This window comes from Glycine max, chromosome 15, assembly GCF_000004515.6.
Source record: "Glycine max cultivar Williams 82 chromosome 15, Glycine_max_v4.0, whole genome shotgun sequence".
Taxonomy (NCBI): Eukaryota; Viridiplantae; Streptophyta; class Magnoliopsida; order Fabales; family Fabaceae; genus Glycine; species Glycine max.
Genome location: NC_038251.2, coordinates 38,376,830 through 38,448,918, shown reverse-complemented (window position 1 = coordinate 38,448,918; position 72,089 = coordinate 38,376,830). Strand labels below are relative to the sequence as shown.

The following is a 72,089-nucleotide window of genomic DNA, read 5'->3' as shown; positions in this document are numbered from 1 at the left end:
AAAGATACCTTAGATATGCATGTATGTAAACAAAAAAATACTTCACAAAATATATATATGTATGTTTAGGTAGAGAGATACCTTAGATGTGCGTGTATGTAGCAAAAAATACCTCACAAAACATATATATGTATGTTTAGGTAGAGAGATACCTTAGATATGCGTGTATGTAAACAAAAAATACCTCACAAAACATATATATGTATGTTTAGGTGGCAAGATACCTTGGATATGCATGTATATAGCAAAAATACCTCACAAAAATATGCACATGTTTAGGTAGCAAAATACCTCATGAAAAAAAAAAAGAAGAAAAAAAAAACAACAAACAAGAAAAAGAAATAAACAAATGATAATGATAAAAAAAAAAAAAAAAAGAGAGAAAAAAGAAAATAAGTTGTCTAGCTAAGAAACGACATGCTTTTGAAAAGAGACGATTTCCAACTTTTCTTTGAAAAAATTCATTGATCATAACCAATTTTTGGAAAATGTGTATACACCTGAAGGGTGAATGCTGTGAAGATTTTCCCAGACGCCCGAAATGGACTCGGATGAATGCACAAATTGATAAAAGAACATATTTTGGAAACGTTGGGTTGACTAAAATAGAGGAAATGAATCCTGAACCCTAGCATCACATGACCATAAAGATTTGACACTTGAGTGTCCGCATAGGTGCATGCATGACCAGTTTTGCATAAAGTTTCTAAATCATCATTTTTGCATTTGTGTCATGGAAATAATGTGGGGCATCCCTTTTTATCCTTGAACCAAACCAAACCCCGACATGTATCATGTCTAGCCATTCTACAAACCTTGAGCCAAAATCCTGACTCACCATGAACCTTGACCTAGGGTGAGAATGTCAATCCTTACCCTCGGGAGCAAAAAAGAAAAGAAGGAAAATTCCCCAATCAAAGAGTGGGAGAAAGCAAAAAAAGAAAAGAAGGAAAATTTCCAATCAAAGAGAAAGTCAAAAAGAAAAGAAAGAAAATTCCCAACCAAAGAATGGGAGAAAGTAAAAAAGGAAGGAAAGAAAGTTCTTGATCAAAGAACTAGAAGAAATGTGCAGAAAGGTCTTTTGACCAGACAATATCTGAACAATACAGAATTGTCACCAAATGAACGAAAAAAGAAGAAAAGAGAACCACAACCTAAAATGGTCTTCTCCCTTTGATTACCAACCAAAATCCCGTGCGCTAGCGACCTTTTTTTCGCCCCGCACTAAACAAAAAAAAAAAAAAACAGAAAAAGAAAAAGCCAGAAAAATCAAAAGCCAAAAACACACAAAAGCCGAAAGAAGAACCCACCAAAAGAACCCATTCCCAAGGGAAGTCCTATTGATCCATGATCACGCATGTAATTTTTGATTTGATAGGAAATAATTTGCAAAGTCAATTCATGACATATCTATGGTCCGGAATTAGGATGAAACACTTACCTGTGCGAGATTGATACACTTTGAGTGATTTTCTTCTATTTTGTCGAACCCAGTGTTTCCTCTAAATGTTCATTTAGAAACAAAATGCTAACATCCAAAATCTCATTTATGGTTATGGGGGATTTCATCAGCAGACTCTCCTTCCCCGGTAAACGCATTGTTTTCCACTCAAAAAAAGCGTATGCTGCTCTAATCAGTTGGAATATTTATCTCTTTACTAAAGCATGTTTGCATTTTAGCGAAGAAAACACCGAGACTTTTTCAAGTCTCACAAGTTATCCAGAACTACGTAGGTCTGAGTTCCTCATTGGAGGATACGTAGGAGCAAGAGCCTCGCTTTTGTCGACCACACCGCCTTTTGTCGCCATGACTCAAGAGCTGGTAGCCCGCGGAGACACCTTACGGTTATCCGCACCTCGTCATTCAGTGATCCCAAGTGTGATTGACGAGCAGAGACCAATATGGTCATCTGCGCCCTTTCCGGAGATGTCAGCATTTTCCGATGGAGACTTTTCAAGTCTCGCAAGTTATCAAGAACTACGTAGGTCTGAATTCCTCATTGGAGGATACGTAGGAGCAAGAGCCTTGCTTTTGTCGGCCGCCACATAATCTTTGTCATACTGACCCTGAGGTCATGTGACATGCACCCATGATACGCGGAGATACCTTATGGTTATTCGCACCCTTTTGTCATCCAGAGGCGGCGGGCCCGATGACAAGCAGAGACCAAGTTTGGTCATTCTGCACCCATGATACGCGGAGATACCTTATGGTTATTCGCACCCTTTTGTCATCCAGAGGCGGCGGGCCCGATGACAAGCAGAGACCAAGTTTGGTCATTCTGCACCCATGATACGCGGAGATACCTTATGGTTATTCGCACCCTTTTGTCATCCAGAGGCGGCGGGCCCGATGACAAGCAGAGACCAAGTTTGGTCATTCTGCACCCATGATACGCGGAGATACCTTATGGTTATTCGCACCCTTTTGTCATCCAGAGGCGGCGGGCCCGATGACAAGCAGAGACCAAGTTTGGTCATTCTGCACCCATGATACGCGGAGATACCTTATGGTTATTCGCACCCTTTTGTCATCCAGAGGCGGCGGGCCCGATGACAAGCAGAGACCAAGTTTGGTCATTCTGCACCCATGATACGCGGAGATACCTTATGGTTATTCGCACCCTTTTGTCATCCAGAGGCGGCGGGCCCGATGACAAGCAGAGACCAAGTTTGGTCATTCTGCACCCATGATACGCGGAGATACCTTATGGTTATTCGCACCCTTTTGTCATCCAGAGGCGGCGGGCCCGATGACAAGCAGAGACCAAGTTTGGTCATTCTGCACCCATGATACGCGGAGATACCTTATGGTTGTTCGCACCCTTTTGTCATCCAGAGGCGGCGGGCCCGATGACAAGCAGAGACCAAGTTTGGTCATTCTGCACCCATGATACGCGGAGATACCTTATGGTTATTCGCACCCTTTTGTCATCCAGAGGCGGCGGGCCCGATGACAAGCAGAGACCAAGTTTGGTCATTCTGCACCCATGATACGCGGAGATACCTTATGGTTGTTCGCACCCTTTTGTCATCCAGAGGCGGCGGGCCCGATGACAAGCAGAGACCAAGTTTGGTCATTCTGCACCCATGATACGCGGAGATACCTTATGGTTATTCGCACCCTTTTGTCATCCAGAGGCGGCGGGCCCGATGACAAGCAGAGACCAAGTTTGGTCATTCTGCACCCTTGTATCATCCAGAGGCGGCGGGCCCGATGATACGCGGAAATACCCGAGTGGTTATCCGTATAAACATTCTTTTGCTATCTGTAAGACAGAACGCTTGATAGCATGCAGAGACTGACATAGTCTTCTGCACCTTTTGTTCCTCCGGGAACAACAAGTCATTTACATGCGGAAATTTCATGGTCGCCCGCGACTCTCGTCAACCGAGAGGAGCCAAACTAGTGTCATACACTAATTTTCGGGGACCTTTGCTTGATGACATGCGACCATTCTTTGGTCCTTGTGAGGTGCTTGGCACCCATCATTAGGCAATTTGTGAAATTTTGGGAACAACAAGTCATTTGCATGTGGAGATTTTATGGTCACCCGCGACTCTCGCCAAATCGAGAGGAACGAAATTAGTGTCTTATCTTTACTTTCCTTTTATCTCCAATAAAAGACAAGTAAAGAGGGGCAACTGTCATACCCTAATTTCGTCCGGGGACCTTTGCTCGATGACGTGCGACCATTCTTTGGTCCTCGTGAGGTGCTTGGCACCCATCATTAGGCAATTTGTGAAATTTCAGGACATGCCGGAAAATATAAAAAATATTGATGCACAATCCGTAAGTTTCCGTGACACACCGGAAATCAAATGGAAGCATCGTTGCATAATTAAGTGAGGTTCCGTAACATTCCGTAAGTCAAAAAGGGGATGATTATGTAATCCGCAAGGTTCCGTAACATTACGGAAAGAAAACAAGTATCGTTACGAAATTCGTAAGTTTCCGTAACTTTACGAAAAAAGAATCACCAAAAAACAGCAGAGGGGGGTGTACTTAGTAAAAATGGGGGTGCAAATAGCACCCAGGCCCACTTGGGCCCTCCAGAAGATTCCTCCAGAAGGTGGTTGCTTCTGGAGGAAGCAACCCTGCTCGCCTGGGCGAGCTGAGCTCGCCTGGGCGAGCTGGGCGGCAACCACCTCCCCTATTTTGCTATAAATAGGGGAGGAAAGCAAGAAGGAAGGGGTCCAGCCCCTTAGGCACTTCTCTCTCTTTCGAATTTGCTTGGAAAAATTGTTTCCGTGAAGAAAATCTAAGCCGAGGCGCTTCCGAAACGTTTCCGTAACGTTTTCCGTGAGGAATCTCGCAAAGGTTTCGACCGTTCTTCGACCGTTCTTCATTCGTTCTTCATCGTTCTTCGATCTTCAACGGGTAAGTACCTCGAACCAAGCTTTTCGATTCATTCTATGTACCCGTAGTGGTCCACATTGTGTTTCGTGCATTTTTATTCTCGTTTTGTTTACTTTTTATACCCCCTGTTGACGTGCTTAAGCCGTTTTACTTAAGTCGTTTCTCGCTTAACTTAAAAATAAAATAAATTTCCACCGAACGTTTGAATTGTATTATCCATTAACCTCGGTTAAAATAAATTCCGACCGTTCGGTCGTGCCGTAACCACGTTGGAAATCAAAAAGAGGTAAAAAATAATATAATAATCAAAAAGACATCTTTTAGTAAAATAAAGCGGAAAATCAATCGGACGTTTTCTCTTTGGGATTTCTCATTCTTAATCGAATTGATTAATAACTAAAGTGAAACTAAAGGCTAAAATCAACTCGCCTAGTCAAGCTCGTCCACAAAAAATAGGTTTTTGAAGTTTGTCATTTCAATTTCTCACTAAGTAAAATGGATCATTTTTAAGGTCCAACGCCTTAAAATGATCATCACTTAAGTAAAAAAGAATCATTTGATAAGAAAGAACTACGTAGGTCTGAGTTCCTCATTGAGGATACGTAGGAGCAAAAGCCCCGCTTTTGTCGACCACCCCAAGAGATCGTTAATGGTCCAATGCCTTAACGTTTCTCTCCTTTCAAAAACAAGAGATCGTTAATGGTCCAACGCCTTAACGTTTCTCCCCTTTCAAAATCAAAAGACCGTTTAATGGTTCAACACCTTAAAAGACCTTTTGTTCAATAAAAACATATTTTGCAAGAAAAGACAAAAACAACTTAACCAAACACTTTGTTCCGAAAGAACTACGTAGGTCTGATTTCCTCATCACAAATTGAGGAATACGTAGGAGCAAAGGGAAACACCCTTGTCGACCACAAAAAGAAAAAATATAAAAAGGGTATAAAGGATATAAGAACATAAAAGGGAACATAAAAATCAAAGTCATGTTTGCACATTCGATTAAAGGCTGCCGTCCCTTGGGACGGGCGTGTGGGGTGCTAATACCTTCCCCGTGTGTAAATACAACTCCCGAACCTTTCACTTAAAAGTTCGTAGATCGCGTCTTTTCCGGTTTTTCCGACGTTTTCCTCAAATAAACGTTGGTGGCGACTCCGCGCGTATTCCTTTCGTGGAACACGCATCCCGCGAGTCTCGCGTCGCCCTCCCGCCGAAGGGTAGGTTGCGACACCAGCCGTTTATTCAAATTTTAAAGCCTGTAATCGATTTCACAAGTCTTGTAATCGATTACCAGGGGAGATTTTCAGAAAATAATTTCCAAGAGTCACATCTATTCAAATGGTTTATGAATGGCCATCAAAGGTGACTTGGAAACACGAATTTAAAGAGAGTTTTCATTGCCCAAAAAGTTTTATCCTCTCAAAAGATTAAGAGTTTTTCTGAACTGAAATGTCTTATCCTCTCAAAAAGATTCCTTGGTCAACCACTTGCATATTCAATAAGGAATTTTGATTGGTCTTCATTGTACAATCTATCTCTTTTAAGAGAGATTTCTTCTTCTCTTCTTCTTATTTCTGAAAAGGGATTAAGAGACCGTGGGTCTCTTGTTGTAAAGGATTCCTAAACACAAGGGAAGGGTTGTCCCTGTGTGGTTCAGGCTTTGTAAAAGGAGTTTTACAAAGAGAGTGAAAAATCTCAAGTGGGTTGCTTGAGGACTGGATGTAGGTACGGGATGTGGCCGAATCAGTATAAATCAAGTTTGCATTCCTCTCTTCCCTTAAACTTATTGCTATTTATCTTTTTCTTCAAAGAAGTTTATTTTGAATTGTCTTTTGAGTAATTCATGTTAAGGGTGCATTGTTAATCCGAAAAGAGAGAGTGAAAGTTTAATTGGGGAATAGTCTTTGTATCTTAATTCAACCCCTCCCTTCTGAGGCCATTTGTCCAACATCCTAAATTTTCCGGAATGAGGTCACATGAACGTCTTGAAAACACAGTTAATCAAATGTTTTCCCCTCTTCTTTTTTTTTTTTTTTTACTTTACTCGTCGTTTTACGACAACCCCACCAACGTGCAAGACGAGTAATCTCTGATTGAACAGTCTTGGAAGTCAACACTCAGGAGCGCAGGTCGCTTAAGCAAATAGACCAATGGCTTGCACCCACATTCCGGTGAAAGTTGAATAACCAAACATGCGTTTGTGAGAGGATGAGGGACAAAGATATCAACTTTATCCATTTCATTTAACATTGTAATTGTGGTTTACAATAATGGCATAAACTTGAAAATCCTGATGAGTCATTAGAGACACCTAACAAAAGCCTTCAAAATTGCCCCATGTGTGGCATCTCTTGTCAATGTCAGGATTTACACGCGATTCTCCTCAAATTTCAGCCAGCCCGCATCAATTAGACCTTGCACCTTACGCTTCAGAGCCCTACAATGCTCAATGGAACGTCCCGGGGCTTCTCCGTGACAAGCACACGTTGCGTTCGAGTCGTATTCTCAGAGAAATGGAGGTTGATGAACCTTGGCTAGGGTTATGGCTACCATTGAATTATCAAGTAGATATGGGAGCAAGTCAGCATAGGACACTGGAATTGGGGTGAATTCTACAGGCTTTCTCGCTGCAAAATTCATTTCTTGGTTGGTGTTTTTGGTTTTGCTAAAGGTGGTGTTCGTCATTGGAAGTGCGGTAGACAGACTTTGTGGTTGATTTAGGGATGGCCTTTGTGGATAACTGGGAAGTGGGTAAGGAGAAGGGTTGAGTAATGACATTGTTGGGTTGGTAGGAAACTTGGCTGTACAGGAATGGCAGTCACAGCATGGGTTTCTCCCTCATCCTCACCCTCTTTATTTGCCCCAGTTTTCTCATTCGTCCAAGCAGGATGATTAAATTTGCCTCTTTTCGGACCCACATCGATCCTTTCACTGGCGAAGACCAAATCCGCAAAGCTTTGAGGGTGCGCAGCCCACTATCTTTTCATAGTAGAGTATCGATAATGTGTCTACCATCACGATTATCGTCTCCCTTTCCATCATTGGGGGTACCACCTGGGCCGCCAGATCCTTCCACCTTTTGGGCGTGTTCTTTGAAAGATCCGTCCTCCTTTTTGCACATGTTCTGTAGTTACATCCTATCCGGAACCATATCAAAATTGTACTGATACTGCCTAACAAAGGCAACCATTAGGTCCTTCCAAGAATGGACTCCGGAAGATTCCAAGTTAGTGTACCAGGTAACAGCTACCCCAGTAAGACTTTCTTGGAAGGAATGTATCAGCAATTCCTCATCTTTTGCGTATTCCCCCATCTTCTGACAATACATCTTTAGATGGTTCTTGGGACAAGTAGTCCCCTTGTACTTGTCAAAGTCCAGCACCTTGAACTTGGGAGGGGTGATGATATTGGGTACTAGGAACAACTCTTCTAGGTTAGCAAAGGAATAATCTTCACCTCCTTCAATGGCCCTGAGCCTTTCCTCTAGATGATCCGCCTTTCCCTTTTCGGCCATAGCAGGAGGGGCTCTTCCCACCGCATAATGCAATGGTTGTGGTTGTGGGCGAAATTGAGGGCCCTCCAAAGTGTTTTCAAAGGGTATACCACCAACTGCTTGCTCTTCAGTGGCATATCCGAGCCAAGGCTCGAAGTCAGCTAGATTGTGGTGGGGAATTTCATATGTCTCCCCCATGGTTTGAGAGATATGTGCCTGATCAGATTGAGGTTATTGGTTCTCAATGAGTATCGGAGTGGAGTTATTGAGATTTTCATTGAGAATGTATGCCACATTGGGTGGTGTATAGTTGGGAGGCAAGCCATATGATGGGAAGGCGTGATCATTTTGAATTTGCACAACATGGGGTCGTCCGTACTTCCCAAATCTTTGCCTACCATATTTGAGGTTGGATGATTCATTTGGTTGAGGCCAGATGGGGGCATCGGGTTCACCTTAGCAACAGCGTTGGTAGCGGCAACTGCAACCATATCGACTTCCCTTATCTTTTTCATGTTTATTATGGCCTCCATCATTGTGGCCATTTGCTCTTTCATGGCCTCCATGTCGGCCTTCATCTTCTCTTGCACCTCCTCTGCTTCACCCATTACTCTAGCTCTAGCACGAGTTCGGTAAGGGCGCCGTAAAGCGTGTCCTTTTCTTTTTGATAACAATGATTAGGTTCATTTTATTTTATTTTATTTTATTTTTCAAGGAAAGAATGCAATGAGCAATGCAACCAATGAAAAGCATGGATGTATGCGAATGATGTATAGTTGAAGTTTTGTGAATTTTTACGCAGGATATGGGGTTGAATCAATTTAGATTTTCAACATGGTCCATGACATCTTTGTCAAGGTGAAACTGGAAGTAACAAGGACATCAACAATCCTAAATATGTTTGGCAGTAGACGAAGCAGTGATGTGACTCGATTCATCTTTTGCCCCAATTTTGCAAGATAGTTACTTCCATACTTCAACTTGACTTGATGAACTTTTTTCGAAAAAGCATGAGCTTGGTTCAACCCCATAACCCAGGGAATGGCAATTTTGATCGCCAATACTTCAACAACATTTCATAGGGATGAAAGACTCGGGAATACGCATACTATGCATGGAGAATGTAATTATCAAATTGAGATGCCCGAAGAAACATCTTTTCTTAGTTAACTATGCATTAGGTACCATGTTCAATTATTTTGTTTTGTTGTTGTGTGTTTCTTTTTTAGAAATTGGTTTATGATCCCAACACGGTTGGCTCATGGTGCCTAACACATGCAACTAAGAATGTAGTGTGAAGTTTCACGCTTCCCCTTTTGTGTTTTTGTTTTGTAGAGGAAAATGCAAGGATGAGCAAACATGAAAACAAATGGTATGCAATTTTGCAGATCAAAAAGTTTGTTGAACGCATATGTATGATGATGCCATGACTCATGCAAAATGTGAGGCTGGAATATGATAACGGACAAATGCAGGAACGATATGTTCATTATGATGTTATGAAGAGATAACGGATAATACAATTCAAACGATCGGTAGAAATTTATTTTATTTTTAGGTTAAGCGAGAAATGACTTAAATAAAATGGTTTAAGCACGTCAAAAGGGGGTATAAAAAGTAAATGAAACGAGAATAAAAATACATGAAACACAATGTGGACCACCACGGGTACATAGAATGAATCGAAAAGCTTGGTTCGAGGTACTTACCCGTTGAAGATCGAAGAACGATGAAGAACGAATGAAGAACGTCGAAGAACAGTCGAAACCTTCACGAAATTCCTCACGGAAACATTACGGAAACGTTCCGGAAGCGCCTCGGCTTGGATTTTCTTCACGGAAACAATTTTTCCAAGCAAATTCGAAAGAGAGAGAAGTGCCTAAGGGGCTGAACCCTTTTTCACTTCACTTCCCCCCCTATTTATAGAAAATTGGGGGAGAAGCTTGCCACCCAGCTCGCCCAGGCGAGCAGGGTTGCTTCCTCTAGAAGCAACAGCCTTCTAGAGAATCTTCTGGAGGGCCCAAGTGGGCCTGGTTGCTATTTGCACCCCCATTTTTACTAAGTACACCCCCCTGCCTTTTTTTGGTGATTCTTTTTTCGTAAAGTTACGGAAACTTACGAATTTCGTAATGATACTTGTTTTCTTTCTGTAATGTTACGGAACCTTGCGGATTACATAATCATCCCCTTTTTGACTTACGGAATGTTACGGAACCTCACTAATTGTGCAACGATGCCTCCATTTGATTTCTGGTGTGTCACGGAACCTTACGGATTGTGCATCAATATTTTCTTTTGTTTTCTGGCATGTCCCGGAATTTTACAAATTGCCTAATGATGGGTGCCAAGCACCTCACAAGGACCAAACAAAAGTCGCATGTCATCAAGCAAAGGTCCCCGGACGAAATTAGGGTATGACAGTAGGGAATCTATCATTCCTAAGATGTAGCCAAACCCAGTCACCCTCATTAAGAATTAGCTATTTTCTTCCTCTATTGCCTTTAGTTGAATACACCTTTGTTTGGTTCTCTATTTGGTTCTTAACCCTCTCATGCAACTTCTTTACAAACTCTAACCTAGATTCCCCTTCTTTATGTATAAAAGAAGTGTCCAGTGGAAGGGGAATGAGGTCTAACGGTGTTAGGAGATTGAACCCATAGACAACCTTAAAAGGGGATTGCTTGGTGGTTCTATGAACCCCCCTATTGTAGGCAAATTCTACATGAGGAAGATACTTATCCCAAGACTTATGGTTGCCTTTCAGAAGAGCCCTTAAAAGGGTGGATAAAGACCTATTCACTACCTTTGTTTACCCATCAGTTTGTGGATAACAAGTGGAAGAGAAAAAAAGTTTAGTTCCTAGCTTAGCCCATAAGGTTTTCCAGAAGTGGCTAAGGAACTTAGCATCTCTATCTGACACAATGGTCCTAGGCAAACCATGGAGTCTCACAACTTCCCTGAAAAGTAGTTTTGAGATGTGGGAAGCATCATCCACCTTGTGGCAGGGTATAAAGTGTGTCATCTTGCTAAACCTATCCATCACCACAAAGATAGAGTCTACACCTCTTTGGGTTCTAGGAAGCCCAAGGACAAAGTCCATACTAATGTCTACCCAAGGTGCAGATGGGATGGGTAAGGGTGTGTATAGCCCATGAGGCATCACCCTAGACTTGGCTTGTAAACAAGCCACACACCTAGTGCAATGCTTATGGACATCTTTCTTTATATGGGGCCAATAAAACTTTTCTTTGAGTAAGACAAGGGTCTTGTCTATCCCAAAGTAGCCCATGAGCCCACCTTCATGGCTTTCTTTCACAAGTAATTTTCTAATGGATCCTTGGGGTATGCAAAGCTTTCCCTCTTTGAACAAATACCCCTTAGCCAAATAGAATCCATCTTGGGCCTTTTCCCACAACTCTCATAAATGGGAGACAAATGTTCATCTAAAGCATACAAGTCCCTAATATTATCAAATCCTAAAATTTGAGCTCCTAGGGAGCAAAACAATGTGTGTCTCCTAGAGAGGGAATCAGCTACCACATTTGTTTTTCCCTTTTTGTATGTGATAACATATGGAAATTTCTCTAGGTACTCTACCCATTTTGCATGCCTTTTGTTTAACTTGCTTTGCCCTCTAATCTACTTAAGTGATTGATGAACACTATGAATGACAAATTCCTTGGAAACAAGGTAATGTTCCCAAGTTTGGAGGGCTCTTATTAAGGCATAAAGCTCTTTATCATAGGTGGGGTAGTTGAGGGTGGCACTATGAAGTTTTTCACTAAAATAAGCAATAGGGTGCCCACCTTGTAACAATATAGCTCCAACTCCCACTCCAGAGGCATCACATTCTAGCTCAAAAGTTTTAGAAAAGTCAGGAAGAGCTAGAACAGGTGCCTTAGTAAGCTTTTCTTTGAGCAAAGCTAAGGCTTGCTCTTGTTTTTCACCCCAGGTAAATGCCACATTCTTCTTCACCAGCTCATTGAGAGGTGATGCAATTGTAGAGAAATTAGGAATGAACCTTCTATAGAAGCTTGCTAACCCATGGAAGCTCCTAAATATCTCCCACACTTTTTGGGATGGGCCATTCTTGGATGGCCTTGATTTTCTTAGGGTCCACTTGCACCCCATTTCTACCAACTACAAACCCTAAGAAGACTATATTATGTACACAAAAAGTACACTTCTCTATATTTGCATAGAGGGTGTTTTTCCTAAGGACTGAACTTGCCTAAGATGTCCTAAGTGATCATCTAGGCTCCTACTATACACTAAAATATCATCAAAATAAACAACTACAAATTTACCTATGAAATCCCTTAAGACATGATGCATAAGCCTCATACAGGTGCTTGGTGCATTAGTGAGCCCAAAAGGCATCACTAGCCATTCATACATACCAAACTTGGTCTTGAAAGCGGTTTTCCACTCATCACCCTTTTTCATCCTGATTTGGTGATAACCACTTTTAAGATCATTTTTTGAAAAGATATTGGCACCATGCAACTCATCAAGCAAATCATCAAGTCTAGGAATGGGGTGCCTATACTTTACAATGATGTTGTTGATGGCCCTGCAATCTATACACATTCTCCATGTACCATCCTTTTTGGGCACCAACAACACTGGCATAGCACATGGGCTTAGGCTCTCTTGGACCCAGCCCTTCTCCAACAATTCTTTAACCTGAGACTCTATCTCCTTAGTCTCCTGAGGGTTAGTCCTATAGGCTAGCCTATTTGGAAGGCTTGCTCCTGGGACTAAATCTATTTGGTATTCTATTCCCCTTAAAGGAGGTAGCCCAGGGGGTATCTCTTTGGGAAATATATCACCAAATTCATGTAAGAGTTCTTGGACCTTTGGGGGTAAGGTCTCAAATGTAGGAATTGTGGCAGTGCTAAGGGATGTTTCCCTTGATAGGAGAAGGTAGAAAGATTTGTTAAGAAGGAGTGCTCTTTTAATATCACCTTTTGTTGCAAAATGATTTTCCTTCTTAGCAATCTTCTTGGGGAAATCATTTTCCTCTTTTTCCTTCCCCTTGGCCTTTGAAGACAAGGCCTTACTATCCTTCTTTTTCTTTTGTTTTTCTAGTTTTTCTTCCTCATCCCTCTTATCTTTCATAGTTAGTTGATCTTTGGCCACCTGTGAAGGTGTTTGAGGATGCAACACAAATTTAGTGCCAAGATGCGTGAGGGTAATCTCATTAGTTAGGCCATTGTAAATGATCTTCCTATCAAATTGTCACGGCCTTCCTAAAAGAACATGTCCTACCTCCATGGGAACTATATCACAATTAACTTCATCCCTATATGTCCCAATGGAGAAAGGTACCTTCACTTGTTGGTTAACTATCATTTCCCCTTGCTCATTGAGCCATTGAAGTTTATAAGGTTTTGGGTGGGGAATGATAGTGAGGTTCTACTTGAAAACTAATCTTGTGCTACAACAATTGCAACAAGATCCACTATCCACAATGAGAGAACAAGTTTTATCTAAAATTTTGCATCTTCTATGAAAGATGTTCTCTCTTTGGGATTGGGATAGATCACAAGATTGACCTCCAAGGAGCCTTCTAACCATTAAGAGGTCACCTTCTTCGTAGGGGTAGACTTCCTCACTAGACTCTTCACCCCTTACTTCATCTTCACTTCCACTAGTGGAAGGGCAAGAAGTAGTCTCCTCTTGACTACTATAAATGTCTTGACCCCTCATGATCATGGTTTTCTTTGTGGGGCATTGAGAGGCAATGTGACCTCTCCTAAGACATTTGAAGCATTTAATGTTGCTAGTCCTTTCTTGGGAACTAGTCTTAGGGGTGTATTTCTCTATGGTCTTACCCCTATCTTCCTTAGGTTTTGAAGGTGCAGCCCCCAAAATTCCATGAGTTTGGTCCTTCCTTGGATAAGAGTGAGAGCCATAAGATTTTTAAGAAGGCTTTCTTTTAAGTTGTTGCTCCACTCTTATACAAAGTTGGACTAGCTCATCTAGGTCCCTATATGGAAGGAGTTCAACCTTGTCCCTCACTTCCATATTAAGTCCACTAAGGAACCTAGCTATGCTTGTTCTTTCCTCCTTCATTTCCCAATCTAAGTAGGCCTCAACATTATCTTTTCCATGGAAATATGGGAGGCTAATGTTAACCTCTTGAGGCCTTCTATCCTTTTCTCTTCTTTGGGAGTGATGTTTAGTATGTGAACTATGGTTCCCTCTATAGTAGTCGCTAAGTTCTTCACTTAAACTTTTTCAAGAGTCATGACTACTATAGGAGGCATGTTTTTCTCTTTTCATTTCTTTCATTATTTTTTTTCTTTCTTCCTCTCTTATTTTCTCTCTTCCATCTTAACTTATTTCTTCCACTCTTTTTTTTTACCTTTTTCTTTTCTCTCTTGTTTTTCTTTCCACAACTTAATGGATCTCAACTCATCTAATATCTTATACAAGGGGTCCTTAGGAGTAGAACCCTCACCATTAACACTAGATGAAGAATGAAGACTCATGTTGGTTCCTAAGTTATGGTTCTTTCTTGTTGGGGGTTTGAAAACAAAAGGTAAAAGAAACTATGGTTGAAACTAGCCAAAATAAACACTAAAAGAGGTGTGAAAGATAAGGTAAAAACTAATTGGTAAAAGGTAAACTATCTAGGCGGTTTGACAATGGAAGGTAAAGGAAATAAGCTATGAAAGTAAGCAAGAAATGTAAACTAGGCGAATCCTAAGAGTGTTTGGATGACCAAATTTAAGGTTCCCAACAAAATACTCACAATCCTAAGGGTAAATTGCCTAAAATTATGACACACAAATGGAAGTACGGTGACCTATTGGAGGCTCCCAACTTACTTCCAATGAAAGGCCTTTTTGTTACAAAATTTGAAAGCAATGAAAGTAAGTAAATTGTCAATTACAAAATTACAACAAGGTCCTCAATTTTGGTGGTTTTTCTCTCTTTGGTGATTCACTCAATTTGGAGTGCTTCTTAGTCCAATAGCTCTTAAGGTGGTTTTCCCTTTGCTTCTTGACTCAAATTCTTCAAGGGATGGCACCAATCCTCCTTCCAATTCCCTATATGGCAACCCACAAACAAGGAAACAAAGAGACAAGCAATAACCAAAGACCAAAAAAAATGAAATGAAAGCTAAACCAATAGAATTTTAACAAGACAAACTTTCAAGGATTATTCAACAATTAAGGCAATGAAAAGCACACAAAAGCAATCTAGGACTCAAAGAGAAACCTAGAATGGCTCTAAAGTAGAGTAGAAAAACTAAAAAAAAGACTCAAGAAACCTCTAGTTTTGGCACTTTTTATTCACACTAATTTTCAATTGAAATTTCAGAACTAGGATTTGATGGAAGCTTGCTTGTGGAGCTTCTATGGAGTTCACCTTTTTTTTCTGGATACTGATTTTCCTGCCAACTTGTGCGATTTTTCGTATTTTTTTCCTTTTATCCAAATCACTTTTTTCTTTTTTTATAACTTTTTTCCAGATGTCTAGAAAATTCAGTAAAAATTTCAGCTCAAAATTCGAAGTAACCAATTCTCAGTAATTTTTACAAGTTTGTATGTCCAAGCTGCCAGCACCAGCGATTTGTTTCTTTAAGCATGGTATATTGATTGCCTTGGGCTTACTTTCAACCTTCCTATGTATGTTGAACTCACTAGGATTGTTTACCACAGTTTTAGGAGTTCAATATTCACTTAGGATCAACATTTCAGCCAGCAATTCAATCACCAAAACTCAAATTCACAATAGACACAATCATAAGGAAACCTAAAAGTTCAAGAAAAGGTTCACAATCAAAGACTCTCTAAGAATTTTGCATGAACATGTTAAGGACTAATTAACATGAAAGATTTGACTCAAATCAAATAATAGGCTAAAACAATTTCATACACTCATGAACAAATGAGTTAGACAAAGAAACAAGAAAATAAAATTCAGCACAACATAAGAAATCTTATGTGACAAGTTTCATGACTAGACATGACTTCTATGACAAAACTACAATAGGTGAACAAGTCACTCTAGATTTTTGAGGTTTTCTTCTACTTTAATATTTTTGTAAGAATTTTATGGTTTAGGTTTCAGCCACAAAAAATAACAAGACAAAAGTCAAAGGAACCTAAACTCAACATAATTCATCGTTCAAGAACAAGAACAAGAAATTTGAACCATAGAAAATCAAATCTAACTTCTATAGCAAGTTTAATCGGTGGAAACTCTAAAGAATCATGTTAACAACATTTAGAACAAGACATGTGAGGAGATACATGGAGAAATATGAAGAAACAACAATGGAAGAGAAGGTAAAGAAAAAAAATTAATGGAGGTTTAAGGAGCACCTACTTGAAGCTCTTGTGCTCTGATTACCACTTGATGGAAGCTTGCTTGTGGAGCTTCTATGGAGGCTGGATCTTTGAGCTTCAATGAGGTCCTTCAATGGTGATTTTTCACCATGGAGATGCAGCGGAAGGCAAAGGAGAAGAGGATAGGGGAGGCACCATCCACTAGGGAATAAGCCAAGGAAGAAGGAGCTTCACCACCAAGATAAGCCTTGGATAAGAAGCTTGAAAGGATGCTTCAATGGAGGAAAAGAAAGAGGGAGAGAAAGAGAGAGGGGGGAGCACGAAATTGAAGGAATAAAAGAGGGAGAGAAGTGGAACTTTGAAGTGTGTCTCACAAGACTCTCATTCATCAAAGTTACAACAAGTGTTACACATGCTTCTATTTATAGACTAGGTAGCTTCCTTGAGAAGCTTTCTTGAGAAAACTTCCTTGAGAAGCTTCTTTGAGAAAACTTCCTTGAGAAGCTAGAGCTTAGCTACACACACCCCTCTCATAACTAAGCTCACCTCCTTGAGAAGCTTCCTTAAGAAGATTCCTAAAGAAGCTAGAGCTTAGCTACACATACCTCTCTAATAGCTAAGCTCACCTCCTTGAGATGAGAAGCTAGAACTTAGCTACACATCCCCTATAATAGCTAAGCTCACCCCCATGACAAAAAATATGAAAATACAGATAAGCAGGCTCATACTTAGCCCATGGGCTCGAAATCTACCCTAAGGCTCATGAGAACCCTAGGGCCTTTCCTTGGATCTCTAGCCCAATCTACTTGGAGTCTTCTAGCCAATGCCCTTGTGGGGTAGGATTGCATCAGGATTGGTATAAAATAGACACCAATTATAGAACAAATTTTGAACCAAAACAACAAGCACACTTTCCTTTCACTTTTTTTTTCCTGGACACTGATTTTTCCGTCAACTTTTTCTAATTTTTTCCTTTAATCCAAATCGCTTGGTTCTTTTTTCATAATTTTGGTCCAAATGTCTAGAAAATTAAGTAAAAACTTCAGCTCAAAAAACGTAGTGACCAATTCCCAGTAATTTATACAAGTTCGTATGTTCAAGCTGTCAGCCCCAGCAATTTCAACCTAGAAATCAAGAGTAGTGTTTATGTTGCTTAAGGCTTGAATAGTTACAATTTGTGTTTGCTTATGCTCAATTATCTTGAATAACACAATTCAAGAGAGTTTAAGACTTATTTTGATTCACAAATCCAGCCACAACTCAGCACCACAACTCAACTTCATCATAGGCATCATGTAGGAAACTTAGAAAACAAAAAAAAAGGTTCAACAACAAGACTACTTCTAGGAATTGATTTAGAACATGTTATGAACTAAATAACATGCATGAATTAGACTCAAAATTCAAAAGATAGGCTAAGAATGACAAGAATACATGAACAAATGTATCTAGAATTCAATCAACAAAATAAAAATTCAACACAAACTTAGAACACAATGTGACAATTACTATGACTAAACATGACTCTAAGACAACATGGATTAAGTGATTTACACTTAGATTTTTGTGTTTTTTTTTCTAATCAATATTTTGGAAGAAAATTTAGATCTAAGGTTCAGCACAAGAATATTATGAATGAAAAATGATAGAACCTAAAATCAACACAAAAACATGATTCAAGAGTAGATCTACAAAATTTGAACCATAGAAATTCAAGAACAAGTTTAGATCTAAGATTTAATCGGTTTTTTTTTAATCTACTCTAAAGAGCACCAAGCCACAAGACAATGGAGGATATACATGGAGAATAAGATGAAGAACAATGAATTAAAGAGAATTCACCGAACAAAAAGATAGAGGAAGCAAAATCACCTAGATGAAGATGCTCTTGATACCACATGATGTAAGCTCCATTGGAGCTTGAAGGCCTAGGATCTTCTTCATCAATGGATTCCTTTGCTTCTTAAAAGATGAATGGCAGTGGAATGGAGAAGGAAGAGAGAGAGGAGATGCCACTTCAAGGAGAAGATGAGTCTAAAAGAAGCTCACCACTATAGGAGGCCATGGATAAGAGCTTGGAGGAAGAAAGAGATGAATGAAGGGAGAGGAAGAGAAGAACATGAAATTTTGTGCTCTAAAAGAGCTCTGAAATCTGAAGTTTAATTTTCAAATGATCAAAGTTGAAAAAATGCACACACATAGCCTCTATTTATAGCCTAAGTGTCACACAAAATTGGAGGGAAATTTGAATTTCTATTCAAATTTCACTTGAATTTGAAATTGAATTTGTGGAGCCAAAATTTCAGTAATTATGATTAGTGAATTTTAGATATGGTTCATCCCACTAATCCAAGATCAAGTCAAAGATTCTCCACTAAGTGTGCTTAGGTGTCATGAAGCATGTAAAGCATGAAGGACATGCACAAAGTGTGGCTAAATGATGTGGCAATAGGGTGTAGCAAGCAAATGCTCACCTCTCCCTCTAAAATTTAATTGGATTGGGCTTCTACCAATTCAATTAAATTTATTTCCCAACACACACCTCAAATATTGACTTAGTGCATGTAAAATTACTAAACTACCCCTGATACAAAAACTAGTCTAGGTGTCCTAAAATACAAGGGCTGAAAAATCCTATATTTCTAGGGTACCCTACCTACATTATGGAGCCCTAAATACAAGGACCAAATATAATGACATCCTCATCTAATAAGTACATAGATAATTGGACCCAACCTTGGCCCATGGGCTCAGAAATCTACCCTAAGGTTCATGAGAACCCTAGGGCCTTCTTCAGCAACTCTAGCTCAATCCTCTTGGAGCCTCTTGCTCATGGCTCTAGTGACTGGTCCCTTCCTAGGGAGGATTCATCAAGTTGGGCTTGGCCCAGGAGGAAGAAAGGATGGCCAAAATTCATCTGGCTTGGGGAGGCCCAAGTCCAGATGAATCTTAGCTACTCACACCCCTCCAATAGATAAGCTCACCCCATGCCAAAATACATGAAAATACAAAAAAAAATCCCTACTACAAAGACTACTCAAAATGCCCTGAAATACAAGGCTAAAACCCTATACTAATAGGGTACCCTTAACTTGTAGGGTATTCTACAAACCCAAAATGGCCAAAATACAAGGCCCAAAAGAAAGAAAACCTATTCTAATATTTACAAAGAAAAGTGGACCCAGCCTTGGCTCATGGGCTCAGACGTGTACCCTGAGGTTCATGAGAACCCTAGGACCTTCTTCAGCAGCTCTAGCTCAATCCTCTTGGAGCCTCTTGCTCATGGCTTTGGTGATTGGTCCCTTCCTAGGGAGGATTGCATCATCCCCTCCCCCTTGAAGAGGATTTGACCTCAAATCTATTGGTTCCTCTTCCTCAGTATCTGCTCCACCTACAAAAGGAATTAAATCAGAAATGTTAAAATGGGTGCTGACTCCATACTCATCTGGGAGGTCCAACCTATAGGCATTGTTATTGATCCTCGAAGCCGAGGTGCTGCCGAATCGCGAGTGCGATCAATCTCTAGATCGTTCCCTTTTTGGTGTTCTTCGTACGACTGTCAGTTAGTTTTGTTTTTTTTTAAGATTGAATGTGATCTATGCACCCTTAGGGGCCCCCTTGTTATTATGTGCACATCCATCTTCTCCATCTATCATCAGCGATCTCGTTTTCCTTTGTAAAGTTCAATCTTAACCGATCACTAGTGTTGTAAAGTTGTCTTTAAAGAGATTTAAAATTAATAAACAAAACCAAGATAAAACCAACTCATAACTAATTTCTTTTTACCAAATATCACTTGAGATCATTTCAAGGTCCAATACCTTAACGACTCTCTCCGACTTTCAAATTTAAAAGACAAGCAAGTCTGTTGGTATGTGTAGACCATCATGGTCATTCGCTTTATTGTTTTTCGAAACTATTGTAGTCTCCCTCTGCCATCCAAAGGCAAGCGAGTCCGTTGGCATATGGAGACCATCATGGTCATCATATACATTTCGAAGATGACAATGTCTTCATTCATTGCATGCTTCCAAAAGGTGACAATTGTAAAAGCAAAGCTTCATGGTGAATCAAAGGTGATTCAAAGGTGCTTTGATGATAACAATGATGATGATAAAAGATGATGACATAGGTGATGACAAAAAGCTCAAAGATCAATCAAAGAACAACTCAAGAGAATCAAAGGTCAATCAAAGAACAACTCAAGTAAATCAAATAGCAATCAAGAACAATTCAAGAGTTCAAGATAAGAATCAAGAAGAATTCAAGACTCAAGAAGAAAGTCTAGAGACAAGAATCAAGATTCAAGGTTCAAGATCTCAAGAATCAACATCAAGATTCAAGACTCAAGATTCAAGGATGAAGAGAAGACCCAATCAAGATAAGTATTAAAAAGTTTTTCAAAACTTTGAATAGCACATGAGTTTTTGATAAAACCTTTTACCAAAGAGTTTTTACTCTCTGGTAATCGATTACCAGATTGTTGTAATCGATTACCAGTAGTAAAATTGTTTTGAAAAAGTTTTCAAATTGAATTTACAACGTTCCAATTATTTTCAAAAAGCTGTAATCGATTACAATGTTTTGGTAATCGATTACCAGTGCCTTTGAACGTTGAAATTCAAATTCAAATGTGAAGAGTCACATCCTTTCACACAAAAGCTTTGTGAAATCGATTACACTAATTTGGTAATCGATTACCAGTGATTGTTTCTGAATAAATCAAAAGATGTAACTCTTCAAAAGGTTTTTGACTTTTTCAAATTGGTTTTAAGTTTTTCTAAAAGTTATAACTCTTCTAAATGGTCTTCTTGATCAGACATGAAGAGTCTATAAAAGCAAGACTTTGTTTTGCATTTTGAATTAATTCATTCTTTCACACTTTTACTTTTCCAATCAATCCTTTACAAGCCTTGAATCTCTTTGAACTTCTTCTTCTTCTTTGTACCAAAAACTTTCTGAAGTTTTCTAGTTTTCTAAATCTTGAAAACTTGTGCTATTCATCTTTTCATTCTCTTCTCCCTTTGCCAAAAAGAATTCGCCAAGGACTAACCGCCTGAATTCTTTTTGTGTCTCTCTTCTCCCTTTTCCAAAAGAACGGAGGACTAACCGCCTGAATTCTTTTGTGTCTCCCTTCTCCCTTGTCAAAGAATTCAAAACGACACAGTCTGAGAATTCTTTTGATTCTTCCCTTTCCTTAATACAAAAGTGTTCAAAGGACTAACCGCCTGAGAATTATTTTGTATCCCCATTCACAAAGTATCAAAGGTTTAACAGCCTGAAATCTTTGTCTCAACACATTGGAGGGTACATCCTTTGTGTACAAGTAGAGGGTACATCTACTTGGGTTTGACTGAGAACAAGAGAGGGTACATCTCTTGTGGATCAGTTCTAGTGGAGGGTACATCCACTAGGTTCAAAGAGAACAAGGGAGGGTACATCCCTTGTGGATCTTTGCTTGTAAAAGGATTTTTTACAAGGTTGAAAGAAATCTCAAGGACCGCAGGTCGCTTGGGGACTGGATGTAGGCACGGGTTGTTGCCGAACCAGTATAAAAACTATTGTGTGTTTGTTTCCTTCTTCCCTACTCTTTTACTTTCCGCTGTGCATTTAATTTCCGCTTTTACTTTCTGTTAAGTTTTCTCTTCTACTCCTCATTCTCTTAACAATTTAGTAAAAGCCTTAAAAGAGTAATTTTTTAATTAGTAAAGGTTCAGGAATAATTAATTCAACCCCCTCGCCCCTTCTTAATTATTCTGAGGCCACTCGATCCAACAACAATGACCCTCATTTACATGTCAAAGATGACAATGTCTTCAGTCATTGCATGCTTTCAAAAGGCGACAGTGACCTTCATCTATATTTCGAAGACGACAATGTCTTTAGTCATTGCATGCTTTCAAAAGGCAACAATGACCTTCATCTATATTTCGAAGACGACAATGTCTTCAGTCATTACATGCTTTCAAAAGGCGACAATGACCTTCATTTGCATTTCGAAGATGACAATATCTTCAGTCATTGCATGCTTTTAAAAGGCGACAATGACCTTCATTTGCATTTCGAAGACGATGATGTCTTCAGTCATTGCATGCTTTCAAAAGGCAACAATGACCTTCATCTACATTTCGAAGACGACAATGTCTTCAGTCATTGCATGCCTTCAAAAGGCGACAATGACCTTCATTTGCATTTCGAAGACGACAATATCTTTAGTCATTGCATGCTTTCAAAAGGCGATAATGACCTTCATTTGCATTTCGAAGACAATGATGTCTTCAGTCATTGCATGCTTTCAAAAGGCAACAATGACCTTCATCTACATTTCGAAGACGACAATGTCTTCAGTCATTGCATGCCTTCAAAAGGCGACAATGAATATCATTTGCAATTCGAAGACGACAATGTCTTCAGTCATTGCATGCCTTCAAAAGGCGACAATGCCATCATTTACGCTTTCAAAGATGACAATGTCTTCATCTCAAAGACTTCAAATGTCTTTTGTCCTTGTGCTTCATAGGACCCGACATCCTCTATTTCCATGCTTTTTAAAATAAAAAATTATAAAAATAGAAGTATATAAAAATGAAAAGAGAATAAAAAAAAAACTTCGGTGTCTTCATGCTTTCACGGGTTTTACTGCTTGGACTTCCGCTAGTGGCCAGTTGGATGGTGAGATCCCTCGAACGAAATTAGTTTCTTTATCTTTACTTCCCTTTTATTTCCAATAAAAGATAAGTAAAGAGGGGCAACTGTCATACCCTAATTTCATCCGAGGATGATCATTTGCAAACATTTTGATTCTTGTCAGCCGAGTTGAGCTTCTTAAAGCCAATTGTCGTGCGATCCATATGGTTTTGTGATGTTTCGGAAGGAAATGAGCAAAAAATTCAAAATGGGGGTGAAATGATCAATTTAGGGGTGTTCTCCAGCCATGTGCCCATCTAGGCCCATTAGAAAGCTTCAACATGAAGCAACCAGCTCGCCTGGGCGAGCAAGTTGCTTCTAGAGTAAGCCACCAGCTCGCCTAGGCGAGCTGGGCGGCAACCTCCTCCCCTATTTTGGCTATAAAAAGGGCGTGGAAGGCTGAAGGAAAGGGGTTCAACACCCTTGGCAAGCATATTTCACTTAAAATTAGTGAAAAGAAGGAGAAAGAAGAAGAAAATCAAGGTCGAGGCGCTTCCATAACGCTTTCATGATGTTTTCATGATCAATTCTGTGAATGTTCTTTGTCGTTCTTCCTCCGTTCTTCGTTCTTCATTCGGTTTGTGCTTGCTTTAAGGATTTGAATTTGATTTGTGGACCCTTAGGGGTCCCCTTTATTCTTTGTGCATCTTCATCTCCTTCTTCGGTCATCAGTGATCTTTTTCTTTGTTTAAAGAAAATTCAACCGATCGTTTGTGCCATAATCTTGTTTAATCACTGTTAAAATGAATTTCAACCGATCGTTTGTGTTGTAATCTCACTTAACCACTGTTTAAAATGAATTTCAACCGATTGTTTGTGTCATAAACTTTTTTCATCAATGTAAAATAAGTTTTAACCGGTCATTAACTCTACAAGTTATCTTAAAAAGGGATTGAAGATTAATGAGCCAAAACCAAATAAAACCAACTCATAAACTTCTTCATTTCATAAAAAAATCAAGAAATCATTCAAAGGTCCAACGCCTTAACGATTCCCTCTTCTCAAAAATCAAGAGGTCATTTCAAGGTCCAACGCCTTAACGATTCTCTCCTCTCAAAAATCAAGAGGTCGTTTCAAGGTCCAACGCCTTAACGATTCTCCGCCTTTCAAACTTAAGAAGATCGTTTCAAAGTCCAATACCTTAACGACTCTTTCTCCTCTTTACAAAAATCAAAAGATCATTTCAAAGGTCCAAACGTCTTAAACGACTTTTGTTCACAATTAAAATCAATCTTTCAAAAAAGATAAAAAAAAAAAACAAATTAACCAACGTTGAGTTCTTAAAGAACTATGTAGGTCTGATTTTATCATCGCAATTGAGGAATATGTAGGAGCGAGGGAAACAAAAGTTAAAAAACATAAAAAGGAACAAAAGTTAAAAAAACATAAAAAGGGAAAAAGATAACGTAAAAAGGGAAAATACATAGTTTTGAAGTCATGATTTGCACACTCGATTAGAGGTTGTCGTCCCTTGTGACAGACACGTAGGGTGCTAATACCTTCGCTGTGCGTAAATAACTCTCGAACCCTCATTTTCAAAATACGCAAACCTTCGACCTTTTCCATTTTGGTTTTTCTGACGTCTTTTCTCGAATAAACATTGGTGACGACTCCGTGCGTTTTCCTTCAATGGAAGACGCACCCTTGGCTCGACTGAGAGGCCTTTTCCTGCCAGAGGACAGGTTGCGATAATGGTCAATGTCACTTGTAAGAATACTTGGCTCTCGTACTTTTTTGAAAGATATTGGTCTATCTCCTTCTACAGAAATACCACTATTTTTTGACAACCAAGTTGCTCTTCATATTGCCTAAAATCCAATATATCACGGGCGCACTAAACACAGATTGATTGTCATGGTGTTCATGAAAAAGTTTCTTCTGGTCTGATTAATGCTATGAAGGTCATTTTTGTAAATCAAATCGTTGATTTACTTACCAAGTCCTTGGGAAAAGATCAATTCATGCGACTATAGGACAAGATAGGTCTTTCCAACTTACACGCCCCATCTTGAGGGTAGATTTTATCAAAAGCAAAATCAATTAGATCAATTACCTTCATTTATTGCATATTTGCTATTGATAGTTGTTGTTGATTTACTATTGATTTTGATATTAATATTTGGATATGATTTTATTGATTGTTATTGATAAGGATTTGACATTATTAAGATTTCTTTCTAAGTTTTCCTTTTTAGATTAGTCCTTAATTTCTCTTTTATAATCCTATTTAACCATCTTTTATAATTCAATTGAGTAAAAATATTTATTGACAATGAGATCACATAACTCAACAAATATCCCATTTATCAAAGATTTAGCATACATGATTGTTGAGTTAATATTTAAATATTCAACAAAGTTTATTTCTTTAAATAATTATTAAAAAGTAATTTAATCCATTTATATGTAATTATGTGTATATGAATATGATGTATGTATTGAGAGAGTCATTTTTATAAGAATAAGAGTTAAATCTAGTCTATATAATCATGCCTAAATGATCAAACTTTAATTTTATATATATATATATATATATATATATATATATATATATATATATATATATATATATATGAGAAATTAAATTATATTGGTGTAACTGTGATAACTATTATCATTTTATAACTTTTAATTGAATAATTTTTTTTAAAACTCACGGTTGGATTGATAGCTCATTTCACTTAAATCGCATATGTAAAATTTCATAATAATCCAAAATCATTTATTATCTCGTTCATATAAATTAAAATCAACGTATTATAAATATTTCAAAAAATACTAAAATATGGATAATTTGATTACGCTCTTGTTATTGTTCAATTTTAACAAAAATGATCTTAGTAATATATAAATATAATTCAATGATTGAATAAAAAAATTACATTCTATATCAAGATAAATGAAGAAAAAAAGATAAATGAAGAAAAGAACACAATACAATCGAAGTTGGTAAGATTTGTCACTCATTGATAACAATATCAAATTCAACATGCATTTGGTGCAGACTTGTGGTAATATTTTTTATTTCTTACTTTACATTTGTTCTACGAAGACATATTTTTACTTTAATTTACGAAAATTCTACTATTTTTAATATGTTAACTGATTTGTTAAGAAAAGATTTTTATTGATCGAATAAATTTGAATATTATTTAAAATTTGATTATTATAAGAATTACTCAAATATAATAATTTTGACTTAAAATAATATTTGTACTTCTTATTATTATATATTTCAACTCTATCATATCATACAGAAATATTATTAAAATTTAATATAAAAAAATTAGTGGAGGGAGTACCAATTATATATTGCTTTGCCACAAAGCGAAACATATAGGCTTACGATATAAACACAATCTGTAAAAAAGTGCTATGACATCGTTGAATATACGTAACCAATGATCTTTTATTTGATGAAAAAGACTAATTTAATGATGTGAGTTTAAGTTTTTAAGAATTATCTGTGTAATATTTTGTTATATTTAGTTAACGGGCTTTAAATATTTTATCACATTATTCTTTGTATAAGATATAAAACTAAAATAAATTTATATTAAATATTTTTGTATGAAACATTTTATGTTGATAATATGTATAAATTAAAATGTAAATTTAACACTATTGATAATACATTAAAAAGGTTTTAGAAATGTGATACACATATAATAATTTATACAACATTTTGACGGACTTTCTCTTTTCTCTATCATTTATTACACTTTAAATTTTAATTTCTAATTAGGGGTGGCAATGAGTCAAGCCAAACTAAGTTTTATTAGGCTCTCGGCTTGAGTTAAATACGTAAAGCTTGAGTTTGGCTCATTACCTGTCATAGGCTTTTTTTAAAGGCTCGGCTCGACTTACATAAAAGCTTGACTTAGTCCAGGAGCTTATTTAAAAGCTTGCTTAAAAACTTTTTGATTAATTAATTATTTTAAAACTTAGTGAAATACTAACTAAAAAAAACTTATAAAATTTCGTATAAATAATGTACAAATCCAAAAATAATTTATATACAAAATCATATTGAGCATAGTATATCAAGTCGTTAAAGCATAGTATATCAAAAGAAAATAAAAAGAGCATAATATTAAAAAATGTATGGATTAGGTCCTCAATCCAAAAGCTTACAAATTTATTTTAAGTCCAAGCCCATAAACGAAATAAAATAAAATCTGGACAAGATAAGATAAGATTGGATGAAATAAAATCTGGACAAAATAAAATCTAGATAAAATAAAATCTAAATACAATAAAATCTGGATAAGATAAGATTTGATAAAATAAAGTTATTATTATTATTATTATTGTTATTGTTAGTTAGATAGGCCGGCTTGTCAAGCTTAACAAGTTTTTTTAATAGTTTGCGCTATCTAAAAAGACTTTTTCAAAAGGTTGAGTTTGGTCTTTATAATAAACAAGCCGAGCCGAGCTGAGCCTTACATAGATCGAGTAAAAGGCTCTTGACAAGCTGTTCGACTCATTTTCATCCCTATTTCTAATGATAATAATGCTCATAAAAAATTATATTATTAAATAATATCAAAATATTCAAATAAAAAATTTAGAATAAAAAATGATAAAGGGAGAAACATAAAACCTACCCGCAATCACGACTGTCTCAACTCTCCGACACCTACTTTTATTTTCTATTTTGCTATTTCTAGATTAATCACAATGATTAAATATTATTTATTTATTTTATTTGTAAGTGCTTATCCACTGTTGTACATTTATAGTTGATGTGACATATTATCCTCAGAAACAACGTAAAAGAATACAATTTCATCATGACGTAGAAATAGTATTTATACAAAATTATTATTATTATTATTATTATTATTATTATTATTATTTGAAAAGTAAATAATTAAAATTTCGTGTCTTTATCTTTATTTTTTTAAAAAAAAGAAAAAACAGTTAAAAAATTAGTAATAATAGGTTAAAAAGGAAAAGTGACAACATATCTTAGTGGTTTATGAAAAAAAATAAAAATAGTAATATATATTAAAGGGTGATTTAGGAATAAAAAATATATATATCAAAGGAGATAATTGTTTTATTTATAATTATATATTATTATTATTATTATTAAGTTAAAATTTTAAAATTTGGTAGATTAAAAAGGTATTAAAATTTTACCGTACGTAATTTCAATTTTAAAAATTATTAATATATTGACATAATTATCTTTTTAAATACTAACATTATACTTTTTCTTTTTTCAAAAAAAAAATATTGACATAATTATTTGATTGTATTTGAAATTACTAATTTATTGACGTAATAAGCTCATGACAATCACACAACAAGGCTGATTATTATTTCTAATTATTACATGTATTTAAAGGTAAAATGGTTTGAAATCTAACTCAGTTGAATATGATATATGCATTATTATAAACCGAGTAATAGCAAAACAGTTCACTAAACAAACATTTATCTGATCTTCTTTCTTTTTTTTATATCACTGAATATGGTGGGAGAGTTTAGTTTCATCGAATACATCGTTCCAGGCATAGTTGGTTGGAAATTCAGGTCATCGTTATTTGACTATCAAGTTTTTGTTTACAAAAATCCTCTACAAATAAATTCTATATAAATGAGGCTCATAGATGAAAATGTCAGAAATTTTAGTTTGTAAGTAATAGAGTAAATTAGTCGAATCTCTTTCGAGGTTTAAGAAAATTAAGTTTTTTTGTTGTTGTAAAATTTACAAAAATTTTCCTAGAAATTTAAAGAAATTATACAGGTTTCTAATTCATTTTTCAAATATATAGATGTAATATTATTACTACTGGTATGAAGTTGGTTCACGTGATTTTATTCATCGGATTACTAATGATTTGGTTGGAGTATTTTCACTTAGTTTCTGAAACTCATAATTATTCATTTGATTTATAGGTTTGTTGGAGTATTGAGATTGTTTCAATGCTTCCATTGCTAATAGTGATATGTTCATTTGACTTATAAGTTTAATGGTATAATGACTTATTGAGTTTTTTTGCAACCTTGTTGTTTATATATATATATATATATATATATATATATATATATATATATATATATATATATATATATATATATATATATATATATATATATATATATATCTATATATATATATATATATATATATATATATATATATATATATATATATATATATATATATCTATCTCTATCTGTATGTATATATGTATATATATATGTATAAATACATACATGCATAATCACTATCAGTGTCAGTGACTCGTTGTCTTTCTATCTCTTTCTACTGCGAGTCTCATACTCAGACTCTCTGACACACATATGTGTATGTGTGTGTGTGTATGAGTGCGTCTCTGTGTCGACGTATGCGCATGTCTATATATATATATATATATATATATATATATATATCATACTCAAAGGAAGAAGATATTTTTATTTCAACAACCACATGACTACTATCAAATATATGGACCATATTTAGGGAAATTTGTGTAAGTTTTAAAACTAATAAAGGATATATAGAATTTTCTTATCCTCAAGGGAGATTTGTGTGAATTTTAAAAATTTACAAAACATGTTTAATTTCTATAATTCTTAGGGAAGATTTGTGTAATGTACTCTTTGTAATATTACTTCCATCTTTTGAGGGTCTGAAACTCATTTTAGTTGGTTTCAATATGTATATTTGCTACATTGTAATATTATCTTCTATTGACGAATTATGTTGATGGTTTAATTTTGGTACTTATATGATTTCTTATTTGAATAACATTTTTTGTTAAAATTATCTGGATTTGTAAGCATGCAGTTATTTCTGATAGATGTGATTGGATACGTTATCGAAAAGGAGACCATTAAGGAACCTTTTTATTTTCTCCATATAACATGCCGGAGATGTCATTCTATCCCATGTGGTGTAACGATTTTTACATCGATTATTTTATTAAGATATAAAAAAATGTCTTTCACATTCATTATTTTTATAATCAATGCAAGATAAATATTTTTTTTTTACAACTAATGTTTAAAAAATATTTTTTTACATCGATTATAAAATAACTAATACAAAAGATTATTGTGATATGTAACATGACACCTCCTGCATTTTATATGATAAAAATATCCAATAATTAATGACAGGTAAATAGTTTATTTGATCACTCATTTTAGTATTTTATTTGAGAAAAAATAAAAAATGATAAAATAATCCCATTAATGAGTCAAACAAGAATGGGAAGAAAACTAAGTATTGATATTGTGCATGAAGATTTGGAGTAAGATATATGTAATATATCCTTTATTTATCATATTTTGGATTCTTTGAAGTTATTTATACTCTTTGCGGGGATTTTGCAGTTAAGATAGGTAAGTTTTTAAGCACTCATGATTTCGGTTCTCCAATTGTGCAAATTAAGAAAATTAAATGGAACTATTACATTTTTTACTTTATCCCGTATTAAAATTATTTTAACCATTCATTTTATTTATTTAAGAAAATTTTAAATTTTGTGTTCAGTATTTTGCTCATTTGTTAAATTTATTTGTTGCGGGAAAAATGACATATCTAATGCTTTTAATGAAATATTTTTTTCTTATAAATCTAGGTTTAGAAGATGTTGATTATAAGAAAAACGTATATAACATCTTTTCATTTGTTGTATGTAGTTATAATAATATTATTATAAAATATGACCGTTGAAGGTTAGTTCTAGAATAATATTAATTAGGCTATACGTGATTTCTAAAAGAGTGAATGGAAAGACATGAGTCATATTAGTCGTGCATCGTAAATATTATTATTAATTTTTAATTTTTAATCTTTTCTTATCTTAACGTAAAAGTTAATAATAAAAATTTATATCTATTAATTAAAAATATGAATGTATCTATATTTGAATTATTATTTGATTTATATTACAGGTTTCTCAATGAAGATCGGTCTCTTACCCAAGTCATTAGAGGTAGATATGACCAACAACACTTCGATCACAAAATCTTGGCAGTTTATTTAATATGCCAGCGTTCAATTAAAAATTCTCACAAATCGTCACTGACATATGCAGTTCCAACAGTTAATCTTGACCTATTTGTGATGATTTTTAACAATCTAAAATATCAATTTTTCTAATATAGTTTTGTTTACCTATGATATTATTGAAGCTAAACGAATGGCTATCTTAGGTGTTGTGGAAGTTAGACAAGTAGCATTCAGTTCTGGCCACCTTTAAATATTTTGCTTAAATTGTGAATAAAATGTTCTTTATAAATATAGGATAAATATTTGGCATATTTGATAACATCCATAATTTTTAATTATCAATTCAAATGAAAAATTAAGATTAATTCTCTTACATACCTTATTTATCTCGTAGTTAAAATCCAATTATATAAATTGAAGAAGTGTCTATAAAGTAAAGTAACAAACATATATATCAAATGCAATTCAACCTAAATTCAAGGTGTAGCAATAAACTTTGGGCTATTATTTTTACAACATATTTTAAAGATATTTTTTTGTTAGATTATTTTAATCTAGTTCATCTAATCATAGAATGATTTTAATGAAAAGATGTTTAATGTGATGGTTGTTAGATTTAAATATATTAAAGTGATTGGGATTATTTGTTTTATTAAAATTAATTTTTCTCTCTTCTTACTTCATAAAGGGTAATATTAACATTAAAGAAAAAATAATTTCAAAAGAGAGTTATAATGAAAGTTATCAAATAGTTTGTTTTATAAAAGGGATAACTTCTCTCTCCACTATCAAGTTTTTCTTTTTAATTTTGTCTCACGTCAAAAAACTTTGTGAGAACTTTAAAAAACCAAGAATAACATAAAAGAGTTTTTACATCATCCTAGAGACCATGGAAAGAAAGTCACAAAAGGGAGAAATACCAACCAAAGAATTCTAAAGTGCATTACGGATCAGAGTATATGTTTTCTAAATCTCTTGCAAAAAATATAGAATATTATAATAATGAGAAATATGTATCTAAGATTCCTAAAGTGTAATTTTCTTGTATGATGAACTCAAATAAATTACACATAATAATAATAAAAAATTAATAATTGATATCAAAGCACGGTTAGGGATAATACATTTTTTTCCATTAAAGATTCTTTAATCTATTTTATTTTCCTCTTCTGAAACGAAAAGTGCAATAGACGTAAAGGAAAATGCCTTTGTGCTGGCACATAAAGGAAATGTAACGTTTTATTTTGATCGACAATACAATATCTCATCCTTTCCATATGTTATCCATAATATATGTCAATTTAGAGATTACGTGACAATTGATTTTCATTTATGGCATGTACATTGAATATAGTATAAGGAAAAACTATATGTGCATTTGTTTATGGCTTGAGTTTTTCTTATGTAATGCATATGAATTTTTTTATTTTCTTTTTTCTTTTTCGATTGACACAAAAATGAAAGTGGTATATATATATATATATATATATATATATATGACATGATATTACTTATTGAATTATATATATGTCGTATTGATAATTGAAACCTCAAAGTCAGTGCGTGTGTATTATATGCTTCTATCCAAAATGGAAGATTATCGTAATTATATTTCTTTTATATCTTGTATCTGATAGAAATTTATGTACATGGATTTTGCACCAGTAATCGGTGTTGCATTTGAAAGATAATTGCAAAATTATTTTTCCAAAAAGGAATATTTTTGGAATTATACATTAAAGTGAAATTTGTTAATCACGAAAGTGATTAAATCTATAGGGTTTATAATTCCAAGTTACTTGATTAATTGAGGTAGTGATGTTGTGAAATTATTATGTTTGGGTTTATTAAAATTATTAATTATAGGGCATACTTGAGTTATCCAAAGGTGAACCATTGATTATAATTAATGATATTAAAATTTTATTTTCATGCTTGTTGCGTGTGTGTATCCAAAGATAACATGCATGTGAAGAATACTATGGTTTATTGTTCATTAAAGTATATTTATTTGACATCATTATTGATATGGATATGTGTTTATTTATCACCCAAAGGTGAACTTAGATGAATGATTAAAGTTAATGTAGTTTGAATCCATTAAATTTTTTCAAAGCATTAATGTTTGTGAGTTTGTTTGAATGTATACAGATATGCCTAATGTGTTTGCTTTGCATCACCTAATGATAAAGTTCAATGGGTTGAACTGTGTTGATTGATCTGAAATGGTCCATTTTCAACTGGGTGTAGTGGACTTGAACCTAGCATTGATTATGGATGAAAGCCCTCCAATCATTACAAAGACTGGTATTGATGCTGACAAGTCTCTCTATGAGGCTTGGGAGTAGTCTAATAGATTGAATTTGAACTTAATGAGATTAACTATGACTACAAACGTGAAGCCATCTATGCCCAAAACAAATAATGCAAAGGAATTCATGTAATCGGTCAAGGATTACTTACAATCTGATATTATTGACAAGTCAACTGTGGGGAATTTATGAAGTGACCTAACAAACAAAAGGTTTGATTGGTCTCAATCATTTCATGATCATGTGACAGAAATGACTAATCTAGTAGCAAAGTTGAATGCCATAGGAATGGAAGTGAGTGAGTCCTTTCTAGTACAATTTATTTTGAACTCTCTTTCCGTTGAATTTGGCCAATTTCAAGTGAACTATAACCCTCTTTAGGAAAAATCGAATTATCAAGAAATTAAGGTCATGTCAATTTAGGAGGAAGGGAGATTAAAGAAAATGAAGGATAACTCAATTCATCTCATGACTCATGATGGAGCCAGTACTAGCAAGAGCAAGCAGGTGAAGAAGGGAAAAGGAAAATTCAACTTAAAGGTTAAAGATGGAGAAATCCGTAAGGAAAAGAAATGCTATTTTTATAAAGAGAGTGGTTACTTCAAGAAGGACTACTCAAAAAGAAAGAAATGATTTAAAAAGAAAGGTATATTTTATATATCTGTAAATTTTGAATCAAATCTTGTTGAGGTGTCTAATAATACCTGGTGGCTGGTGGCTTGATTCTGAAGCAACTACTCATGTGTCACATATTATGTTGGGATTCCTTTTGATCCAAACCATAAAAGGAATTGAAAATTTCCTCTACATGGGAAACAAAATGAAGACAAGAATAAAGGGCATTGGAACATATAGATTAATCCTGGACACTAGTGTCATGTGGATTTGGAAGGATGTCTCTATGTACCTAGATGTGATAGACATTTAGTTTGGATCGATTAGAATTTAGTTTTAAGACTGAAAACAATGTATTTTTTGTGTTTAAGATTATGTACTATTATGGATCTGGTACTTTAGTAGATGGTTTGTATTGTTTCAATCTTGATGTAAAGTTTAAAGAATCCTTGTTTAATGTTGAATGTGATGTTAGTAGCAAGCATAATGTGCATAATGCTAGTTCTGCTTATTTTTGGTATCAAAGATTAGGTCATATTTCCAAAGAAAGGGTAATGAGGTTAAAGGAAAATGAAAATTTACCTTAATTGGATTTTAGTGGCTGGGATATATGTTTAGATTGTATTAAAGGAAAGCAAACTAAACAACTATATACTTGAGACACTGATATTTGTGGACCTTTTGAAGTTCCATCTTGGGGAAATGAAAAGTATTTAATCACCTTTATTGATGAATTTTCACGTTATTGTTATTTATATCTTTTGCATGAAAAGTCTCAATTAATGGATGTCTTAAAAGTATTCATTGATGAGGTGGAAAGATAGATAGATAGAAAGTGAAAGTTGTTAGGTCTGATAGAGGTTGTGGATTTTATGACAAATTTAATGAAAGTGAACAATGTCTAGGTCCATTTGCAAAGTTCCTCAAAAGTAGAGGCATATGTGCACATTATACTATGCCTAGCACACCACAATAGAATGGTGTGGTTGAAAGGTGGAATTGTACTCTGAAGGATATGGTTAGGTCTATGTTGAGTTATAGTATTGTACCTTTATCTTTATGAATGCATGCATTAAAGACTGTTGTGTATCTACATATCAGGGTTCCTAGTAAGGCAGTTCCTAAGACCCCTTATGAATTATGGACAGGAAGGAAACCTAATTTAAGGCATCTCCATGTTTGGGGTTGTCTGACAAAAGTAAAGGTGCATAATCCACATGAAAGGAAGCTTGATGCAAGAACCGTTAGTGGTTTCTTCATTGGGTATCTTGAAAAGTCTAAAGGTTACATATTCTATTGTCCTAATCATATTACAAGAATAGTTGAGTCTGGTAATGTTAGTTTCATTGATAATGGTCAGTTTAGTAGGAGTGAGAAATCACAAAAGCTGGATATTATAGAGACTTGTGGTGAATCTTCTTCACCTATAGTTTCTCGTGAAGATGTTGTTCATTTGGTTGTATTACAGTCAAACAATACCTAGAGACAACGTAATAACATTAATAACCCACAAGATGAACACATAGGTAATGAACCAATAGACAATGAGCAAGTCACAAATGAACAAGAGATAGAAGAGGCACAAGAAATAGCACCAAGGAGGTTTGAAAGGAAAAAGAGGCCAGCTATTTCAAGTGATTATGTTGTGTATTCACTTGAGCATGAATGTGAATTGAGCATTGATGAAGATCCAGTCTCATTTAGACAAGCCATGGAAGGTGACTATTTTGAAAAGTGGCTCAATGCGATGAAAGAAAAGTTAAAATCGATGGATGACAATAAAGTATGGGATCTAGTTGAATTTCCTGAAGGTTCTAAATGAGTTTGTAGTAAATGGGTCTTTAAGACCAAACATGACTCGAAAGGAAATATTGAAAGGTATAAAGCTAGACTCATCGCCAAAGGTTTCACTTAAAAAGATTGCATTGACTACAAAGAGACCTTTTCTCTGGTTTCTAAGAAGGACTTTTTGAGAATTATATTGGCTTTGGTGGCTCATTATGATTTAAAGCTTCACCAGATGGATGTAAAGACCACCTTTCTAAATGGTGACTTACAGGAAAAGGTTTATATTAACCAACCTAAAGGGTTTGTTTCTACGGGAAAGGAAAAAATGGTGTGTAAATTAAAGAAGTCAAAATATGGACTAAAACGGACTTCTAGACAGTGGTATCTCAAGTTTAATGATACTATTACGTCGTATGGTTTTGTAGAGAACACCTTTGATCAATGTATCTACATGAAGGTCAATGGAAGCAAATTTGTAATTTTAGTCTTATATGTTGATGATATTTTGCTTGCTGCTAATGATATTGCTATGTTACATTATGTAAACAAGTATCTCTCTATTAACTTTGGAATAAAAGATATGGGTGAGGCATCTTATATGATAGGAATACAAATATTCCGTGATAGAATACAAAGATTGTTGGGATTGTCACAAAAATGATATATCAATAAAGTTTTAGAGAGATTCACAATGGAAAAAATGCTCTGTAGGGATTGTTCCAATACAAAAAGGGACAAGTTTAGTAAAATGCAATATCCCAAAAATGACTTGGAACAAAAGGAAATGGAGCATGTCCCTCTTGCATAAGTGGTTGGGAGCTTGATGTATGCTCAAACATGTACATAGCCAGATATTAGCTTTGTCGTAGGAATGTTGGGCTGATATCAAAGCAATCCTGGAATAGATCACTAAAAAGTTGCAAAGAAAGTTATTTGGTACTTACAACGCACAAACGATTACATGCTCACATGTAGGAGGTCAGATCACCTTAAAGTGATTGACTACTCAGATTCAGACTATGCTGGATGCATGAACTCAAGAAAGTCTACATTTGGGTACATCTTCCTTTTGGCTGGAGGAGTGGTGCCATGGAAAGTGCAAAACAATCTGTGATTGTTACTTCTACCATGGAGGTTGAGTTTGTAGCATGCTTTGAGGCCAATATTCAAGCATTGTGGTTGCAGAACTTTACTTCAGGGTTTGGTATTATCGACAGTATAGCCAGACCGTTGAGGATTTATTGTGATAACTCTACAATTGTCTTCTTCTCTAAGGATGACAAATACTCTAAAGGAGCAAAATATGTGGATTTAAAGTATTTGTCAATTAAAAAAGAAGTGCAGAAACATAAAGTGTTAATTGAGCATATTGGTACAAACTTAATGATAGCAAATCCGTTGACTAAAGGTTTACCACCCAAGATATTTGTTGGCCATGTTGAAAGGATGGGTGTTGTGGATAAGTCTTTGTTAACGATGTAGTGTGATGTATAGATATACATTATAGTTGTGATGCTTGTACAGTATGAAACTTGTGAATTCAATTATAGTTGTTTCTGTTTATCTTGTCATTCACATTATATGGAATACATTATTGTTTTAGTGAGATGACATTATTGTGTCTTAGAAAGCACTATAAAGACACATATTACAATATTAATTAAAGATAAGTTGAATTGGATGATTTGTGATACATGGAAGAAACCAAATTGTTTGGATAACTTGCGACAACCATGATTCAATCATTTTAATTCAATTAAGGATGGAGACTTATAATTTCAACTTATGGTGCACACTTCAAGTTTAATGTTGAATCTTCAAGTCATCGCTTGAGCCAAGTGTAATTATATAATGACTTTAATGAAAAGATGCCTATAATGTGATGATTGTTAGACTCAAATGTATTAAAGTCATCGGGATTATTTAGTTTTATTAAAATTAATTCCCTCTCTTGTCACTTCATTAAGGGTAATATTGACATTAAAAAAAAGAATTTGAAAAGGGAGTTATAGAAAAAGTTATAAAAAGGTTTGTTTTACAAAAATGACAACTTCTTTCTCCTCTATCAATTAGTTTAACAAATAATTTACCAAACAGTTCTAACTCAATAAATTAGTGTAACATTTTTAACTTTCAACATTTTTTAACTTTTAACTTGTAGGCTTGTAGCTTTTTTTTGGCAGGCTATCTAGTTCATTGGCTAGACACACACACACACACACACACACACAAACACACACACATATATATACTTAAGTTATGTTATGCAGGTGAAATTGTTTAGTGACACCATGTTGTATCGTTGTCCGTGGACAACTTAAATTCATTAACTAATTTTTGTTGATGATACAAAAATATCAAACAAATTAAATATTTGATTTTTGCTATTGCAATCAAGTAATATTTTCGCTAGCTGGCTTCCTAATACATTGACTAAATTCACATTTCCCGTAGAGTGTGTTTGGATGGGGAAATTTAATAGGGTAATTCAATTTTTTAAAGGATTTTAATTACTTTCCAATCAAATAAGATGTTTGGATAAAAATTTAGAAAGAAATTGAAATTTGAGGATTTTGATAAGGGATTTTAGTTAACTTAAATATTAGCATTTTAAATTCTTTCCATTTATGAAAGAATTTGAAATTCTTTTCTGATGTAGCTTCTCCCGAAATCCTTCATTTTGTGGCTCCTTCATTCTCTAGCTCCTTCATTTTCTTGCAACAGCTTCTTTCGAAATCCTTCGTTCTCTCTCTTGCTACAGCTTTTGCCGGAAACCTCCGCACTTGTTTAGCTGCCGGCGGTGGTTTCTGGTGACTGCATCGGTGGTGGAACAACTTCTTTTGAAATCCTTCGTTCTCTCTCTTGCAACAGCTTCTGCTGGAAACCTCTGCACTTGTTCAGCTGCCGGTGGTGGTTTCTGGTGACTGCATCGGTGGTTTCTGGTGACTGCATCGGAAAGGAAGAAGAAAAAGAAGGTGATTGTGTTAGGATTTTGATAGGTTCTCTCTCGATCCTTCATTCTTGCAAAGTTTTTCACTCTTCTCTTTCTCTTGCAACATTTTCTCCCTCTGCATTATTCCGAAAAAGGTGTCGATCACAAACAAGGTCAGTTCTCGCCTCCACCAATGCACTTTTCAAATAGATGGTTCATTTTTCATTATTCCTACGATTATTATTTCTATCTCTATCTTTATTGTTCAATCTAAGTGTAATAAGGCGTAGATCTAGAAATCACGGTGTTCATTTATTTCTTGTCTATTTTCATATGATATGTAGTTTGTGCTGGAATTTCTAATTCTTATTGTGTCTTGTTCGTGCACAGATCCTGTATTCCGTATGAATGATCTGTCTAAATGTTATTTACTAGTTGTTTATGATCTTCCTGTTGTTTTTGTCTTGTTCTTCTTTAGAGTGAGAAAATCTTATCAATTTAAGAATTTAGTTGCTGTTAAAACAAGACATTGAGACATTTAAGATTGAACTTTTTATGTTATTATATGTTTTCATTGTATTGAGGTTTTCTCTAGTTTTTGTGCGAAGTGTGTTCAATACAAGCTGTTAACAGATATTTGCACTAGAGAAAATGATAGTCAATGAACACTAATAAATTGGGATAGAGAGATGTCAATATTTAGCCAACATATTGCTGTTTAAAAATTGCAGACATACCAATTCATAAAATTGTTTGAAACTTCCAAGCTCCTCTGCCATAACAGTTGCCAGCACAACCTTTTGTTTACAACCAATATTAGCAAGTTTAGTTACAACCCGAAGTTTATCAAAATTCATGTTTGCTCCACTGGTTATTACTACAATATTTTTCCCCTGGAGCCCATAATGCTTGCAGTATGCCTCAGCTCCAGTTAGTGCAAGTGCTCCTGCTGGTTCTAATATGTTCCTTTTTTCCTCGAACACATCCTGCGACAAGTTTTATTCTTGTCATATCCCAAAAAATTAAGTCATATAGAATATGTACTGCTTTTCATTGACTGCAATGTGATAGGAAATTAGTCACAAAGTTATGGCGCGTGGTATAGTTATGTTTTTCATTGACTACAATGTGATAGGATTCTTGGATCCTTTGATTTCTAGAAGGTTAAAGGTTGATGGTGCATGGTATAGTTATGTTTGTAGTTATGAAGTGTGTCCTTAATAAACTGTGTGTGGTTGTTAATTGTAAGTTTTGTTGGTGGCTGGTTCCAGGCCCTGAGATTCGGTGGAAGTGATCGAGTCTCGACAATTTGAAGGCTGCAATCCCTGAATGGGTTTAGATTCAGGGGCCTCGAAACCAATATTTTTTTCGTTTGCTATGAGAAAGGATTTAGGATTGTGCAGCCCCATAGTACATTTTTTTTTCCTATATAGAAGAGAGGTTTGGGAGTGGGAACAATTACCATCTATATATTCTCAAGAACAGCTAGAGGTTTTTTTAGTGAAGTCCAAAAGAATAATGTACATAATGCATTTGACACGTCTATCAAATTAGGCTTCAATCTTGATCCTTATATTGTCGGGGAAAAATAGTTTCTATTACTTATTTAGTAAGCGAAATAAAGAAGCACATGAATGCTGCAAATGCTATGTCAGCCTATGGGAAACATATGGACACTATGGACAATATAACACCTCTTGCAATAAATTTGCCTTCCCATTCTTGAAATTTTTTCCAAAGACCACCAAGCAAGATAACTGTCAAGAATCATGATTGCAACATGGCTGAGTTTGGGTTATTAATTCTGGTGTCACAAGTCACAACACTAATCTGCAGCAAATCATAAGGACTTGAACAGGCTTCAGTACCATAGAACAATTTTTGCTATTCTAGTATGAATTCCCCCTTTAGTCCTTCTGTTTCCTTTTTACTCATGATTTATTGCATGTTCCATTAACCAAAATGATTAGCCAAAGGAATTACTCTTATTTGGTACATAGTTTGAAGAGAATTGATTGGTGACAAAATAAGTTGTGTGATAGTCTTCTTTTATTGATAAATATTAGTTGTTAAAATGTTAATTTTTTTAGAAGGAGAGATAGAATTCATTATCTTAGGAACTTGCATGCCCCACAGGGAGATCCAAAGCCAGAAGAAGAACCTGCAGAGCCAGTGTCATTACCAGTTGCAGAAGTCATAGCGTGTGTACGTTTGCTTTAGAATAATGGAATCGTGTTATTATTATTATCAGTGTGTGTGAAGTTCAAAGAATTGAATAAAATTTTTGGCTACTAATTTATAATCGTGTAAAATTTTTGGTTCTTGAGTCCCTCTCTTCCAAAGAAAAGTCAAGAAACGAATAGCATTAGTATTCGTAATTTCCTATTGTCATTGTCTGAACTCGTCAAAATATCATTGCTTTCTTCTTATCTTTACATAGACTTTTTTTTTTTACAGAGAAGGGTTTTAAGATAAATTCCTGCTTTATCTCATCTCAAATCTATAACTCGAGCAATTGTTGAAACATAAGTTGATACAATTTAATGAGATGAATCGTAAATGTTGATTGATTATGTATAAGAAAGTATACAAATGGACGGGAAAACAAACTATGAAAATAATCTTTTTAGTTTCTCTCTATGACACCTTCTTTGTCCCATTTGTTAGAAAATTCACCGGCCATGAGTCTGGAATCTCACCTTTGCGCCGAATAGGCTTTGGTCTTTTTCTGGCTACCTTTTCTATGGTTGCAGCTGCTCTATTGGAGAAAAAGAGAAGGGACGCAGCTGTGAACCATCACAAAGTTTTGTCCATCTTTTGGATAACCCCACAATACTTGATCTTTGGCTTGTCAGAGATGTTCACAGCCATTGGCCTCCTTGAGTTCTTTTATAAACAGTCCTTGAAAGGGATGCAAGCATTCTTTACAGCCATCACATATTGCTCTTACTCATTTGGCTTTTACTTGAGCACACTTTTGGTTTCTTTGGTCAATAAGATCACTTCAACTTCTTCTTCTTCAGCTGCTGGCTGGCTTCACAACAACGACCTTAACCAAGACAAGCTTGATCTTTTCTATTGGTTACTGGCTGTCTTAAGCTTCCTCAACTTCCTCAACTATCTCTTTTGGTCCAGACGCTATTCTCATGCTCCTTCTGCACTACCCCAACCTAATAATGCCAAGGAAATCAACCCCTACTCACAACTACATGATCACCATCACAATAATATTATTCCATAGATATATATATACTCTTTTCAAAATATTAATTATTTTATAGTTACTGTAAAGAATTATATCGATCAAAATGTCGTATCGATCGAGTAGCTAGCATATATAATATATTGCAGTTACAATTTAAAGAATTATTTTGACTCTTGCCAAATGCTTGTTAGTAAAGGTCAAAATTTCTTTCATGAGGATAAGATTTTGGTGCAATGTCTTACTTGTTCAATTTAGTTTTTCATTTAATTAATCTTTTTATTTCTACACTTTATTTCACCGTTACATTTTAATTACTTCATATGATTAATGTGTGTTTGAAAATGATATGAGCGTAAAAAATTGCTTATGTCTGAAACAATATATATTATAGCTAGGACACCCTACATCTGCAACTCTATTTATTGTAATGATATATTTTCATTATAGTAGTAATTTTAAATACAGGTTTTCTATTTATTAATTCTTTATAATTTTTTGAGCACACGTCAGTAGGACTGAATTTTAAATTATTTTATACTCCTTTAATTTATTTCTTTTTATTATATGTCCGCTTTTGAAAGAAAAATTTATTTATATGTAATTGATATATTGGTCCTGGGTCTTATAGTAGAGCCTTAAACCTGAACCAGATGTTAAATTGTTAATACATGGCTTCTTAGCTAGGACAAAGAGTACACTGGTGCTACCAAGTTAAACGGTATAATTAAGATGGATATATCCTGGCATTGATTAGTGTTTCAATATATAAACATAAAAAAGAGAGGACTACATACGAAGGAAGAAAGTGCATATACGTGGTCCTTTTCTGCCTTCACATCTTGCTTTGTCTTTTTTTTTCTTGAGTATGACACATGTTTGATAAGAGATCGTAATGATGTATTTGAATTTCTATTGATTGTTCAATTGAATTTTTATCATTATTCTTGATAAGCATATGCATCAGCTTCCTAATTAATCCTTTGTTATTATATTACTTTTAGTTATATAGTGTGGATAATCAAGAAATGGAAAGTAGTATAGTTGATGCTTCGGCTACTTCAAGAAAATGTAGAAGAGATGAAGAGGAGGAAGAAGAACTTGAACAAGTATTTTTCATTATTGTTAGTGTTGTCACTATGCTTTTGGGTGCACTGACTTGGTATCATGACAAGTATTTTGTTAAGGAACCTGCCCGAAATTTGGAATTAGAAAGACATAGTTTCCTCAATCGTCTATACAGGGGAACAAAAACTGATTGCATTGAACAATTAAGGGTCAGTAAAAAGGCATTTTTTAAGCTTTGTAGAATTTTACAAGAGAAAGGGCAATTGGTTAAAACAAAAAATGTTCCTATAGATGAAGCTGTGGCAATGTTTTTGCATATTCTTGCTCACAACCTAAAGTATAGAGTTGTGCACTTTAGTTATTGTAGATCCATGGAAACAATTAGTAGGCAATTCAAGAATGTCCTGGGCGCTATAATGAAAGTAAGCAAAGAATATTTGAAGTTCCATGAGTATAATCTAGAGGGCTCGGTGGAAAACAAATGGAGATGGTTTAAGGTTAGTTTGTCATTTGTTAGTAATTATAAGGTACTTTAAGTGATTGTGACTTATTTTTTATTTTGGAATGTTTTTAGAATTCGATTGGAGCACTTGATGGGATACATATTCCAGTAACAGTTTCTGCAGAAGATAGACCTAGATATCGTAATAGAAAAGGTGATATCTCTACAAATGTTTTAGGAGTTTGTGGTCCAGATTTAAGGTTTATATATGTGTTGCCCGGGTGGGAAGGGTCAGCAGGAGATTCTCGAGTATTGCGAGATGCTTTGCATCGTCAAAATTGTCTCCATATACCAAATGGTAATGTCATGAAATGATGAAACTTTATTTAACATATAAAAGAAATATGCATATTTTTATATATAATATTTTTTTTAACCATTGTAGGTAAATATTTTCTTGTGGATGCGGGGTATACAAATGGCCCTGGATTTTTAGCACCTTATCGAGGGACTAGATATCATCTTAATGAGTGGATCAGAAACACTCCTCAAAACTACAAGGAGTTATTTAATCTTCGTCATGCAAGTGCAAGGAATGTTATTGAAAGGTCATTTGGGGTATTGAAGAAAAGATGGAGTATATTAAGAACTCCTTCTTTTTTTGATATAAAAACACAAATAAGAATTATTAATGCTTGTTTCATGCTACATAATTTCATAAGAGATGAACAACATAGTGATCCAATTTTGGAAGCCCAAGACTTGGAACTTTTATCTGTTGTTGACAATGAGTTAATCAATCAACAAATGGAAAGAGTCACAAATAATATTGGAGATGAAGTCACAACTATCCAAGCAACTGAGGAATGGACAAGATTCCGTGATACTTTAGCAATGAATATGTTTGCCACCTATCAAATAAGAAGAAACTTTGATTAGGGAGATGTTTTTAGTGGATTTGGATTTTGTTTCTTATGTGTAATTGACTTTATACTCATGTATGTGTGATACTTTGGATTTTTGTATTTCATAATACTTTGGATTTTGTTTTCTTTTTATGTGTAGTTAATTTTATACTTTCGTAGAATGCTAATTTGACATGTCTCACCTTTATATATGTGAGATTATTTTTTTTGTCTAGAGAAATGGAATCAAGCAATGTGAAGAACAAGTCAAGTGGAAAAAGAAAGATGTCTAGTGAGGATACAAGAAGTTACTTCGCATGGAACTTGGAAATGGAACGTGTGCTAGCTGATGTGCTTAGAGATCAAAGAAATTTGGGCAATAAAGGTGATGGAAATTGGAAAGCAGTAGCATACAGTACTGCAGCTCAAATTTTGTCCAAGCGTTTTGGAGTTCACTTTATGGCAGATAATGTTAAGAATCGTTTTAAGCTTTGGAGAACATGGTATGGAATTGTGAGTGACATTCTTAGTCAAAGTGGATTTGACTGGGATAGCACAAAGTACATGATTACCGTTGAAAATGAAATTGCATGGAATGAATATGTTAAGGTAGCCAATTATCTTTTAATTTTATTCAATAGTAGTTATTATTTGTGTTGTTATTAACATGTTTCTATTTTTTTTCAAGTCACATGAAGAGGCCAAACGATTTCGATTCAAAGTCATTCCTAATTGGGATGATATTGTTGACCTATGTGCAAAGGATAGAGCTACTGGACTCAGAGCAGAAAATGCATTAGATGCAGATGATATCATGAGCAAAGAAACAAATGAAGAGGAAGCAATTCATAGTGTGAGTTTTGACTTAGAGGGATCAAGTTCTGCCACGAGAAAAACATTCGCCCAAGTAAGAGTGGAGAGAAAGAAGGGATGATTTCTTCAATGAAAGAAGTAGCCGAGTCATTGAAAGAATTTGTTGAAGTGACTAAGAAGAAGATGGAGAACAAAAAAAAGATGGAGATAAAAGAAGCTCAAGAAGTGGTACATGAAGTGGTGAGTGAGCTAGATAATATACCTAATTTTAATGGTGCACTTAGACATAGAGCAATTGATTGGTTGACAGAAAATCCCATTAAGTTTGCGATTATAAAAGCTCTTCCATTGGATGAGAAAGAGGATTACATCTTATCTTTTATGCCTTGATGTCAAATTACAGGTAAGTTTGATATCATGACAAGTATGTTGATGTTGTATAATTATGTTTTACATTTATATCTTTCATTTTATATAACAAATTATGTTTTAACAAATATGATTTGTTTAGTGACACTTAACATTATGTCTTCTTTTGCAGAAAATATGTGAAGGAATTCCTGTGTTGAAGCAAATGCAATTAGAAAATTCAGAATTATTTTGGAAGTTGGACTTATTTTGTGACTAGATTTTATTTCCGTCTAAGTTTTTTTTGGTGTAATTACATTACTGACCAATGACTTTGGCAAAAAAACAAGTTTCATCTATAGACTTCTAAATAACATTCTAAGGTGAAATAATACTAAATATTGTTTATGTTGTGAGTGGTGTAGTGTGTCGTAAATGAAATAATAATTTAAATAGTTAAATTATATATTTTTAATTGAAATAGATTAAAATAGTACATATTTATTGGAATATCACACTCGACAAATAGTACATAGAATTTATTAATGAAAAAAATAATTATTTTATTAAAAATTGTTTTATTAAAATATAAAATTTTAAAAGAGAATGCATTTGATTATTTTATCAAAATAAGAAATTTTAAAAATGAAGAAATTCAATTTCCTTATCCAAACACAAAATTTTAAAAATGAAGAAATTTAATTTCATTATCCAAACACAAAATTTTAAAAATGAAGAAATCTAATTTCTTATCCAAACACAAAATTTTAGAAATGAAGGAATTTAAATTGAAGAATTTGAAATTCTCAAAATTTAAAATTCTCTAGAATTTTAAATTTCCTCATCCAAACATACTCGTAAGATTATATATGCAAGTTAAATATGACATGGAGAAATTTAAAATTCTGAGAAATTTAAAATTTTAAGAATTTCAAATACTTCAATTGAAATTCTTTTATTTTCAAAATTTTGTGTTTGGATAAAAAAAATTAAAATTATGAGTATGAAAAAAATGAATGAAAAAAAAGAAAAAATATAATTAGTGTGCTAGTTATACGTGTTCCTCTATTTAGGAGTTTAAAAAGTGTTTCTTGAAGAAGAATTGAAATTTCAGATTTTTAGTATTTTAAAATTCTATTTTAAAATTCCAAAATTTTAAATTCTTCATAAAAAAAACCTCCAAATAATGAATTCTAAATTACAAAAATTTAAATTCTCTGATAAATTACTTTCCTCATTTAAAATTCTCTATCCAAAAATTCTGAAAAACATTTCTTATAATTGAATATGACATCACGGAATTCGCAAAGTTAGAATTGAGAAGATCGCGTATCTCTTGAATTATCCGATATTCGCAAAGTTAGAATTGAGAAGATCGCGTATCTCTTGAATTATCCGATATCCCTTTCCCAGTAAAGTTTTGAACAAATAATTTTAGAATATGCAAAGCTTGATGAAATGCTTTGGTTAAACTAATTAATTCTTATAGCTGTCCTCCTTTTTAAGTTTCATTTTCTATATTAAAAATAGTAAGTTTTAATTCTTACACAGTTTTTTTGTTATAGTTATATACTGCCTAAAGTTTTCTTCTGTATTTTTTTAATTCTTTAGTTATAGGAAAAAAATCTTGATTAATTTGGAGATCAATTAAAAAATAATTAGAGTTTGACTAATAATTATTTTTGTATTATTATATTTACATCATTCAGTAAAACTTGATTTTAATTTATGCATATGTAGGAATCGAAATTTAAATTCTTTTAAAATATTAAAATTTGAAATGATGACAACTATAGAAATTAAGCGAATAATTTAAATAAATACTTTTAACAATATGATGTATAATATGAATAGAAATGTTATAGGGAATTCAATTACATTTTGAAAAAGTAATAGATCACGTTAGTAATCACTTGGTATAATGATTTTGTTTAAAAAATCACTTAGTATAGTGATAAAAAAATCACTTATTATAACATATCAGTTAATTCTGCAAATAACAAGAGGATACTTACGTGCCAAAAGAGCAGTTTTAATAATGTTATTCGTTCTTAATATTTTCTAGAATTATCATACTGAATATGCATTGCCTTAAAATATGGTAATAGGAAACTTGTTGATCCAATATTAATATTCTTATTCATGTTCCTATTTCTATTTCATTTAAGTTTTTGTTAATTAATGTGTTTTGAAAATACTTATAAAATAATTAAATAAATAAAATTTGTTTAGGCTGAAATAAATTAAATGCCCCATTTTTGGTTGCAGATTGCTATGTTTTTTATTTATTTATTTTGAAAATGATTTAATTAACTATGCTTAAGAATATGACGTGTTACTTGCGTCCCTATCTATACAAGAATTAGTCATGGTTCTAATTAATAAACTTACTCGTATTATGTATTAGGTCAGACTGGAATGCACATTACTAAATGAATTTTATAGTATCTTATAGGTCAAGAGATTAATTTACTAGTAGTAACTCATTTAGAATTAATCCTCATTCTTATTATTCAATTTTTAAAAAACTATAGTTAAAATTATTACTTATTATAATAATTAGATTTTAAAAATAATTAAATGATAAGAATAAAAAATAACTTTTAAAAAATTACTTTATCATCTTAAAAAGCTGGCTATTTTACAGAAATGGGTCAATTTTTAAAAAATTAAAAGAATGCATAAATTTTAAAATATTACAGGTATGAATAAATCGTGTTTTAAAACACGACTTTATATAAAAAAAATCATATTTTAAAACAGTATTTTAGAAAAGATATTTTTTCTTAAAATAAAAAAATACTAAAGTCATGTTTTAAAACATGACTTTAAGTATAAAACACTAATTAAAATATTATATATATATTTTTTATAAAATTCGTATTATCATATATGTCTTTGGTATTAATTTTTTTAAACAATGAAGTTGTATATAAGAGCACAATTTAGTTTTTTTTTAAAATATTGAATTTGTGATATCGTAAAAAAATGAATATCAGAGTAACTATTTATTATTTAATTTATCATATGTACAGTTTTTTTTTTACAAGATCATATGCACATTTTTGGAATTGATTATTTTTTGGGTACTGAAAAGAAATGTTGACAGGTAAGGTGGCTTTTAATGTAAAATATTTGTTCATTGTTCAAAAAGATAATCTCTAGAAGAATGAGACGTGAAAATGCGCAGGGAAATCAAGAAGAAAATAGAAAAGAAAGGAGAAGAAGCCGGCCGAAGCAAAAACGTAACTTTATGACTTATTTGTTTGATAGAGAAATGAAAAAAAATATAAATATAAATATTTTTATTTGATTGAGAAAAAAAAGAAAATAAAAGAAGTCGTGCTCTTATATACGACTTAATTGTTTAAAAAAAATAAAAAATAAGAATCATATCTTGATAATACGACTTCTATAAAAAATCATGTTTTAAAACATAATTTTAATATATTTTTTAAAATAAATATTTTTTTCAAAATCATGTTTTAAAACACAACTCTTTTTATATGAAATCGCGTTTTGTATTTTAAAACACCACTTACCCATGCTCGTAATATTTTCAAAATTTATCCATTCCTATAATTTTTTAAAAATTGACCCATTTCCCTGGAAAAGCCAAAAAGTTTCTTTTTTTTGTTTTTTGATAAACCAATAATATTATTGAAGAGCGTTACAATTTTACCATTTCTCCTTGCTTTTATAAAGAAGTAGGAGAAACTTTATGAAAATACAGTCTTTTTGTGATTTAGAAAAAAAAAACCACAGGCTATTTGTAATGATTCAATTGATGGGGTTCATTTCGATCGGTACTACCTTTAACTCCAGAATACTTTTTTATTCTAATTTATTATTGTTTTAACTTTTTAGATTTCATTATTTATCTTTTTTAATGGATTAAATTTATTTTTTATCCCAGTAATTTTATGAATATGCAAATTTTGGTCCCTACAATTAATTTAATGGCATATTTTGGTTCCCAAGTTTTCCAAAATTAAGAAATGATAGTCTCCCATTAATATGTCTTCCAATTGTTAATAGAAAACGTTGATATGTCCGTAAGTGATAACACATGCTAGTTACTATCCATGCATGGGAGATATACTATGGTTGGGAAAGAGTGAAGAAGGACGAGAAGGAAGAGAGATATAGTATGTTGGAATCCCTCAAGATATTTTAATAAAATTAATAAATTAATATTTGTTGATTAAAAAAATCAATTCATGCTAGTGTTTAAATCCCAATACACGTGGATTAACTTTATTCTATATTTTTTTCACGGTTAATATGGAAACATTATATTTTCAGGGTTTTAAAACTTTGATTTGGCCGGGAGTAGTAGGGGCCTAGGGGGTAAGGTAACTCGTTCGAGAATTGCTTTGCAGTGCGTTCTTCCCTGAAGTTACGAAGAACAAGAGATAACGTGCTAGTTCCAATGATTAATGGTGGTAATGGGTAACGTGTTTTGCTCCACTAATTTACTAAGGATTAACTTTGAATCCTTGTCGGTTATACCTAGCAATAGAAATTTCCTCAGTATTTATGCACAAGCGAGCTTTGCTGAGATAATACATGAATTAAAAATCTCCAAGCCACCTTTGCTAAATCGCATAAGCTAAGCCAACGAACGGAATTAGTCCATGTACAAATCAACAATCACAATTTAACTTTACTAAACATCGCTTACAATTCTTTTATATATTTCAATTTTTTTAAAGCTACTATCACATTTGAATTTTTATTTTAAATATTTTATACTACGTGGATAAATAACTGACACCTATTTTCACTAACGGACATGTCAGTGTTTTCCATTAACAATTGGATGGCATATTAACAATGGACAAAAATGATTAATTTTAGAAAACTAAAGGACTAAAGTGTGATTCAATTTTCATAAGGATCAAAATTATATAATTACTAAATGAAAAGGGAATTGACGCTTATTATTTTTTATAAGAATACAATTGAAAAAAAATTATCAAGAAGTTTTACAATAATAGATAAGCATAGAAATAACATTTTTCTATAAAAGTAACAAAACAAAAGAAACGCAGATAATATTAAAATTTCAAATTAAGTAATAAAATTTATTAATTAAATTGTAAAACTTATTACTAAAAAAACTCATACTAAAAATATAAAAACTACAAATTTAGTAACAACAAACTTTTATTTTTTGGCCTGGAATATATGTCTATTACTAAATTTGGAATATTTAAAATAAAATGATTGGGTACTTTTTTTTCCTTGTAGGGTATTGAATATGGACCCCACACTTTAATTATTTAGTTGTTAGGAGTGGGTAAATTATGGTCTTTTTAAGTCACATTTGTTCGCAATATTCATCCCCATCTCCCATCTTTGTTTGTTCCATCTCTTGCTTCTTGCTTCTATTACTTGCTTCTTTCTTCACCATGTCACTTGCTGGGAAAATCACCACTGAAATTGGGGTTCATGCAACCGCTGCAAAGTGGTTCAACCTCTTTGCAACACAACTTCATCATGTTCAAAACCTTACTGATAGAGTACATGGAACCAAGCTGCATCAAGGTGAAGACTGGCATCACAACGAGACAGTCAAACACTGGACTTATACCATAGGTAATTAAACTTCTAATAACTATATTAATATGCAAATTAAAATGGGTAGACTATTTTTTTCTCTTAAGTTTGGATATATTTTTAGTCTCTATAGGGCCATTTTATTACAAATTAGAGAATAATGATTCTGATATATGATAATTTAGTTTTTTTTTTACAAAATTTGAAAAAAAGCATAAACTAATTTATATTTGCTTACAATCATAAAAATTGCTGTTTTTTTAAGAAAGAGAAGTAGCTGATTCTATGAAAAATTATTCAAAATGACCTATAATTCAATCAAATTTATATTCTTTTCCATTTTTATAAAATTAACCTTATATGATTATTAATTCATTTATTCATTTTTGTATCATTATGATACAATGATCTTATTATTGTTCTCGATTGCTTGTGAAACAACACAGATGGTAAGGCTACAACATGTCTGGAGAGTATTGAATCCATTGATGAACAGAACAAAACAATCACCTACAAGCTCTTCAGTGGAGACATTGATCATAAGTATAAGAAATTTAAGTTCACCTTTCAAGCCATTGATAAGGATCAAGGCGGTGCTTTTATTAAATGGACGGTTGAATATGAAAGGCTTGCTGAGGAGGTTGATCCTCCATATGGATACATCGAATACCTGCACAAATGCACTAAAGATATTGATGTTCATCTTCTCAAAGCATAGCTCTAAAAGTTATGCACTAAGAAATAATGGGCTTGGCCTCTGGATAAGTGCTTATATGTATAATAATCGGTGTGGAGTTTGACGAGAAGGATGCTTATATAGATCCTTCCTTTGTATGGAATAAACTTGGATATGCATGTCGGTGATGTCTTGTATGTGTTAAATTATATATGTGGAAGTGCTCAACGTGATACATATGAATATTAATGAATGTTTTATGATCGATTTTGCTAAGTATATACTTCTGTGCAGTGCTATATATTTCTGCTGTATTGTTTTAATTTATTAGTTTGATTTGTCTACATCTTCACCTCTACGTGGAAACACACTAACGAGAAGTTCAATAATTTAATGCACCCGTATATATCCAATAGAAACACGAATATAATATAATATCTGGATAGAATAAAATAATCGACCGATCGAACTCGCTGTTGTCATGGTTTGATAAGCTGTTTGGAAAACTTTTAGAAAAATATTATAATATTTAATGTTTTACTTAGAAATAGTAAAAAAAAATAGGAATTAAGATAGAAAAATATATTTTTAATTAAATTTAAATATGTTTTCATAAAAATGTCTTTCATATTGAATTCTATAACAATAAAAAACTATAAATTGAATTACTCATTTAGTCTCTATAGTTTTATCATTTGTATATTTTAATTCTTATAATTTTAAAATGATTTTTTTAGTCTTATAGTTTACATTTTAATTCTCTTTTTTAGTCTTTGTAGTTTGAAAGTAGTTTTTTAGTCCTTATAATTTATATTTTAATTTTCTTTTAGTCCATATAGTTTGAAAGTAATTTTTTTAGTTCCTATACTTTATATTTTAATTTTCTTTTAGCTCTTTCCATCAAAATATGAGTAATATTATTAATTACAATTAACTACAAAAATATTAACAAATAATTCGTAACTAATTTATCATAAGATAATTTGTAATAAAAAATAGTTGATAATGTATAACTAATTTGTAGCTAATTATTTTTATATATTTTTGTAGTAAGGATTAAAAGATAATTAAAATACAAATTATAGGGATTAAAAAGATCACTTTCAAATTATAAGGACTAAAAGAGAATTAAAATCCAAATTATAAAGATTAAAAAAACCACTTTTAAACTATAAGGATTAAAAGAGAATTAAAATATAAACTATAGGAACTAACAAAATCACTTTCAAACTATAAGAATTAAAAGATAATTAAAATACAAATTATAGGAATTAAAAAGATCACTTTCAAACTATAAGGACTAAAAGAGAATTAAAATTCAAACTATAAGGATTAAAAAATCACTTTTAAACTATAAGGATTAAAAGATAATTAAAATATAAACTATAAGAACTAACAAAATCACTTTCAAACTATAAGAATTAAAAGATACGAATCATGAAATTATAAGGACCAAATAAGTAATTAAACCAAAATTATACTAATTATATGACAATTCCACAAAAAGCATACTTCTATATCAAAAAAAGGATTTGGAACACTTTATGAAAAAAGAAAGAATATTTTACAACATTGAAAGCTTTTTCATTAAGGCAATTTATTTTTACAGAAATAAAAATGTTTGTTTTTTAACAAATATAAACGTTACAATAATTTCAATTAGCTAGATTCTTCTTCTGTTTCTTTTTTCTTTTCGTTATTTTTATCACTTTTTCTTTTTGTTATTGACAATGATAATATAAATTAAGAAATATGATTAATATTTTGATTTATATTAATTTTTTTTAACACTTTTGGTGGAACCATAGGGTTGTCAATAAGGGTCGGCTCAACCCGTTTTGGTCCGCCATAAATTGGCCAGCTTGGCCGTTCCCGCTAAGCAAAACGGACTACCTTTCCTAGCCTAACCCGTTTCAAGTTGGCCCGCGGGCCACATGCCAACTCGCCAATTTATTTATTTATTTTTTTCAGATTTTGTATTGTCCTTTATCATTTTTGGTAACATCAATTTTGAATCTAACTCTTGTCTCTTTATAATTTTTTATAACTAAAAATAATAATATACTAGTAGTAAGCAATAAAAGAATAAAACCTATCACAAACTTCAATATCAAGAATCTAGATGACCTTGTCACCTTGTGTGCCTCTAATCCACATCAACAACATTGGATGCACCCTTGGAAGAAGTTGCCTTCACAATTGAATCTTCATCAAACAAATCATCATCATCTATAAAAAAAAGAAAAGAAAAGTGAGAACTGACAAATAATTACCAAAATAATATAAAATAAATAATGAAGTTCTTTACCCTCATTGAAGCCATGCTTCCAATTGCAAGTACAAATAATTGCTTCCACACAATCGGATGAGAGGCGATTTCTATACTTGTTGAGAATGCGAGATCCAATGCTAAAGGGAGATTCAGATGCAACAGTTGTAACTAATATGCTCAACAAGTCACAAGCCATAATAGAAAGATGTGGAAATCTTGGACTATTAGTTTTCCACCAATCAACTACATCCATATGTTCTGTAAAATGCAAGTTCAATGCCACTTCTTCCAAATAAGTATCAAGTTGAGACTTTCCACTATCACTAGCAACTTGTTCATTGTACTCTATTAAATCCTAATGTAGCAAATAAAAAAAAAGTGATAAACATACATAATAATGAAAAAAATTAATATTGAATTTTAGTAATTCTTTAAAACATATATGAATTTTAGAACTTATGTCAAAGAGACCAAAGTCCTGACTTAAGGATGGTGGCTTAACACTAGAAGAAGAACTTTTAGGTTTGGATGCATAAAAATTCCAAAGTTCATACAACTTTCTCTTGACTTTCTCAACCTTCATTTCCCATGTAAGTGGATCAGTCTTTTTATAGCAAAAACCCAATGATTCAAACTTTATCCTAGGGTCAAAAGCTGCACCAAATGCAAGTACAACACTGTACTCATCCCAATATTTATCAAATTTCAACATCATGTCTTCAGCCATTCTCTTAATAACTTCATCCTCATCTCTTGCACAACTCATCAAAAGACCTTGAATTTTCCAAACTTGTAAAAAATATAAATTGGAAGTAGGATAACTTATGCCATACATCAATGTGGGTAATATGATAAAATGGCAACAATAATTTGCACATTTTTCTAGCTCTAATCCATTCTTTGTTTGAAGGGCAGTATTTATAATTTTCATCATCCAAATGCAAGATTGAGAAAGCACTTTCATATTTAAGAGCACTTTGAAGCATCAAATAAGTTGAGTTCCATCTTGTAGGAACATCCAGACACAACCCACTTGATGCTTCAATGTTACCAACTTTTTCAATGCATCTTTTAAATTTGATCATTCTACTTTCTGAAGCTTTCACATATTTGATACTGTCGCAACCTACCCTTCGGCGGGAGGGCGACGCGTGACTCGCGGGATGCGTGTTCCACGAAAGGAATACGCGCGGAGTCGCCACCAACGTTTATTTGAGGAAAACGTCGGAAAAACCGGAAAAGACGCGATCTACGAACTTTTAAGTGAAAGGTTCGGGAGTTGTATTTACGCACGGGGAAGGTATTAGCACCCCATACGTCCGCCTCAAGGGACGGCAGCCTTTAATCGAATGTGCAAACATGACTTTGATTTTTTATGTTCCCTTTTTATGTCTCTATATCCTTTATACCCTTTTTATATTTTCTCTTTTTGTGGTCGACAAGGGTGTTTCCCTTTGCTCCTACGTATTCCTCAATTTGGGATGAGAAAATCAGACCTACGTAGTTCTTTTTTATCAAGTGATTCTTTTTTACTTTAAGAGGTGATCATTTTAAGGCGTTGGACCTTAAAAATGATCCATTTACTTAGTGAGAAATGAATGACAAACTTCAAAGCCTATTTTTATGGACGAGCTTGACTAGGCGAATTGATTTTAGCCTTTAGTTTCACTTTAGTTATTAATCAATTCGATTAAGAATGAGAAATCCCAAAGAGAAAACGTCCAATTTGAAATTCTGATACCAATGACAGATGTCGTACCAGATGTCACGACATCACGCTTCAGAACATGCAGATTATATTTGACAGTGTGAACAGTTTAAACAAGTAAATAACACACAAGAGAATTGTTAACCCAGTTCGGTGCAACGTCACCTACATCTGGGGGCTACCAAGCCAGGGAGGAAATCCACTAAAATAGTGTTAGTTCGAAGATCTAACAGCCACTGTTTACAACCTTCTCACCTAACCACTACCCGTGCAACCTCTACCTAAGAGCCACTCTTAGATATGAGAACCCCTCTCACTCCCTCTCAATCACTCTCCCGTGTTTACAATTAAATCAAATACACACCAGAGATTGCTCTCTGAACAAAAGAGATCAACTCTACACACTCAGGTCCAACACTTGATGTTAGGGTAACATCAAGGTGGCTCACAAAACACTCAAGTCCCAAAACTCACAAAATAACTCTTCAATCCCGGACTTGGTAGAAAACTCGTGCAGCCTTCATGTTTATATAGCAGTGTGCGTATCTGGGCTGCAACAACTTGCGCTGGATGAGATCTATCATTTTCCTGAAAATCTGCACTTAAAGATCTAAAAGATAAAGCTTGATCTTTTAGTTTTTTATCTTTAATCTTTAATCCCTGAACGAACTATTCAAGTTTGTAATTCGAACTTTAATTATCTTTTAATTCGTTCCTAAAGATAGATCGCCAAATCTGTTGCTAACTGCACATTAATCTGTTAAAGATATAACAGATTTATGTGTCCAGTATTTTCGGGCAAGATGTCCTGGACATCGTATCCGACATTGTGGATCCTGCAGCTTCAATTCTTCATTTGACATTTTATCTTGCCTTGTGCATTGTGCAGCCCAATCTGATTCCTTGACATAACGTTGGACATCATGTGCAGCAACTCCAGCTTTCCTTCAATGTCTAAGTGCTTATGTTTTAACAAAATTTTAGCCAATCTTTTAAAGCTCAGTAAAGCTAAGCACTAACAATCTCCCCCTTTGGCAAATTTTGTCTAAAACATACTTAGACACTTCCTGAGCAGGTACGAGCAGTTATGCAAGTGGGATCAGCAACTTTCATTATCAGAGTAATCAAGCACAGCGGTATCTGTAGTGGCGACAGCAAAATTCTGCAAGTTGCAAGTCGTTTCCAGGATGTCAAGACATCTCACGTGACATCAGCTTTCTGCTCCCCCTGTCTCCATGCTCTTACTGCAGCATCTTCTATCAGCTACTAGTCTTTTCCAGGATGTCAAGACATCTCATGTGACATCAGCTTTCTGCTCCCCCTGTCTCCATGCTCTTACTGCAGCATCTTCTATCAGCTACTAGTAGTTACAGTAGCTTACATCAGTCATCATCAGCAGCAGCAGTCTCCCCCTCAAAATCATATACATACAACTCCCCCTCAACATCATGAATCATGCATAATACTACTATTGCATACATAGTATCCTACTACTCAAAATCATAAATCATGCATAATACAATTACTCCCCCTTTTTAGACAGAATTTGACAAAAGTAGAATGCATGCAAATATTACAGACCAATAGCAATCAATTGTTCAAAGGGACATGCCCCTATAGCTAGTAAAAAGCAAAAATAAAGGTCTGATGGTCATGGGGTGGCATCAGAATCATCATCATCTGATTCTGTATCCTCTGCTGCATCTTCTTCTTCCTCAGCGGCTTCTTCTTCTTCCTCAGCTGCTTCTTCTTCTTCCTCAGCTGCTTCACCATTATCAATGCCACTGTCTGAGAGTCTTTTGATCAGGCGTTCCAGCTCCAGTTTCTTCTCTGTGGTGGCTTTGATGGTTGCTTCCAGCACCTTGCATGTGTCCTTGAGTTCAGCAATCAAAGCATCCTTGGACACAGCACCTGAAGCAGCAGCTTTCCCTGATGTCGAGACAATGTCTGGGACATGTGTCCCCTCAAACAGTTTGTAATGCAGGGACAGAGCCGATTCTCTCTTCATCACAGAGTCAATGTTGTTTAAAATATTGGGATGTTGACTCAACATAATGCCACACAATACAGTTGGGAAGGCAATGGGTAATTTGACAGCAAAAGATTCTGAATGCTTAACAGTTTGGTCAAAAATATAGTTTCCAAAATTAAATTTGGACTTGGTTCCAACAGCATACAGAAATTTACCCAAACCTGTGGCAACAGTGGAAGTATGATTGGTGGGTACCCAGTTTGCAGCGCCAATCCTATGCAGGATTGCATACTTCACACTTAGCTTCCCTGCAGAAAGCTTCCCTTTCTTTGGCCAATGCTGGACTTGTTTGGCAGTGATTTCCTTGGCAATTTGATGCTCAGAAACAGCAATATCCACCACTCCTTCAGTTGGTCTGCCCAGGTATTTGCTGATTACAGCAGGGGAGAATCTAACACATTTTCCTCTGACAAACACTTTCTGATAATCATCACTCTTTCTGTTTGTTATGTCAGAGGGAATGTTGACAATGAATTCCCTGACTAGACTTTCATAGCAATCTCCCAACTTGGTGACAGTTTTCAGCAGTCCAGCAGCCTTGATGAGGTCCATGATCTCCTTGCAATCCAAGGCATCTCTTCCCAGTTCTCTTTCAACAGCAAGTCTGCGTTGATATACAAATTTCCACCTTTCAACATTGCCAATGGAGTGGAATGAAATGTTGTCCAATGGTGCATCAGGGACATTTCCAGGCACCTTTTTCCCTGATTTCTTGGCCCGCTTGATGTCGAGAACATCTAGTTCGACATCATCATCAGAATCAGATGAGGAAATTTCTTTCCTCTTCTTGGACGGGATTGCAACTTTGCTCCATCTGGATGTGGTAGGAGTGATTGGTGTGCTCTTCTTCTGTGCCATAGTTTTGATTCGTCCAGACCTAGTAATGGGGGTTTTCCCTTTTCTGCTTTGTAACCTTTCTGCAATGCCAGGTGCCAACTTGTTGGCAATGGCTTCCTCATCAGATTCTACTTCTTCAAGGTCAATGAGGTCACCTGGAGCAGGTTCTGGTGCCCGTGGTGCAGGGGTCTTCTCTGTGGCTTGATCCTTTTCCTCTGTTGATCTCTCTTTGCTGGAAGAAGAGAGGACTTCAGCATTTGGGGTGGAAGATGTTGGAACATCTTTATCAGCATCAGGGACAGAAACATTCGGGGTGGAAGATGTTGGAACATCTTCATCAGCATCAGGGACAGAAGCATTTTTCAGAATGTTACTCACAATGCTGCGGATCTTCTTATCCATCTCCGTGTCTACTTCCCTAGGACTTGTTGCAAGGCTAGGGTTTTCAGAAATCTTCACTCCCTGTTGTCTTTTGGGGACCAGTTTCTCAGGAACAGGGGCTTGACCAGGAATCATTTGTATGGGTTGGATGTGGAATTCAGGTTGTTCCTGGTTTGATGGTGCTTTGGTGGATGATGGAGATGATGGTACAGAGGGTGAACCAGGAGATGAAGTATCTTTTGGTGAGGTAGCCATGGAGAAGCAGAGCTTTTGAAATGGTTTCGTGAAAATCTGAGAGGTGTTGGGGAATGCTGATGAAAACGAGAATGCCACGAAAATATAAATTTGAATGAGGAATGTAGAGGGACTTGTGAAGCAACGGTCGAATCTGTTTTGGCCCAGTAGTGAATGTGCTATTAAGGTTTGAGCACATTCACATAGAAGTAATTGCTATAAGTCTTCTAGTAGACAAATGCCCAGCTTGCCCCTCAGTTTTTCAAACTGATTTGCATCCAATGCCTTTGTGAAAATATCTGCTATTTGTTCCTCAGTGTCAACATGCTCCAGTGTGATAACTTTATCATCAACAAGATCTCTAATATAGTGATGTCTAATGTCAATGTGCTTGGTTCTGCTGTGTTGAACAGGATTTTTAGAAATATTAATAGCACTCAAGTTGTCACAGTACAATGTCATGACATCTTGTTCGACATTGTACTCCTTGAGCATCTGCTTCATCCAAACTAGTTGTGAACAGCTGCTTCCTGCTGCAATATACTCTGCTTCTGCAGTGGATAGGGACACACAGTTCTGCTTCTTGCTGAACCATGAAATAAGATTGGTTCCCAGATAGAAACATCCACCAGAAGTGCTTTTTCTGTCATCTGCACTTCCAGCCCAATCAGCATCACAATACCCAACCAGCATTGAATCTGAACAATGACAGTACATAATCCCATAGTCACTGGTGCCATTTACATATTTCAGAATTCTCTTTACTTGATTCAAGTGACTTATCTTAGGATTGGCTTGATATCTTGCACAAACACCTACTGCATAGGTGATGTCAGGTCTGCTAGCTGTTAAATATAGTAAGCTCCCAATCATGCTTCTGTACAGACTTTGATCAACACTGGTGCCAGCTTCATCTTTTGTCAGCTTCAAGTGAGTAGGTGCAGGTGTTCTTTTATGGCTGGCATTTTCCATCCCAAACTTTTTGACAATGTTCTTTGCATACTTGCTTTGTGAGAGGAATATGGAGTCTTCCATCTGCTTCACTTGGAGTCCCAGAAAATAAGTCAGCTCTCCAACAAGACTCATCTCAAATTCAGATTGCATCTGTTGGACAAAATGTCGAAGCATCTCATTCGACATCCCTCCAAACACAATGTCATCAACATATATCTGTGCTATCATTAAGTTTTCAGCATCTTGTTTGACAAAGAGAGTCTTGTCAATTCCTCCCTTCCTATACCCTTGCTGAGTAAGGAACTCTGTTAGCCTTTCATACCAAGCTCTTGGAGCTTGCTTCAATCCATAGAGAGCCTTCTTGAGCCTGTATACATGATCTGGATGAGTTGGATCTACAAATCCCTTTGGCTGCTCCACATAGGCTTCTTCATTCAGGTATCCATTCAGAAATGCGCTCTTCACATCCATCTGGTACAGCTTGAATTTGAGGATGCACGCTACACCAAGTAACAATCTGATGGACTCAAGTCTAGCAACAGGGGCGAAAGTTTCATCAAAGTCTACACCTTCAATCTGAGTGTAGCCTTGAGCAACAAGTCTGGCCTTGTTTCTGGTTATAACACCTTCTTCATTGGTTTTGTTCTTGAAGATCCACTTGGTGCCAATTACATTAGTTCCCTCGGGTCTAGGAACTAGCTCCCAAACTTCATTCCTTTTGAATTGCCCCAATTCTTCTTGCATAGCATTGATCCAGAACTCATCAGTCAGTGCCTCTTTCACATTCTTGGGCTCAATTTTGGAGACAAAGCATGAATTGGAGACAATCTCAATCTCCCTTGATCTTGTAGTGACCCCTCTGTTTGGATCTCCTATAATCAGCTCCTTGGGGTGCATCTTCTGGATTCTAATGGAGGGTCTCTTGTCAGGTTGGTTGATGTTTGGTTCATCTGTAGCAGAATCAGAGTTTTCTGCATTTTCTGCACTTTTAGCTGTATCTGCTACATTGTCTCCCGATGTTCTGACATCTTCTTCGACATCCTTCTTTCTTGCTGGAGTTAGATCATCAACAACCACATTGATGGATTCCATCACAGTTCTGGTTCTGGAATTGAATACTCTATATGCTCTGCTGTTTGTAGAGTATCCCAGGAATATTCCTGCATCACTCTTGGGATCCATCTTTCTCCTTTGCTCTCTGTCTGCCAAAATGTAACATGGACTTCCAAAGATGTGGAAGTGCTTGACAGTTGGCTTCCTCCCTTTCCAGATTTCATACAGTGTGGTTGGAGTCCCTCTTCTCAGTGTGACTCTGTTGTGGATGTAGCATGCTGTGTTCATGGCTTCAGCCCAGAGATTATAGGGAAGTTCTTTGGCATGAAGCATGACCCTAGCAGCCTCTTGCAAAGTCCTGTTTTTTCTTTCAACTATGCCATTCTGTTGTGGTGTAATGGCTGCAGAGAACTCATGAGTGATGCCTTCAGATGTGCAGAATTCAGTAAACTTGCTGTTTTCAAACTCTCTGCCATGGTCACTCCTGATTCTCTTGATGACACAGTCTTTTTCTCTTTGAAGTCTTAGACTCAACTCCTTGAATACTTCAAAGGTGTCTGATTTTTCTCTGATAAAGTTGACCCAGGTAAATCTGGAGAAATCATCCACAACAACATAGGCATACCTCTTTCCTCCAAGGCTTTCAACTTGCATAGGCCCCATCAAGTCCATGTGAAGTAGTTCCAGCACCCTGGAAGTGGTCTGATGTTGAAGCTTCTGGTGGGACATCTTGACTTGCTTTCCAATCTGACATTCACCACAGATTCTGCCTTCTTCTATTTTCAGATTGGGAATGCCTCTAACAGCACCTTTGTCAATGATTTTCTTCATGCCTCTTAAGTGCAGATGTCCAAATCTTTGATGCCATATTCTGACTTCATCTTCTTTGGAGGATAGACATGTGGAGGAGTAACTGGTTTCTTGAGGTGTCCATAGGTAACAGTTGTCCTTTGATCTGCTGCCCTTCATTAGAACTTCACTCTTCTCATTTGTCACCAAGCATTCTGACTTTGTGAAGTTTACATTGAATCCTTCATCACACAACTGACTGATGCTGATCAGGTTTGCAGTCAGTCCCTTCACCAGCAGTACTTTGTTCAGACTAGGAAGTCCATCATGAACTAGCTTTCCCATTCCAATGATCTTTCCTTTAGAGCCATCTCCAAATGTCACATAGCTAGTGGAGCAGGGCTCAATGTTCACCAGGAATTCTTTAACTCCTGTCATGTGTCTGGAACAGCCGCTATCTAGGTACCAATCTTCCTTAGCTGATGCTCTAAGTGAAGTATGAACAACAAGACTGACAATCTTGTGTTTTGGAACCCACATCATCTTCTTTCTGCTGTTGCTACTTTGAGTTCCATGATGTGGATGGCCATGTAGATGATAGCAAAAGGGCTTTATGTGACCATACTTGCCACAGTAGTGACACCTCCACTTCTTTCTTTTACTTCTTTTACTCTTTTTCTGCTGCGTTCCATGATGTCGAGACCGATGTTGTGACATCGTGGCTCCGGTGCTGTTTTTGGCAGGAACAAATTCTGTCATGGTTATTCTGCCAGCAGATTTAAACCCAAGTCCTCTCTGGTTTCCAACATTCTTCCCAAGCTGTAGCACTTCATCAAGCATATCTGAGCCTTTATTCAGCATCTTTATTGATTTTGTCATGTTTTCCAGTTTAGAGTTCAGAAAACCAACTTCTCCTTTAAGCTCAGAGATCTCCTCTTCATGTGCCTCCTTCTCAGCCTCCAGATCTGCAATGACCTTCTTCAGTTGTGCTTCTTGCTGAAGGATCTTCTCACTTTTGATGCATAGTTTTCTATAGGATATAGCAAGCTCATCAAAAGTGATTTCACTATCTGTATCACTTGAATCTTCAGCAGATTCAAATCTCCCAGTGAGTGCATTTACATCTCTGTCAGAATCACTTTCTTGTTCACTCTCTGTATCATCAGACCGACATACAGAAAGTCCTTTCCTCTGCTTCTTGAGATGAGTGGGACATTCAGCTATGATGTGTCCATAGCCTTCACACCCATGGCATTGAATTCCTTTGCTGTGACTGGGTTTTTCATCTGACCTTTTCTGGTATTCACTACCTTTCCTGATGTCGAAAGGGATGTTCCGGACATGTGGTTTCTGCCTCCTGTCCATTCTGTTCAGCACTTTGTTGAACTGTTTTCCAAGGAGCACAACTGCATTAGCCAGACCTTCATCAGTATCCAGGTCATACTCATCTTCTTCTCCTTCATCATTGGACACAAACGCCAAGTTCTTGCTCTTCTTTTCAGTCCTATCCGAGAGTCCTAGCTCAAAGGTTTGAAGGGAACCAATGAGTTCATCTACTCTCATGTTGCAAATGTCTTGGGCCTCCTCTATTGCAGTGACTTTCATGTCAAATCTCTTAGGCAAAGATCTGAGGATCTTTCTCACCAGCTTTTCATCTGTCATCCTCTCTCCCAAGGCAGTGCAAGCATTGGCAATTTCAAGAATGTTCATGTGGAAGTCATGAATACACTCTTCCTCCTTCATCTTCAGATTTTCGAATTTTGTAGCCAATAGTTGCAATCTGGACATCTTCACTTTGGAGGTTCCTTCATGAGTGGTTTTCAGGATCTCCCATGCATCCTTGGCCACTGTGCATGTGTTGATCAGTCTGAAGATATTCTTGTCAACTCCATTGAATAGAGCATTCAAGGCTTTGGAGTTTCCAAGTGCCAATTCGTCCTCTTCTTTTGTCCAGTCTTCTTCTGGCTTCAATCCATCAGTGGGCTTTCCTTCTGTGTCCAGCATCTTGGGATGTTCCCAGCCTTTGATGACAGCTTTCCAGGTTCTGCTATCCAGTGATTTGAGGAAGGCCACCATCCTTGCTTTCCAGTATTCATAGTTGGTTCCATCCAGAATTGGTGGTCTGTTCACTGGTCCTCCTTCTTTCTCCATGTTCATCAGAATTTATCTCCCTAGATCTCACTCAGTGATTTCGAGTGCCTGCTCTGATACCAATTGAAATTCTGATACCAATGACAGATGTCGTACCAGATGTCACGACATCACGCTTCAGAACATGCAGATTATATTTGACAGTGTGAACAGTTTAAACAAGTAAATAACACACAAGAGAATTGTTAACCCAGTTCGGTGCAACGTCACCTACATCTGGGGGCTACCAAGCCAGGGAGGAAATCCACTAAAATAGTGTTAGTTCGAAGATCTAACAGCCACTGTTTACAACCTTCTCACCTAACCACTACCCGTGCAACCTCTACCTAAGAGCCACTCTTAGATATGAGAACCCCTCTCACTCCCTCTCAATCACTCCCCCGTGTTTACAATTAAATCAAATACACACCAGAGATTGCTCTCTGAACAAAAGAGATCAACTCTACACACTCAGGTCCAACACTTGATGTTAGGGTAACATCAAGGTGGCTCACAAAACACTCAAGTCCCAAAACTCACAAAATAACTCTTCAATCCCGGACTTGGTAGAAAACTCGTGCAGCCTTCATGTTTATATAGCAGTGTGCGTATCTGGGCTGCAACAACTTGCGCTGGATGAGATCTATCATTTTCCTGAAAATCTGCACTTAAAGATCTAAAAGATAAAGCTTGATCTTTTAGTTTTTTATCTTTAATCTTTAATCCCTGAACGAACTATTCAAGTTTGTAATTCGAACTTTAATTATCTTTTAATTCGTTCCTAAAGATAGATCGCCAAATCTGTTGCTAACTGCACATTAATCTGTTAAAGATATAACAGATTTATGTGTCCAGTATTTTCGGGCAAGATGTCCTGGACATCGTATCCGACATCGTGGATCCTGCAGCTTCAATTCTTCATTTGACATTTTATCTTGCCTTGTGCATTGTGCAGCCCAATCTGATTCCTTGACATAACGTTGGACATCATGTGCAGCAACTCCAGCTTTCCTTCAATGTCTAAGTGCTTATGTTTTAACAAAATTTTAGCCAATCTTTTAAAGCTCAGTAAAGCTAAGCACTAACACAATTGATTTTCCGCTTTATTTTACTAAAAGATGTCTTTTTGATTATTATATTATTTTTTACCTCTTTTTGATTTCCAACGTGGTTGCGGCACGACCGAACGGTCGGAATTTATTTTAACCGAAGTTAATGGATAATACAATTCAAACGTTCGGTGGAAATTTATTTTATTTTTAAGTTAAAGCGAGAAATGACTTAAGTAAAATGGCTTAAGCACGTCAACAGGGGGTATAAAAAGTAAACAAAACGAGAATAAAAATGCACGAAACACAATGTGGACCACTACGGGTACATAGAATGAATCGAAAAGCTTGGTTCGAGGTACTTACCCGTTGAAGATCGAAGAACGATGAAGAACGAATGAAGAACGTCGAAGAACGGTTGAAACCTTTGCGAAATTCTTCACGGAAAACGTTACGGAAACGTTTCGGAAGCGCCTCGACTTAGATTTTCTTCACGGAAACGATTTTTCCAAGCAAATTCGAAAGAGAGAGAAGTGCCAAAGGGGCTGAACCCTTTTCTTCTTCACTTCCTCCCCTATTTATAGCAAAATAGGGGAGGTGGTTGCCGCCCAGCTCGCCCAGGCGAGCTCAGCTCGCCCAGGCGAGCCAGGTTGCTTCCTCCAGAAGCAACAGCCTTCTGGAGGAATATTCTGGAGGGCCCAAGTGGGCCTGGGTGCTATTTGCACCCCCATTTTTACTAAGTACACCCCCCTGCTTTTTTTTGGTGATTCTTTTTTCGTAAAGTTACGGAAACTTACGAATTTCGTAACGATACTTGTTTTCTTTCCGTAATGTTACGGAACCTTGCGGATTACATAATCATCCCCCTTTTGACTTACGGAATGTTACGGAACCTCACTTAATTATGCAACGATGCTTCCATTTGATTTCCGGTGTGTCACGGAAACTTACGGATTGTGCATCAATATATTTTTGGTTTTTCGGCATGTCCTGGAATTTCACAAATTGCCTAATGATGGATGCCAAGCACCTCACAAGGACCAAAGAAAGGTCGCATGTCATCAAGCAAAGGTCCCCGGACGAAATTAGGGTATGACAGTTGCCCCTCTTTACTTGTCTTTTATTGGAGATAAAAGGAAAGTAAAGATAAGACACTAATTTCGTTCCTCTCGATTTGACGAGAGTCGCGGGTGACCATAAAATCTCCACATGCAAATGACTTGTTGTTCCCAGAATTTCACAAATTGCCTAATGATGGATGCCAAGCACCTCACAAGGACCAAAGAATGGTCGCATGTCATCAAGCAAAGGTCCCCGGACGAAAATCAGTGTATGACACTAATTTCGCTCCTCTCGGTTGACGAGAGTCGCGGGTGACCATGACTTGTCGCTCCTAGAATTTCACAAATTGCCTAATGATGGATGCCAAGCACCTCACAAGGACCAAAGAATGGTCGCATGTCATCAAGCAAAGGTCCCCGGACGAAAATCAGTGTATGACACTAATTTCGCTCCTCTCGGTTGACGAGAGTCGCGGGTGACCATGAAATTTCCGCATGTAAATGACTTGTTGTTCCCGGAGGAACAAAAGGTGCAGAAGACTGTGTCAGCCTCTGCATGCTATCAAGCGTTCTGTCTTACAGATAGCAAAAGAATGTTTATACGGATAACCACTCGGGTATTTCCGCGTATCATCGGGCCCGCCGCCTCTGGATGATACAAGGGTGCGGAATGACCAAACTTGGTCTCTGCTTGTCATCGGGCCCGCCGCCTCTGGATGACAAAAGGGTGCGGATAACCGTAAGGTATCTCCGCGTATCATCGGGCCCGCCGCCTCTGGATGATACAAGGGTGCAGAATGACCAAACTTGGTCTCTGCTTGTCATCGGGCCCGCCGCCTCTGGATGACAAAAGGGTGCGGATAACCGTAAGGTATCTCCGCGTATCATCGGGTCCGCCGCCTCTGGATGATACAAGGGTGCAGAATGACCAAACTTGGTCTCTGCTTGTCATCGGGCCCGCCGCCTCTGGATGACAAAAGGGTGCGGATAACCGTAAGGTATCTCCGCGTATCATCGGGCCCGCCACCTCTGGATGATACAAGGGTGCAGAATGACCAAACTTGGTCTCTGCTCGTCATCGGGCCCACCGCCTCTGGATGACAAAAGGGTGCGGATAACCGTAAGGTATCTCCGCGTATCATCGGGCCCGCCGCCTCTGGATGATACAAGGGTGCAGAATGACCAAACTTGGTCTCTGCTTGTCATCGGGCCCGCCGCCTCTGGATGACAAAAGGGTGGCGGATAACCGTAAGGTATCTCCGCGTATCATCGGGCTCGCCGCCTCTGGATGATACAAGGGTGCAGAATGACCAAACTTGGTCTCTGCTTGTCATCGGGCCCGCCGCCTCTGGATGACAAAAGGGTGCGGATAACCGTAAGGTATCTCCGCGTATCATCGGGCCCGCCGCCTCTGGATGATACAAGGGTGCAGAATGACCAAACTTGGTCTCTGCTCGTCATCGGGCCCGCCGCCTCTGGATGACAAAAGGATGCGGATAACCGTAAGGTATCTCCGCGTATCATCGGGCCCGCCGCCTCTGGATGATACAAGGGTGCAGAATGACCAAACTTGGTCTCTGCTTGTCATCGGGCCCGCCGCCTCTGGATGACAAAAGGGTGCGGATAACCGTAAGGTATCTCCGCGTATCATCGGCCCGCCGCCTCTGGATGATACAAGGGTGCAGAAGACCAACTTGGTCTCTGCTTGTCATCGGGCCCGCCGCCTCTGGATGACAAAAGGGTGCGGATAACCGTAAGGTATCTCCGCGTATCATCGGGCCCGCCGCCTCTGGATGATACAAGGGTACGGATAACCGTAAGGTATCTCCGCGTATCATCGGGCCCGCCGCCTCTGGATGATACAAGGGTGCAGAATGACCAAACTTGGTCTCTGCTTGTCATCGGGCCCGCCGCCTCTGGATGACAAAAGGGTGCGGATAACCATAAGGTATCTCCGCGTATCATCGGGCCCGCCGCCTCTGGATGATACAAGGGTGCACGTCACATGACCTCAGGGTCAGTATGACAAAGATTATGGGGCGGCCGACAAAAGCAAGGCTCTTGCTCCTACGTATCCTCCAATGAGGAACTCAGACCTACGTAGTTCTAGATAACTTGTGAGACTTGAAAAGTCTCCATCGGAAGATGCTGACATCTCCGGAAAGGGCGCAGATGACCATATTGGCCTCTGCTCGTCAATCACACTTGGGGTGACTGAATGACGAGGTGCGGATAACCGTAAGGTGTGTCCGCGGGTTACCAGCTCTTGGGTCATGGCAACAAAAAGCGGTGCGGTCGACAAAAGCGAGGCTCTTGCTCCTACGTATCCTCCAATGAGGAACTCAGACCTACGTAGTTCTGGATAACTTGTGAGACTTGAAAAAGCCTCGGTGTTTTCTCCACTAAAATGCAAACATGCTTTAGCAAAGAGACAAATATTCCAACTGATTTAGAGCAGCATATGCTTTTTTTTGAGTGAAAAACAATGCGTCTACCGGGGAAGGAGAGTCTGCTGATGAAATTCCCCATAACCATAAATGAGATTTTGGATGTTAGCATTTCGTTTCTAAATGACCATTTAGAGGAAACACCGGGTTCGACAAAAATAGAAGAAATCACTCAAAGTGTATCAATCTCGCACAGGTAAGTGTTTCATCCTAATTCCGAACCATAGATATGTCATGACTTGACTTTGCAAATTATTTCCTATCAAATCAAAAATCACATGCGTGATCATGGATCAATAAGGCTTCCCTTGGGAATGGGTTCTTTTGGTGGTTTTTTTTTCGGCTTTTGTGTGTTTTTGGCTTTTGATTTTTCTGGCTTTTTCTTTTTCTGTTTTTTTTTGTTTAGTGCGGGGCGAGAAAAAAAGGTCGCTAGCGCACGGGATTTTGGTTGGTAATCAAAGGGAGAAGACTATTTTAGGTCGTGGTTTCCTTTCCTTCTTTTTTTGTTCATTTGGTGACAATTCTGTATTGTTCAGATATTGTCCGGTCCAAAGACCTCTCTGCCCATTTCTTCTGTTTTCTTTCGATCCTTGATCAGGAGCTTTCTTTCCTTCTTTTCTCTTTTTTTCTTTCTCCCATTCTTTGATTGGGAATTTTCTTTCTTTTCTTTTTGCTTTCTCCCACTCTTTGATTGGGAATTTCCTTCCTTTTCTTTTTTGCTTTCTCTTTGATTGGAAATTTTCCTTCTTTTCTTTTTTGCTTCCGAGGGTAAGGATTGACATTCTCACCCTAGGTCAAGGTTTATGGTGAGTCAGGATTTTGGCTCAAGGTTTGTAGAATGGCTAGACATGATACATGTCGGGGTTTGGTTTGGTTCAAGGATAAAAGGGGTGCCCCACATTATTTCCATGACACAAATGCAAAAATGATGATTTGGAAACTTTATGCAAAACTGGTCATGCATGCACCTATGCGGACACTCAAGTGTCAAATTTTTATGGTCATGTGATGCTAGGGCTCAGGATTCATTTCCTCTATTTTAGTCAACCCAACGTTTCCAAAATATGTTCTTTCATCAATTTGTGCATTTATCCGAGTCCATTTTGGGCGTCTGGGAAAATCTTCACAGCATTCACCCTTCAGGTGTATACACATTTTTTTCAAAAACTAGTTATGATCAGTGAATTTTTTTTCAAAGAAAAGTTGGAAGTCATCTCTTTTCAAAAGCATGTTGGTTTTTCAGCTTGACAACTTATTTTCTCTTTTTCTACCTTTTCCCTTACTTGCTTTCTTCTTTTCCTTTTTGTTCTTTTTTCCATTTCATTCATTTCATTTTTTTCTTTTCTATTTTTATTTTTATCATGATTTTTTTTTTGTTTATTTTACACATATATTCTTTGGACGATGTTCCTAAACGAAGAACTCTACACGGTTCCAGAATTCCAAACATCATCAATAGTAATGATATATAAACACTAACGCAACAACCTAAACAAAAATGTATGCGCTGTACAAATGACAATCGAAACAACAAAAACAAACATTAGTCTCTCAAGTCAAAACAATAACATAGAATAAAAATGACAAAAGAAATATGAAAGAAAACATGAATCTGGGGATCTCCCAGTCACGTATCTCCACTCCCTCCCAAGAAGTCAAGCAAATTGGCCATCTCCTCATCCTCGTGGGCCTCTTCTCCGTCGCCGGGAGCTTCTGGGGGTGCCTCTCCTGCTTGGGCCTCGGGCCAATCTCCGGGCCATGCAACCTCTGCCCTGAACTGGTTTGGAGTAGGGCATGAAAAAGAAGCGAAGCCCTGGCTCTGCATGCTAAGGCTCATCTGGTACAGACAATCATGGGTCCGTACATGTGCTCGGTGGTTGGCCGCCTGCTGGCGAACCAAATGCCGTAAATACTGCTCCATGTCAAATGCCCCAGCCTGGCCAGCCTGATGAGGTGGTGGGGGCGCGCCTGCGGCCTGTGGAGCATCACCCTGAGCCTGTCTCTGGGTACAGTACTTCTCAATAAAAGCCCGGGTGATGGGCGGCCGAATCACCTTGGTAGGTGCAACGGGGACTCCGAACGACTGGCAGAGTCCTGTGATCAGTGCGGGGAATCCCAGGGCCCTGTTGGACTTATCTGGGTCCAAAGGGTGCCTAGTGGGCGCCATACCTGCAAAAATATAGATGGCATCAGCGATCAACTGAGCCACATGGATGCTCATCCGTGTCAGGATGGCGTACACCAGCTGGCACTTCGGCATGGGGAGGTCGGAATTATGATCGGTGGGCAGGATGTTGCTGAGGAGCAACGTCATCCATATCTGGGTCAGGGTGGTCATGTTGGTGCGCATGATTCGCACTCGCCTCCCTGCAGCAGTCCGGGCAAAATCCTGTCCCGGTATACATAGCAGCTGGGCGATGGCCTCCTCATCGAACCCGTCAGACCGGTTCCTCCTCTGGCCATACTCACATTCCTGGCCCTCTTCCAACACCAACGGATATCCTAGGAGTTGGCCGATAGCGTCGGCATCAAACGGGATCCACTGACCCCTTACCCAGGATCTCATGTCACGCACGCCCTCCTCTGTTGGCCAAGCATTGGCATAAAACTCAAGGACTATTTCTGGATCAAACTTGGCCATAGGAGTAACCAGTGGTGCCCACCGCCGGCGCCCTATTTCCTCCTGGAAATCAGTATACTCATCGTCCCTGAGCTGGACACGTCGCTCCCGGAGAAACGACCATCCCTTGATGGCCTCGAAGCGCCGCTGGTGTACAGCACTCCTAAAGCGGTGACTGTCATACTCCGGAGCGGAACTAGTTCCTTCAGCTGCCTTGTCCTTCCTGGACCTCTTTGAGGCAAGCTTCCTCGGGGCCATTTCCTGCGAAGGCAAACATTTGGAAAGTTAGTCTTACCAGTGAGACACTACTCTTAAAACAAAAATGGCATACAACCTCCTCCCATAAATACAAACATCAATGTAAATTTAGAGCAAGCTTATGCGCATATTTCCTTATGAACGTTCACTTGCACAAGACATCCTATTAACTATGAAAAATGCACCCATATACAATCAAGGTAGCTTCATCACCTAGATTATTTACATGTACTCCCAAGGTGTATTTGTTATTTACATCACACACGCCTCCTTGGCTGAATTTACACACATGCATACTCAAAGCATTTTGGGGTACCAAAAATTGCACATGCGCTCACCTTGGTATTTCTAGTACCTATACATATACAAACTTCACGATGAATCTTGACTACCTACACAATAAGGTGCTACATTTCATGCCTTTTTTTCAAGTTTTTGCTACCTAAAGCCGCATGCAAATTCAAGCATATTTTCCTTTGCTGACTAAAATTGTATTCAAATTAAAAGGTATATATTTTTTTGTAATATGGTTTCTTCACATAACATGCAACATATTTATATATATTTTTTGTGAGACATTTTGACTACCAAAAATTATATATACATACATCCGAGTATCTTGCTATCATACCCAAAGTGTAAATTGCCAAAGGTATCTTGCTACCTATTCTAAACCTACACATTCATGACGAGCAAAATTCCTAAACATCTAGGCGTAGGGAAAATATTGTAGTGTGGCCCATAGCTGATTGCTGGCCAAAAAGGGTAACTTTACCCAATATG

General features: G+C 36.0%; 3 protein-coding genes across 3 annotated transcripts; all 3 read left to right on the top strand.

Annotated features, from left to right (window-relative positions):
- The first annotated feature begins 41,076 nt into the window (after positions 1-41,076).
- Positions 41,077-41,729, top strand: LOC106796165 (protein NRT1/ PTR FAMILY 4.3-like). The gene has a single exon (XM_014767743.3). It carries the CDS (start codon positions 41,077-41,079, stop codon positions 41,704-41,706), a length of 630 nt encoding a protein of 209 aa, XP_014623229.1. The 3' UTR covers positions 41,707-41,729.
- Positions 41,730-43,040: 1,311 nt separating this feature from the next.
- On the top strand, positions 43,041-44,116 carry LOC100806549 (uncharacterized). The gene is made up of 4 exons (XM_041009612.1): positions 43,041-43,232; positions 43,310-43,535; positions 43,623-43,667; positions 43,995-44,116. The coding sequence occupies exons 1-4, from the start codon at positions 43,041-43,043 to the stop codon at positions 44,114-44,116; spliced, it is 585 nt and encodes a 194-aa protein (XP_040865546.1).
- Positions 44,117-50,586: 6,470 nt separating this feature from the next.
- LOC100527208 (uncharacterized) lies at positions 50,587-51,760 on the top strand. The gene is made up of 2 exons (NM_001249499.2): positions 50,587-50,844; positions 51,252-51,760. The coding sequence occupies exons 1-2, from the start codon at positions 50,658-50,660 to the stop codon at positions 51,521-51,523; spliced, it is 459 nt and encodes a 152-aa protein (NP_001236428.2). The 5' UTR covers positions 50,587-50,657; the 3' UTR covers positions 51,524-51,760.
- Positions 51,761-72,089: the final 20,329 nt, after the last annotated feature.

Excerpts from the sequence above, each read along its gene's own strand:
- LOC106796165 (XM_014767743.3), top strand. The coding sequence starts at position 41,077 with ATGAAAATAATCTTTTTAGTTTCTCTCTATGACACCTTCTTTGTCCCA.
- LOC100806549 (XM_041009612.1), top strand. The coding sequence starts at position 43,041 with ATGTTTTTGCATATTCTTGCTCACAACCTAAAGTATAGAGTTGTGCAC. Across the intron at positions 43,536-43,622 it reads TTGTCTCCATATACCAAATG|GTAAATATTTTCTTGTGGAT; the intron begins GTAATGTCATGA and ends TAACCATTGTAG. Across the intron at positions 43,668-43,994 it reads GTATACAAATGGCCCTGGAT|TCACAAATAATATTGGAGAT; the intron begins TTTTAGCACCTT and ends AAATGGAAAGAG.
- LOC100527208 (NM_001249499.2), top strand. The coding sequence starts at position 50,658 with ATGTCACTTGCTGGGAAAATCACCACTGAAATTGGGGTTCATGCAACC. Across the intron at positions 50,845-51,251 it reads ACACTGGACTTATACCATAG|ATGGTAAGGCTACAACATGT; the intron begins GTAATTAAACTT and ends GAAACAACACAG.